We start from the raw sequence: 72,089 nt of genomic DNA on the forward strand, positions 1-72,089 counted from the left end.
AATTTAAATATATTTAAATTAATTCCCCCATTCCTGAGAAAGCAATTATGTTGACACTGGAAGTACCTAAGATTTCCATCTGTTTTGAAACATCAAGCTGCCAATATTTTCATCTTTTCTGCAATACGACCATTAAGGAGAATTAAAACGCAACGCTGCTAAATGATTGCCAGTACATCATCCAGACAGCAGAGAGAAATTAAAACTGCTTTGACAACTGCAGCCTCACTCAGCTGCAGGAGAACATTGCTTACGATAAACGGCCAACTCCTGAGCAGCACTCAAGGACAGCAGCTCAGAAGGCAAAGGGTACAAACAGCTCTAACACAGTGCAAAGGCTCTTCAGAACGCACGTGGACAGCCAGAAGCATAGACTGCCGAGTGGTTAAAACAGGCAGGATTACTAAACCCAGGGGAATTCAGGTGACGCTATTTCTCCTTAGAAATGGACAAAGAGACCACCTACCTGCATTGTTGTCCGTCCTTAACTGAGCAGTCATGTCCTGTCCTACCCTTTCTCCTCACAGCATCTGCTTTTAGAGATGCACAGAGCAGCCCAAAGACCATTCCCTAGGGCTAGGAGGGAAGACGGGATTTGAAGGTGTTCAGCATCTCCAAGTCAGAAGACACCGGATAGCCAAACTATTTAACAACCACATGAAAAAACATACATTTCAGACACAATTCAGGCAATACACTAGAAAAGCTAAAAGATGCTGAAATTGTGCATTCAGTGGCACACACAGGTTTTGCACAATCTTAGTATAGGATCAAAGACAAGTGCTTCCAGGCAGTGAAGTGCTCCCTCCTTTCTGTTCATGAGTTGTCATGTTCAACGTGACCTGGGAGTTTTATTATTAGTTCTTCATGATTCTGAAAATCCTCAGAGATTAGTATCTAGGGCTGAGCTGTTTTCTGAAATTTATCTAGCCAAGAGAAGAATTATTTCTTCTGTACAAATATGACTCTTTTGCTTTAAATTCAGTTTATTAGCCTTCATTTGACTGATACAAAGTCACAATTGCTCAACTAAAAGCAACCAGATATGTTGGGGTTTTTTTTCTGTGCATATGTAGCCCATAGAATAAATAAAGACAACAATGTAATAATGGCCAAAGCATTTGTTTGTATTCAGCACAAGAGGAATTCATCAGACTAAAGTAAGCTTGAACTAAGTCACTCTGAGGATGAAGACTAACAGAAAGTTAAATTAGCTCCACTGGGAACTAACTTCACATGCATTATTTGTCAGGATGCTTTTAAAAATCAATAACGCTCTCGAAATACTTTAAATACAACCAAAGCCTGGCTGCAAAGTAGCTAAATCAATTTAAGAGTGGAGGTTTATTCTGCCCTGAGAATTGCTAAACTGAAACACAAGCACCATTTGGTGGTACAAATAATAAGCTCCTCCAGACCCAGCACACCCCCTCAGCCTAGGCATGTGGCTAGCCGTTCTCCTACCATCAATACCTACACAAACACTGGGGAATTCTGCTCTCCGCAACATCCTTTTTTCAGCACATAGCTCTACACTTTGGGACATGTGGAATGGTGGGTTCTCTTAGCCAAGGGCACAGTCACTGCTGCTCTGGCAGGGGACTGGTTTTGTAGTTTGGCCAGAGTGAGTCAGCTTTCTACTCCCCTCTTCCCCAGTGTCCAAGGGAAAGTTGTCTTTTCTGCTCACTTATAAATACAGAGCAAAGGACAATCTTCTGTTTCCCTGTTTATTAGACAAACCCTCTATCAACCCCAAAGGTTAGCCATGGGCCAGACACACACTGTCATTACATCTTTAATTAAAAATTTGACTGCAATGCACAGGGCACACGCATGAGGTCCTTGGGTACCACTGCACACCCAGCCCACGCAGAGCTGAGCAGAGACCCTCGGGGCAGCCCTGCCAATCCCACGCAGGTTTTAGAAACAGAAAGCCACGATTTTGTTTTCTTACAGAAGAGCTCAGAGATTATATGCTTCACGAGGGGCACAGGGGCTTTGGTAAATATGACTCAAAGGTGATTCCTCAAATTTGCAGATCACTGACTGTGGTTTATTTTAATATAACAATCAAAGAGGCAAGTGTCACAAAGGGCAATTTCAATAACAAGGCATTAAAGAGCCCTGTAGAGGAAAGAGACCATTCTGCAGCAACAACTGCAGATGTTAAACCTCAGCCAGAGCAGCTGAATTGCTGCCGGACGGCTCTGCTCAGTCTCCTTTGCTCAGTTTGAATCTTCAGATGCAAATAGGTTCTTAGAAGATGAGTAGCTGTGCTGGCAAGCAGACAGGAGGACCTGGCAAGTTATAAGCTTGCTTGCTTTCTTCTCCTATTTCAGTAAATCATGAAGTGGTTGATGACCAGTTAATCTGAGTTCAGAGAATTTACAGCAAAGAAATGGTCACAGAAACTCTTTGCTAAGTACAATACATATTATCATGCTAAACGTCTTTCTTGTTTCATTTTACCCAAGGAAATAATCTTGATAATTCCCAATTCATCAGCAGGATCAGAGCATGACATCACAAATCCCCATTCAAACTCTTGTCATCTGTGATGTCAAGAGTTCAGACACTTAAGCAACACCTATGTGCTAAAACGGTGAGCTATAAAATATGAGTGATAAGGGCTTCTCTCAGTAGTTTATAGCATGGACACATGGCTTCATACAACAAATGTAGCTGAGTTACACTAAGGCAGATCACCCAACAAGCACGTGGCAAGTGTGATCCTTTGATACAGATTTCCACAGGGTGTTTGGTGAGCTCTCTCATCAAAAGCTCTTTACAAAGCTACCATGAGATAAGGGAGAAGCTTTTCCACATGAATAAATTGCCGCTGGAAAGCTCACAACAGAGAGGTCACCAGCAGAATGCCACAGCGCTGGGGTCATGCTAATTGCTGTGTTCATAAAAAGCTGAAAAGGAGGTAAACAGTGAAACCCAAAGTTCATGTGCCATCATCCAGGGAAGTAAAGAAGAGAATTGACTACAAAGAGCTACAGGACTTCATTTCACTAAGCAATGGGATGAGAGATCCATATTATCTATGTTTACATTGACTGACAAAATGATGCATTGGGAAAACACAATCCTAATTTTAATTTCATAAGGAGGAGCTACTATTATCCACAAATGACATTTGGGATTATAGAAGATAGCTCCAAGAAGTGTTAGCTTGATATACAGTGGTTATTAAGAAAAGGCAAATTCAACACTGGGAAGTATTAGAAAAGAGATAAAACATTATTATGCCAAAACATGAACAAGGTGAAGGATTGTGTGTGCAGTTTTTCAATTCATGACACATCCCCGAAGGGAAACATGAAACAGAAGTATGCATGGAGAATTTCATTTTGCTCTATGGGTCTCTCTCTCCTGCATATCTGTACTCAGTAACTACAACATCCTCTGAAGTAGAAGATTGGAGCCATAACTGGAAAGCATATTACTACTTGAACAGGCTTTCAGAAGTCGTAACTGAGGGAGCAAATAGGATGATGAGATTATTTAGATTACAAGTAGATAATCACCAGGTATGATGCATCTCTGTATTTTAAGGGAAATGGTTTTATAGCTCGATGAAATTCTGCCCAAGATTCATTCCAACAGACTAAAACATCAAAACTGTGTACCTTGACTAACTCAGGCTGTCCAAGCAATGGAGAGCAGCAGGTGCCTGTTCAGTAAAGACTTAATACAAAAGTCATTACGAGAAAGAACCAACAAGGCCTGTTCTTCCACTCTTGCACAGGTAGGACAGGTCCTGTCTGGCAAGGTCTGCTTCCAGCGCCTTTGATGAGATGGGTTTAAGTACCAGCAGGCCATGGCCAGTAACAGAGACCCAAAAATGGAAACCTTGAAGTATATCCATTTAGCGCTGTGCGGTACCTGCTGAAGAAATCTTTTGCTTCACGTTAACCACATAGGGAATTTAAGTTAGGCACCTTAACATATAGGTAATTGTAAGATTTCATGCCTTGACCCATTCCAAATATGGGTCGTATGTCACTGCTCAGCCATTCCTGCCACAGGAAGAGGTTCCTATGAAGAGAAGACGTGAATTTGTAGTCCCTTAGCTATCCCATGGTAATTGACCGTGGAGACTTTCTGGGTATATGCTCACAGCCCAATTCAATTCACAGTTGCTGTGCGCTTCTACAGGACAGCAGCATGAACCTAACTAGACAGACCACCTCTGAAGAGGTGTTCTCATCCTGACAATGCACCTCATCCACTGGGTAACATCCACTGGCCATCTTAAGATATTAATTTATGAACTGTTCTCCGTACAAATCCTTCAGTTTGCTGATAGATGACAAATGGTGCAAAAAAAAAAAAAAAAAATTACCTGCTACCCTCTAACAGAAACCAGTGATGATCCAGGTCATCTCAGAAACTATAACAGTTTTTCTTAAGGAATGACTAGTTGAAAAACAATACTAAAAGAGGCAGTAAGTACTATTACTAAATCCATTCTGTTGTCATCATTAGGGGAATCAACTTTCCTGTTCTGTGCTAATTAGATCAGTTAGCAACAGCTCATAAAGAGGAACATTAACCAAGTGTACCTGGGGCAACTCAGGGACAGATGGAGACAGCCCGAAGGGATTTGTCCTCATTGCCTATGAAATTTTGGAATCACCTTAAACCAGTCATTCAAGTTAGGTCGAGATACATGGGTTTAATCCTTCCACTCCCTCTAGCAAAGTACAAAGCGCTTTGTCAAGGAGCTTTCAACTGAGGCCAAATCAGCAAGTTTGTCTTGTTTTGCTAATGCAGTAACACTGATCTTCTGTGCCTCCTGACAGAGGTAAGGCTTCCCCTCACACGTGATTCTGCTGCCCATTCAAAGCCAGTGTGTTTCAGGGCTGATAAAGATGAAATTTAGATTCTCCAAACTTTTTCTGTTAATGGGCACTACAGGTATAGAAATACCTTGTTGGGCCAGTGTCAAACCAATTTCTGCTATAATAAGTAATGTCCTCTGGGACTAAATAACTTCCTCTGACTTGCAATTACTAGAATGGCACCTGCCAGAGTAAGTCCACCCCTGGTTCACTCCTGTGATTACCAATACCTGAAGTTCACAAGCCTACCAAAAAGATCATTGTTTATCCTAGATTAAACCCAGAATTAAAGTCTTGCAGTGCTATAAGCATAGTGCACTCTAATATGATGGACTGTCTTGCACCACGTTGTCTTGGGAGACCAGCAGACAAAAAACAGAGACAGATGACCCATAGTCCTTTTCCTTGGAGGAAAGATCCCTCTCCTCTACCAGCCAGAGAGCATTTCCCAAAAAAGCTCCAGAATGAAAGATCAGACTCTACCTGCAAATTCTCCTTTATGTTACCTAGAAATAAAAGATGGAATAGGGCTGAGACCTCCATTTCCTTTCACAAAAGTCATAATAGTTACAGACTGAGATCAGATTTTGTGCTGAGAATGGGCATGAAGGGACACAAGTACGTGCTACAGCCCTGACATGACCTGAATGCTTTGGCCTAGCAAAGCAACTGTGCTGCAGGGCTTCACCCTCCCCTGCTTACTCTCAGCCAAAGGAACAGCACAAAGGCGGCTGAACCTTGTACTAGCGAGGCATGTGTATCTGTTACTGCAGACAGAGAATGAGGTACACGCAAAGCCTGACCATCTATTATATTTTTCCTGCCCAGTGGCAACGTTGGGAGCACTGTTTGCAGCTCAGTATTACACCATGTAAGCACCTCCACAAAGGCACATCAACTTTTAATGTGCATTTAAAGGTTTCTAGTGGAGGTGCTCTAAGAGCAGCGAAGGAACTCTCCAGAGCAGCAAAGCAAACACCACCAATGAAAGCATGTACTATCATTAATAGACTTATATGCAGTGTTCAGCTGTGAAAAGCAATTTCAAGAGTTAAATGAGTGGTCAACACAAGACAACCATCAAAAAAAGGAAGCTTTAACTAGAGCGACATCAGCAGAGTGACTATCCCCATGTCATCACACAGTCCCAGAGGAGCAGAAAGGGAAGTATGCTAAGCCAGGCAATGACCAATCCTCCCTAGAAGGACCTTTTCATTGTGGTCAAGGACTATATTGATCCTAAAGGTACCATAATTTGCACCTTGTGAACTGAACTCAGTGTCCTCTGTGTATGTGGTGCATGTCAAGCCATCAAAACATCTTTGTTTTCTCTCATCTGGAGCTGGGCTGAAGACAGGAGTCAAATTCAAGCAGTTGGTTTTTATTCCGTAGTTCTACAGAATAGTCCTTTCACTGGGGTTGTCATAGCATACATGGAAACATTTTTCAGTCACTCAGAACATGGCCTTTGTGGTTGGTTTCTATGTTGGTTTTTTTGAAGCCTGCAGAAAGTAAACAATCACATTAGGGAAAAATTAAAAGGGATGAATCTGGATCATCATATTTCTATCAAACAACACAAGTCAAAAACTTCTGCTTCAAAGTATCCATCCACAAATACTTCCTCAACAATTGCAGAAAGGCATCAAGGAGATTCAACTGTAGAAGAGTTGAGTACTTTCCTAGTTAGACCCCCTCCATTTGGGTCAAAGACCATCTTGACCATATATTGACAATTGCCTACTATTACAGTAGTCAGCAGGATGAATTTAAGTATTTTGACTTTCCAAATCAAGAAATGAAATTAATCTAAAAATATTTTAATGTAGCAGGTTTGGCTATGGAACCAGTGCAACATAAAGAAGACACCCATTGTATAACCAACTTTACTGCTTAATCTTAACAGAATAAGCTACAGATGCAATGGATTTACCACAAGTTGTTTGGTTAAATTAAATACTGCAGTTAGGATCATGCTGTTGGTAATTGTGGCTTTACAGTACCAATGCTCAAGTTGGCTGAGTTAGTTTTACTGTAAGTAAAATGCAAGTTTACAGAGAAACAAAATAATTTAGTATAGTACGCTGTATTCTGTTTCATGCTCAGTCACAATGATAACGTGTTTGACAGATCAACAATATTTCAGCATTATGTTAATAATGCCAAAACATACAGGAATTTTAATGCCAAATTTACAAGATAATACAGTGCTTAACAAACAGATTTCTCAGGTATGGTGGCCAAGTGGGAATGCTACACAGGACTGAGAAGCATCCAAGCACTACGCAGTGCGTACGAAGTGAACCACACTGACAGGAATCCTTTACCTTTTGATGGAATTATTGTTCTAGAAGTTTGTGTCCCAAACATAATGCAACGTAAAGTGAACGTTGAACCCTTGCCTCAAACGTGAAGCAAAAGCACTACATGTTATTTACAAACTTGAACCAGTAAAATCACTTTAAGAACAGAAAAAAATGTTGATACTTGACAAAGATGACAGAGCTTGATTACTGTATTATGTGAACTAGAATGGTAATGAAGTTGTAAACATACTTTAACCAAATTAGGTTAATGCATCTATTCTTAACTGAAGAATATTGTCATTTCAGCAAATAGTGATTTTTAAAGCGAAGGAAACTATCAGAGGTTTTATTTTTGTTTAAAGCCAAAACTGATAAAAATCTGGAAGCCAGCAAATCAGTTTCGTTCCCTATTAGCCTTCATTAACTTCACTGCGTACTTCAGCAAAATTTTCAAAACCCCTGTTTTTATCTAATTCTGCTTCAACTGGAGTAGCTGGTAGCAAAGTTGAAGCAAACGCTATCAACATGAAAAATCCCTATTCAAGAGTGGTTTGGTTTTCCACTATTGGGGATGAGATTAAACTGCTAGCATTGTTCTACATAAGAAACAAAACACTAAAGCATTCATTTTTGATTTTAAAAGAAAAACTTCCTCAAAGTTAAATAAAAGAAATATATAGGTAAATCAGATTTGAATCTGTCAACCACAGCAGCATCCTCCTCATTCTTCCTCCTCCCCACCCTCCAAACTAACAGCATTGTCAAACTGGCTGATGTGAAACTGATAGAATTAAACTCATTTATATGAAGGCTGGATACAAAACAAAAAGAAAAAGAAACTTTGTCCCTGCCGCATCTATTTTTTTATCCTTTTCCTGCATTTTGTAATGAACTCATGAAAGCATAAAGGGGGTTGTGTTGGCTTTTTGTAGTTTTTTTTTTTTTTTTAAACAGGCATAAGAGTTGTGCAAGACAAAACTGAACAAAATTTTGTTTCACTTCAGAAAAATTTTGTATTACCAACTCATGTCTCTTCATAACTAAAGGTGATAAAAAATAAATTCATAGTAATAAAAAAAACCCAAACCTGTAGTCAAACTGCTTTTTCAAGTATGTTTCTCCCCTCACAAAAGAATTGCATTACCATACTACTGATTAAAGACCATGTCACAATCATTAGGATTTAGACCATAGGTCCAGATTTCCTGGACTGGGCTCCGCTGGATCTCCAGCTGAGTTTATACAAGACTGGAAGCGGGAGGCCGATGGGTACACACGCATGCATTACACCACTCCTCAACTCCCCGATTCTGACTACATCCACTACCACACCCCCATCACATCCCCGAAACAGGAGAAATGGCACAGGAGCCACAAAGTGATCTTGGACAGGTACCATTGTTTGCTGATCAACCAGGTGCAAAGCTGGTTCGTGCTGATGGAGATGCACTTTGCAGACCTACTGGACTGCAGAATTTTGCCCACAATGTTTCTACACAGCACAGCATAAAACACATCTTAGTATTTCATTCAGTCTGGAATTCACATCTCAATCTATTGCAATTATGGAAGCCAATGAAAAGTCAATGAGAAAGGTTCTACAAGAGTTGGTCCCAGCATTAAACACTAATACATATGAAAAATAAAAGGGGACAAACTTCCAAGTCACTATTAGTGATGGTGATAGGTTCAACTTTTCTTCCTTCCTCCTTAAATTCACCTCCCATTAATGCAAGAGAAAAGTGCAACTTTGCAGCATGTTTGTTCACATCAAGTTTTTCCTCAAGAACACATTTTGCAGTAACAAAATATGGTCTATAAAGTTGCAAAGTGCACAGCTGAAGGCACAGAGTACAAACACATAGGAAAACAGATTTCAAAATACCAAGTAACAAAAAAAAGATAAAAAGAAAAATCTGGAAAACTCCCTGACAGAAGATACGTTTATACGGGACCAACTCTTAAAAGGTGACAATTTTTAAACTAACAAACAAATACTGCAAAATAATGAAAATTTATTCTTATTATTTAATTAAAAGCTCCAGAAAATACCTTGAAGTTTAAAAACTAATACACTGACGTGTTAACTAGTTTTAAGAATGTCCTTAATATTAAGAAAAGAGTGCAAAAAAGATTCTTCCATTCTAATGCTTTTGGAAGCTGCTGATTTCGGCTGCCCATTTCCACTTTGAAAGGATTGTTTTTCAATGTGCATTCCTCACAAAAATCGCAGAACATGAACTTGTTGATAGGCTAGACCAAGGAATCATGTCTTTCAAAGTCATCCCAATTGTAGCAGCAACTGTCATTTTATTATATAAAGAAGAAAGTCCAAAACTCTTCTTTGAGGCATAGTTCATGTCAGAGCTCGAGTATCAGCAGTTGCCAAAGGAGGCTCCGGATACCACCTGCGCTCCTCCAGTGTCTGTTCTGGCTAGGAATAGAAGCTGATCCAGTATATTCACTATCTGTACCCCCTGGAGCTTGCACAAGCTGATGAGCCATCTGAAATTAGAGAAAAAGTTCAAGAAATTCTCTTACATTAAACTTCCACCTTATGTCCTTTGCCCCCCTTCCCCCCACAGCCCAAAAACCAGCATTGCCTGCAAAACATTAACAGTGTAAACTGATATACCATGTAGACATCCATTCATTCATTTCAGATTGTAGTAAGAGTTCATCATAAAACTATATGACATTTTATGGTAGGAAATAAAGCAAACATACTCAGCTGAAAGCACAGGAGGAAACTTGGTGGAAAGAATGCAATAAAATGAACTAAAGTCAACAACAGTACCAGAACAGATACTACTCCCCAATCCCCAAGGCTATTTAATGACAATGAGGACGCTGTACTTTAATCTAGAATGTATGAGACTAGATTCTCTCCTGGCCAAATATTGAGTCAGCACAGAAGATGGGACCTTTGACTGACTGCACCCAAATTAGGGCTGTCTGGAGTAGAGCAACCAAGAATGGACTTATCATTCCTCCCTGTGTCTCTTCCCCCGACTCCCTAATCTATACTGGGGGAAATTAAAGGAGTGACAAAGTAAAGAACCTAACAGTTAAACATGCAGCAAGAGACTTCATCTACAAACAGAAGAGAACTTCCCTGCTGCATGACTCGAACATTTGTAGCCAAATACTGCCATGAGGATCCGGGGTTGTATTAGACACGTAACTGAGGGTTCCAAGTTGAAAAGCACAACCCCTCCAAACTCTCTGTTCTGTCAATAGACAGAAACACGCATCACCAGTGGGAGATTGATATCAGAGGTGGACTGGCTCATCATTTCATTGCCCGTTACGTCTGTCCTGATCAGGGAGAGACTTAGGACAACTATGTTCTTTTTCCTCAAGACCTCGGCTTCTGCTTAAATGAAGTGGAAGTATCCTGGCCTCAGTAACTAGGATATCTTACTACCTTACAGGCAGCTGTGAGACTCTAGCACAGTTAGCCAGGTTCTAGGGCCAAGAAGTCTGTATTATTACTTAGAATGGTAAAGGTTACATTGGCAGACAGCTAGCTACATGTGGAGATGCAGTCTCTGAAACCACGCCACGCCAGAGAACCCAGAAGTCCACCACTACCTGTACGCCCAACCCATCAGGGACTGCAGCACACTGGAGGGCAGGGTTAGATGCATACTTACTGTAAGTTAACTCTTCCCCAGCTCTCTTGCGTGACTGGTCACCTCTAGAAAAGAAGGGGAAGAAAGGTATTTTCATGATAAACTGAACGAATTGAAGACATCCCTGCTCACTACAAGGGGGTTGGACTAGATGACCTTTAAAGGTCCCTACAGACCCAAAGCATTCTATGATTTTAAAAAAAGAAAAACAGTGAAATACCTCAGCAAAATCATCAATTTTTACAGACATTAGAAACAAAATGCAAACATAGTAGCAATAACACATGACTGCAGGACTCTCAATTTACTAAAACAGAAGTATAGTCTGTATTTTATAGATTTATTTAGTTCATCCTTTTGTTAAAGATAGTAGGTTTGATTTTATAGGATAATTTTTTACAAAATTAAGATGAGGACAATTGCTCATATTCAGTGTAGTCTTAAGTCATGCACAAAATTGTCTTCCTTAATTCAAACTCCTCAACCAAACTTTACAAAACTGTGAAAACTTTCCATCTATCAGTCTAAAAAGCTAAGATGCTCCTGAAACCCAACAATCAGACTGTAAGCAAGTCTGAGCTGACAGCACTCACTCTTCAAGCAGAGGATTTAAATAACTAAGGTTGTATAAACATCATTTGACATCATTGCTCCTGAAAACCCAAAGTCAAATTCCCATCTATTTGGAAAACATTTTTTTCCTTTTACTCTTGTGCACACAAACTCTTAAAGCTGGACAATCTTGCTGCTTCAAGTTTCTCGTAATGATAGATATACTACTGATATCATTATATAAGGAAGAGAGATTCCAATATATTTTCATCACAGTGGTTATAGTTTCCAATTTATCTCCTGGAAGTTGGTAGAAATTGGGGGTTTTTCTAATAATACAAAGTGTTCTTCCCTGAAACCACTCTTAAGGTGATGGACTTGCTGTGTGTGCCTTGATTAAGGTCTTTCACAAGAGAAATATCGCCAAGCAACTGGCTTGTGTTCCCACTTTCTGCAACAATAGTATTTAATAGTGCTGATAAGCTGACTATTTCAACTAGAACCTGACATGCCATTAATGCTGCTGAAGACACCTCACTGCGCTGTGTTCTTCATGGTTTTCGTTGTAGAAAATGAAGCAGCAAAGACATCACCATTTTTGGTGCAATTAGAGGAGAACAGATGACATTTCATACGAACCCAGATGAGAACAGACTTGGCACACTACTTGGTAAGAGAAAAGCAAGCCTTTCATACCTATAAATATATACATCTATACGTGTAGGAATATAACCTCAGAACAATTCTGAAAAGCTATAAATAAATATAACCTATGTTCATAAGACAGGAAGAAGCATATCACATCTTGAAATACATTTCAAGGAAAAATGCATTTCAAATACCACTGCAAAATGCCATGTAGCAAATATATTATCTGTACTTCATTTTTCTTTTACCTCTGTCCTTTTAATGACACTAACATTTTATATAAACTCCATGTTTACCAGACTGCACTGACTCCGACGGTACAACCACATAAATTACGTTGTGCAAAACACATTCATCAGAGACTAAATGCCATCAATCAGTTATTCCACTGCAAAGTTTTATTCTGCATTTTTATTTAATAAATTGAAAGCAAGCTACACAGAAATGGCAGTTGCACAAAAGCATAGGCTAGGGTGGGCCAATTTTCTAAACCTACAAGGCATACCAAACCTCTTCATATGTCTCCCAGAAGATCCCATACTGCAGAAAGCCAAAAGGAAGAGGAACTTTTAGAAATTAGACTCTGCAAACAACATGTGACACAGAGACCTTTACTTAGTTCTTCGTTGTATGACTATCCTCAAGTCCTAATCTCCTCTTTGTTCCCACCTATTACACAGGACAGAAAGAGTTTCCTATGGATTTACATTAGTTCCAGTGCTATAGAATTACTTTTCTGCATAAAACAGTTGCTAAAATATATTGTGAGGATCCCACCAAGTCTCTGACAAGAGAGCACCACAGAGGCATCTAGGCTTTGCAATGGTCAGGATCCCTCCTACTACCCCTCCTAGCCTTCTATACATTACCCTCCTCAGTACCAGCCAAAGAACTTCACAGTCAAGCTGACAAGCCTGTCTTATTTTCAGGTACCTAGGGAAAAATGTTTCTGAAACCCACTGTTTTTGTGGATATGAACTGTTACTACTTGAAGCTTCATTTTTAATTATCTGTGAAGTGTGAAACAGGTAAAATATAGTTGTAAGCAGAACTATTATAAGCCACGTGTGGAATTAGTAAGATTGAAAGTTACACAAAACTAAAGTGTTCCTTTTTTTGTTTTATTCTGTGCATTACATTCTTTTGTCAGCATTATATGCCTACTCAGTCTCAAAATTCTGTTTCTTGGTCCAAATGCACTGCTTTTCTCAGCCTAAGCTCTTATGGCTTTGTTTTTAGTGTCTTAACTTAAAAAATTGTTTTCCTCAGAAAGCCTTACAAGGAGTGAGTCTACAATACCATTTGCATTTGGGTCAGTAGCAGAGTTTTGCAGCTCAATAATTTACCAGGATTTGAAGAGAGAGATTACCTTCGAGGAAAACCACAGAAGAGTCTGAGATAAAGGAGTAGTACATCTAACACTAACCATTCCCACATCCAGTGGGTGTTCAAACTACAGGGCCAGATTCTCAGCATTGCACAGGTAACAGGAGAGATGAAGACGTATTCACTTCAGGCAGAAACAATCCTCTTGGGAACAGAGCACGATAGCTTCCCCAGCCTGATCTTGGTGTGTTAGACTACTGCAAAAGCGGTACACTGTTGCAATGAAAGTGCTGTGCGCTTCTGTCTAGGCAGTTAAATAGAAGAGCAGAGAGCAACAGGCACAGCCCAGAGTGAACAATATAGGTTATGAAAATTTTCCACTGTCTTTTACAGTTTGTTCTTTTTTTTCCCCTCAATTCAATACTCGGAAAAAGAGAAATGCCTATTTAAAATAAACACCTTAACTATATAAATAGCTCTAAAAGTGGAATAAGGAGAAGTCATCAACTGACATTTTCAGAAGCATTATGAAAAAGTCATCTTACAGAAAATAAACAGCCAAGATAAAGGCTGAACAAAAGCATGATCATGTACCAGAAGCATAATCAAAACACAGGGAGGCATGAACTGTAAGCATCTGTTTCAGGAAAATATTTCAAGACTTCCGATCATCTACTTTTTGGTACCATCTGCAGGGTTGGTAGTGCTCAAAACATGTGGAAAATAAGGCCATATTTCAGATACGGAATTGTGAAGGTTCTTTATTAACTCTTAAACTATTTCTTCAATATTTTTAGGTGTATTCCTTGTTACCATTTCAGCACTGTCCAGCACAATGACTACTGAAGACTAATAATTATTACCTAGTAAATCCATTCTGCATAAGCTCTCTTTGAAGTTTCTGGTCTTGAGCAGCATATTCCTGAAGCTCAGATTCCACAGCAGGGGGTAGAATATTTGGGATGAATTTAGAAAATAAAGCTGGTGCCATCTGTACCCATTCTGTAAAGAGAGGGAAAGCAACAACAAAACATGTACTCTTTGACAAATGTAACTTTGCTCTATTTTAAATACATTTTAGGATCTTGAATTAAAAAAAAAAAAAACAAACCAACAAACCAACAAAAAACAAAAATCCAAAACCATCCCCCAAAACCCATAGAAACTAAGCCTTAAAGCAGAACAAATAATCAGACTGTTAAAATCAGATTTTACATGTAAATAAAGGAATTATTTTTTTGGTTGTCAACCTCATCATTTGTAACACTTGTAACACTCTGGGAAGCATATTCACAAAAATTTATACCTCTCTTCCCTGAGCCTTACTTCTAGAAAGCACAGTAATATCACCATACAACCCTGCTTCTCCATCCCCCATTTCAAATGAATTAATGCAATTCTCTCACTGATCTTCCAAAGCTTAGATGAACACTTTTTAATGTTAATTATATAATTTTAACCTGTATTAGCTCGGCTTCAGGTTAGAAATGTGCTTTAACTTCACTACACTGAACATTGCCTTACAGAAGCAAGAAAGCTGCTTCAAGGCTGATGATAAGAAACACAGAAGACTGAGCAAAAGATGAAAATTGCGTTTCTAGCAACTGTGTAAGAAGTTCTAAGAAAATAAACACTCCTCAAGTATTTCTGAAGCCAGATTTTCCAGAGGTTGTAGCAGTTGCCTTAAACTTAATCTTTACTTGGAAAAAAGGGGTGCTTTTAAATATATTCACTAAGGCACATCATGAGTTTTTATCCAATTCCCACATATGATTAGTTGGTACATGCCAAGCTTCAACAGCCTTGTCTTTAATCAGCAAACTCACTAAATAACCATTACTAGTGTACAGGTGGTTTAATCAAAAAACAATGCAGTAACCTCCCTCATCATAGAATCATTTAGGTTGGAAAAGACCATCAAGTACAACTGTAAACCCAACACTGCCAAGTCCACCATTGAACCATGTCCCTAAGTGCCACATCTACACGTCTACCTCCAGGGATGGTGACTCAACCACTTCCCTGGACAACATCTTCCAATGCTTGACAACCCTTTCACCGAAGAAATTTTTCTTAATGCCCAATCTAAACCTCACCTAGCACAACTTGAGGCCATTGCCTCTCATCCTATCACTTGTTACTTGGGAAAAGTACATCTACCTCGCTACAACCTCCCTTCAGCTAGTTGTAGAGAGCGATAAGGTCTCCCCTGAGCCTCCTGTTCCCCAGACCTTTTCTCCAGCTGTTCCCTCAGCTGTTCCTCACAAGACTTGTGCTCTAGACCCTTCACCAGCTTCATTGTCCTTCTCTGGACACACTCCAGCACCTCAATGTCTTTCTTGCAGTGAGGGGCCCAAAACTGAACCCAGTATTCGAGGTGCGGCCTCACCAGTGCCGAGTACAGGGGAACAATAACTTCCCTAGTCCTGCTGGCCACACTATTGCCGATACAAGCCAGGATGCCATTGGCCTTCTTGGCCACCTGGGCACACTGCTGACTCATATTCAGCTGGCTGTGGACCAACACCCCCAGGTCCTTTTCTGCCAGGCAGTTTTCCAGCTGCTCTTCCCCAACCCTGTAGCACTGCGTGGGGTTGTTGTGCCTCAAGTGTAGGACTCGGCACTCAGCCTTGTTGAGCCTCATACAATTGGCCTTGGCCCATCGCTCCAGCCTGTCCAGATCCCTCTATAGAGCCTTCCTACCCTCAAGCAGATCAACACACCCACCCAACTCGGTGTCGTCTGCAAACTTACTGAGGGTGCCCTCGATCCCCTCGTCCAGATCACTGACAAAGATATTAAACAGAACTGGCCCCAATACTGAGCCCTGGGAATACCACTTGTGACCAGTGCCAACTGGATTTCACTCCATTCGTCACCGCTCTTTGGGCCCAGCCATCCAGCAAGTTTTTTACCCAGCGAAGCATACGCCTGTCCATGCCATGAACAGCCAGTTTCTCCAGGAGAATTCAGTGGGAAACAATGTCAAAGGCTTTTACTTTGTAAACATCATCCATAGCCTTTCCCTCATCCACTAAGCAGGTCACCTTGTCATAGAAGGAGATTAGGTTAGTCAAGCAGGACCTGCCTTTCATAAACCCATGCTGACTGGGCCTGACCACCTGGATGCCCTGTATGTGCCATGTGATGGCACTCAAGATGATCTGTTCCATAAGCTTCCCCAGCACCAAGGTCAGACTGACAGGCCTGTAGTTCCCCAGATCCCTCAAATCATAGCAGCACCCGATTAAAAATAAAATAAAAAAAAAAGCAAAAACCAAAAAACCCCAAAACAGCAACGAAAAAACCCCACAAAACAAAAACCACCCCACCACACTACATTTTGTAAGTGGAGAGTCCACCACATTCCTGGCTTGTACACATGCGAAACACTGCACTACAAAAAAGGGCTTTTTTGTAAAGCTTTCCCATCCTCAGTTCTATTTCTATAAGGGAGGATTGAAAAGCAAAACCAGACTGAAGCTCAGACACAATCCTTCTCTCGGTCACACCAAGGTAAGAAGAAAGCATCAGTATTGCAAAAGGAAGGGAAGCAGGTACCATTTATTTATGGATATTTTGAATACTTCCTGTTTCTAAAGTCTTTTCAAACACAGATTAGAGCTCTACTCAGTTCTCCAAAACTTACAGAACCAAACATTTTGGTACAAAATTGATTAAAATCTGCAACACCATTTTCCTCTCAATATAATTATTGCACAAGATGTCATGATGTACTCATGAGTTAAATTAAGCTCTTCCATTAAATAATACCAACCAAATAATGGCTTCATAGAATAAACAGTCATTAATCTCATGTCAAAGATCTGGCTGTTTGAAGTGCAACTCACAACATAACTTTCACCATTTCAATACTTCTAAACTTCTGCCATGACTGACTCATTAAACATCCTTCTTTCTTTATTTCTACAGAGCAAAAAAAAATAGGTCTTCCCTCTGTCTCCAGAGTAAAGAGTTGGGTTGCCTTTTTTTTTTTTTTTAAAATGAATTTGGTATTCACATGGTACCTTATGCAGTTCACAGATGGGCAACAAGAAGAACCAGGGCCTCTGCACAGTAGAACTAAGCATTATGAGGGACAAAACACAATGCAAATTTGTTTGTTAAATGTGAATTAGATAGACAGTAACCGCATACATATTTAGGAAAACATATCACAACCACAGTATGAGAGACTCCTAGAAACATTCTTCTTTTTTACCTGGTCGTAGTGTATACAGGCCTTTCACAATATTTGCCATGGTTGAAGGAGTTATTTGAAACGGCGTTGACTGAGCTTCCAAAAGTAAAGCTGAAATAAAATTAAGAGAATTAGACGTTTTTCTAATCAAGAAACATAGGCTCTTACACATACATTTTTGTATCAAAGAAATAAAGTAGTTGTGCTTTTTTTGTTATTTGATGTCCTCACAAAGGAAACAGTCAGGTACCTGATTGGCAACTATTCTCAAGAGTAATAAAACATCACCTTTAAATAGAATTATGTATGATGAAAATGTGAAGTAACTTATTTTTCATCCATTTTCAGACAGGCAGCAGGAGTTCTGAGGAAAAAACCAAGCAAGTGATGGCTCTAAGTATTCAGATGCAGAACTGAAGTAAACAATTTATTTTTAGAAACACTGTCATATTGAGTGTGCTAAACACCTGGAGATCCACAAATCCTCACTTCACAGTATTTAGCATCTTGTCCACAAAGAGAAGGCTGGATTAAAAAAAAAAAAAAAAAAAAAAATCTATGAATGAAGTCCAAGTAGTGTAAAAAGAAGTAAAAATCAAGTAAGAGAAGTTGTTTGTTCTCTTAAACACAAGTGAACATTTCTATTTCGTTTTTAGTCTCTCCTGTAGTAAACACTGAGTAATTGCATCTTCCTCTCATAGAAAAAACCTGGCAATAGCAGATTTACTGCTTATATTACAATAGCCAGGCCTTTAGCCTGCTTTGTATTTATCTGAGGTTTGTACATCCATCTGAATTACAGGGGGAAAAAAAAAAAAATCAATAAGGTTTAAACCAACTTCCACCTTTCAGTTTTTATTCCTTTACAAAGGAGTTGAGCAGTATATACACCTTTCTGTACCCACTACGTAGAGGAGAAATTACTCTTACAATTCTGCCTAAAAGGAGTATTTTTTGTGCTTACATTGCAGAGACTCTGGTTTTTAAACCTCAAAGTTTCTCCATTTCTGTCTTCAGCATCTGCCACTACAGCACTTACCATAAAAAGAAAAATCTTCGGTAGCATGTTCTTCTCTCAGTGAAACTGTTTAAGGGGCTCATGTAATAGATTAAAAAGAAAATTTTTTTTTCTAATCTTCAGGTAATCAAAGTGGTTATATTGAACTCTTATAGATTAATTTCTTCTACAGAGAACCATCTTAAAAGTGCATGCTCCTTCCAGCTGAAGCCTTGAGGGGGTGAGAGCCTGTAATTTGTTTTGTAATGACATATTTACAGCCTCTTTCCTAAAGATTTTTCAAACAGCCTCTTGGCAGCCAGGAAAGTTGCAAATCGTAAAATTAAAAAAGGAATAAAGCTTTGTAAGGAAGATATGCAGACAGTAATGCACAATCCATACAATGTGTGTGCATATACATATATATATTTGATTAGACTCTAGATACTTCATCATAAGATTCAACAACAGATTTATAAAGCGAACAGAGAATTCTAAATTTGTTATTCATGTATAGATACCAAATTATGTTCCAAAGCTATGTATAACAAATTATTTAAAATGGAATAAGCCTAAAAATTAATACTAACTTAAAACACCATAAAGTCTAGAGTTAAAATCCACTTGAATATTTTAAGTAATTCAATTAGCAGAGTTTCTTGGTTTTTTTCCTGATACACTGAAAACTGTGCTCTCCAGTAGTATCCAAGTTATAACTGGCAAAAGCAATTTAAAAATATTTCAGAAGCTACTTATATAATTGTGTATGTACAGGGCATACCATGGAAAAGAAAGAAGCTATTAAGAGTTGCTTTGGGGACAAACCCAAACATTAACAGAAGCTGCCCACAACTACATAATTAACTACAGGGCATCTGACTATTTGGATATCTCTGAGTAAATGGAAAATTGCAGGTCACACTTCTTCCGCCTACAGATGAAATCTGAAGTACAGTGCCTATACCCTGAGCACAGTGTCATATGTACTGTCACCTTTCAATTGTATTTTTTTCTAAATAACATAGAACAAGTAGATGGCAGAGACAAAGAAAAAAATTTATTTTATGGTATGTAAGGATTAAAGACAAGAGGTGATGAGCACACCAGACTGGCAGCCCACCTCATTCCTCTCAGCCTGTGGTACTGGGGCATGCTAGGAGTCCAAGATGCTCACCCTTTCTCCTTTCCTTCCAGCTAATGAAACCCCCACAGCACTCCCACAAGTGGTCCCTTAACATGTTCAAGGTGCTGACCAACAGAATTACTTGTATAAGCAATAGTTTAAGAGGATAGTCCGCATCTTGAGTATAGTTCACCATTATAAACACACAATATTATCACTTTTTCAAGGTAATATTCACCCATGAAGCTCATTTCAATTATGATCCTTTGAGGTAATGTGAACAGATGTATTTGCAATATAATGCAAGTAAAATGAGCAGCCACTTGCTTCTGTTCTAGATTACTGACTACATCACCTGGCATTAGAAAGGGATTTCATGAATAAAATCAGTGGAAGAATTCACCTGGAGAACAAGCCTACAGAAATATCTTCATCACTACACTGCAGCTTCAGAAATTAACATTTCTTATCTTTGTTTCTGCAACTGCTTCCACCACATGCTACAATATGAATGTAAATCACTCCTGATTTACAGTCAGTAAATACAAATATGATGGTATTATATTTAACAACAATATAACTAATGGCATATATTTCCCGTTTCTCAATAAACTAAAAGAATATAGTATTCATTAAAACCATAGAGTATAAACTAATCCAGCCTACAACTTTTCCAAAAGCTAGCTATCATTACCTGAAGAATGAATAGCATTGCTGTAGGATATGTATTTTCAGACTGATTTCCATAAGAATGAACAAGACTTCTTTCGTTGAATAGATCCAAAAAACCTCAATGCAGGTTTATAGACAGAAGTAAATAGATAAAAGATGTAAAACTTTTTCGCACACAAATTCATCTCCTGCTTTGCAATGAAACCTACTTAAACATTCAATCCTATATTACTTAAGAAAGGGTCACTTAAACTCAAGGAATAGAAACAGCTATGCCAGAAACACTGAAGTTACCTCTGTTGTTATTTTACAATCTTACAAAAGACCTCCAAATATTAAGGCTTTGGCTCTTGCGTTATTAGAATAATTAATGAGACTCTACAACACAGAAGCTGCACAGACTCCTACCTACTCCCAGAAGCTCTACCTGCGGCATTTACAAAGACAGAGAAGGGTGAGGCAGAATAAAACTAAACCTCAGGTGAGTGACAAAGGTAATGACACTATGATACTATCTGACCATCTCCACAGTGTTTATGAACTAATATTGCATTTGACAGACTAAGTAACCAATATGCAAAGAAGTTAATTAACCTGCAAATAGTCTTGAAAATAACTCGTGGCAGAATCAAAGAGAAGTGTGGATTCCCCTGATGAAATGCTTTAATTGCAGAAAGATACAAGATGCTTTGAAATACTGTTGAACCGAGATAAGACACAATATCCAGAATAGCCTCAGGATTTTTTTGAGGAATGGTGGATGTTGGAGTAAGCGAGGTATGAACCAGCAGCACTCCAGCTACCCTGCAGTAACTGAGTTACTCCATTATTGCACAGTAACACTGAAGAAGCTTGTCTCTCGATGGAAGGTTTAAGCTACTTCCTAATTCCAGTGGGGTACCTGGGGCAAGATCCAGGACCCCAGTAATTCCAGGAGTAGCAGATGATATCTTACAAACTCACTTATTCATAATGCAAGATTCAGTTACAAAAACTAAGAATTAGCTATTCTAAAAAAATCTTCTTCTATTCTTCAACATTCCTTTCAAAATAAATTTTTTTTGCTTGGCAAAGATGCAATTTTTCTGTCAGAACAGTGAAACTTTTGCATGTTAGCACACAAGATTTTTTTTCCTCCCTTTGCAATAATCTAACTGAACTTCAAAGTAAGATATTTTAACAAATCATACATAAGTATGGCTTAGGCAGAATTATTCAAAGTTGTAATAATTCAACAATGCACTTAAAATTATAAAGTGTATTCCCATTAAAAGCAATACCAACAGCTTCCACAACTAAGATACTAATCAGCTGTTGATCTCCAGTCTGATTGCTTAACAAAGTTACAAAGTAAAATAAATGTATTCTGGAGATCTTTATCCCATTGTACAAACTGTGCTCTTTAGTACTTTATTCCAATATATATGCAATATTTATATTATTTTGCAGAACAACAACTTTGATATCTCCACAGAACTTGAGCCCTTATACAACTGAGGGAAATACCGGGATGCACAGCAGTAACGATGGAGCCATCAGCAGTGCACAGCCCGAACAAACCTCAACAGCACAGGCTTCCCTGGCAGTTCCACCCTTTAGGAATATCATCACATCACAATTAGTCAGATTTATAGTATAATAAATCACCTTTCTCTCAGTTAAATTATATCTGGTCCATCTGACCATATACACCCTTCTATTTCACTGTGATAACATCGGGTTCACCTTCTATATGGTTCCTGTATCCCAGTCTTTACTCCCAGATCCCGTCCACCCAAAGCACTTCATTGAACCCCACGTGCCAGCTGCAATTAAATAGGAGAGGAACCACTACAGCTGCTGTCCCCAAGATATGGCTGTAGGCTTTTGCTGTCATTGGTTTGGGTTGAGGTTTTTTGGGAGGTTGGTTGTTTTTCATGGGGTTTTTTTGTTGTTTTTGTTCTTTGGGGTTTTGGTTTCTTGGTTTTTTTTACCTGCTGCCTATTTTATTATTGACTGATGAAGTTTGATCAGGTATTACCTTTTCATTACTTTAATCCAGGTACAATTTGTACATGTTAACTATCGATCTAGAACTTCAGAAGCCTTTTGCATGAAAGCTGACCTTCCCTCTCGCTTAACCCTCACATTTGCAGTTACAAACTCCTCATGAGTCTACATTTTTATTTTCTTTTAAACAGAACTAAAAAGAAATTCTTAGCAAGTTAAATTCTTCAAAAGCTTGTAATGAATTAAAATATAGGTTAGAAAAAGCCATAAAAAGTTGTATTTATTACTAAGCATTTGCCAACAGGCATTTAATGAAGCCACGGACTACTTTTGAAATATTCCAAAAGCTTTATTAAGTATCTAATAAAAATGCAACAAAATAAAAATTCCAAGTCTTAATTACATGGAAAATATTAAGTGTTGTAACAAGAATAAATAAATATAAAAACCAAAGCTATAAATACAGAAATAGAGACTTTTGGATTTCTATAACTAGAAAATAAGGTGATATTTTCATGTTTATAATTTTATGAAGGTTTATTGAAATAGGAACATTATTCCTATTTCTTTACTAAGGAGCCAATTAAACTTGACAGTCATAATTTGAGACTGTTTTCCAATTTAAAAAATTCCCTTACTTTGAGGTGCTGCAACTTAATCAACGTGAAACAAGAAAAATAAGAAGTACTGCTACAACATTTTAAAATAACTTAGTTCTTTGATGAAGAGTTTAGTTCAGTGACAAAATCTGTGTGGAGATTAAATGTTATTTAAAGAATATAAGCGTATTCTAAAATACTTGGTAAAAGTACTGTTTCCAAACATGGTTACAATACAACTATTTAGCCTTGTCAAATCACAGCTACCACTTCAATATTAGTGATACCACCCTTAAACCGGTGACTGTGTTATTCTTGATTATTCCATCAGATCTGCAGAGCACAGAGGATGTAAGAAAGATTAATAACTACAAAAGATATCCTATACAGCTCTTGAGAGGGTAGGGGTACCTGCTGAGGTCTAAGAACAGACTGATATTAATGTGCCAATTCAGTGTTTTGAAGGAGGAACGGCCGATTATCCTGCAATAGCAGCATCCCAACACACTCCCCACACACTGGAAAAGAAATGGAACATACTGCAGTTGACGTGCACTATCAGTTATCTCTGTCTACCAATACTCGGAATGAAAACAGAAAGGAAGGAAAGGAAGGAAAACACTGTTTTAAGGTTAGAATGGGAATCTGAAGTGGAGGTAATAGGATTAAACTATTTGCCTATGTAGAGTAAGCCAGAAATTCAACACTGAACAGATTCACAATCTTATAGATGCACAAAAATATTTTAAAATTACTTTTAATGAAGAACTTGATAATAAATGCATTCCTTCCCTACATCTCAAAAAGGACCCTTATTGCTATAGGACCATGTTGCCTCCAAAAACATTTGCTATCCAAAGCTAGTATTTCAACAGCTTTATAGCTGGGGGAAAAAAAAGGTAAATTAGCTTTTTGTTGTAGAGGAATTGTAACAGAAATCACCCCATTTTAGTCTGGTACAAATACACCAGAATGAATCAATATTTTCTCCTAGTTCTCTGCTACCTTGCTTCATTTTTAAGCCCCTCAGGAAGGACTCTTCTCATTTCATTTTACCTATCCAGACACAGGCTAATTCTAAAGACAGAGAGCAAGTCACTCCACAGGCAAGTAATTCTGGCTTTTTTTTTTTTTATAAGAAATAAACCATTTTATTTTTCTGCACCGTTCTTAAACTTAAAAAGCAAGAAGCATAGCTTTATGAAGGTGGCAGAGTAAGGTTGTGCAGGTTTTTTCTCATACTGATTTTGCATACTTTAAGGAAAACAGTAAGTGAAGCTGCATCTAGGGGCTGAGCAACATCCAATATATTACAGAAGGAAAGAGCCTCAGCAATCAAACAGGACTTTTTTTTAGCAACATATCGCTTCTGTCATCCCAGTAGTCACTCTGTGTCTCAAAGAAAAAAGAATAGTGATTTCAAATGCCTAAAGCCAGATTATATATTAATGCTTTAGCTCAGATTAGAAAAGTGCTTTTGAAGCAAATTCACTGATCATCCCTACTTACTGCTCCTTGGTACATAGGACAGAGCTGCCTTGGAGCATATTACCTTGATTCCTTTTGGGCAAGATTAAACCAGATGTGCTCAAACTCTAACTGGCATTCTGTCTACAGGACCAGACATCAGCAAGCATGAAATAAAACTCTCCAAAACACGTGTAAAGGCGAACACTGGGTCCTCAACACCAACATGTACATCTTTCATACTCTGTAGATCAGCTCCCTTTACACCACACCACTTATTAATGCAGACATAGCCTAAACCATGCAAGGAAACCTTGAGCTCTTCCTACAGGGCACGTACCTTTCAAGATACAAAGCCACGGTCATCAAACTTCTGCTGCACCAAACCTGTAATGATACTCTGTGCATTTTTGCCAAGACCTGGGCTACACTGACTTTTGATATTAGTACAGCCATTCAAGAACAAGATCACTTACAAAACTAACTCCTATCTCCTTATGAAACATAAGCATTAGATCTGACATAGAAATGAGAAGCCCAAAGAAGAACAACTTCTTGAATGTAAATCCAAAAGGGCAGCATACAAAAAGGGTGGGAGCAATGCTTTCTGTAAGAAGCTGAAAGATAACAGCAGTGTTTTCCCCTCTTTTCAGAGGATTTTCTCTGCAGTTTGTGGGTCAAGGCAACGACAGCTTACTTCTCATATGCATTTGAGACAGATGTCAAAATGGGGGGGGGGGGGGGGGGAAGAAATGCCAACTAGAGCAGGGAAAAGTCAATCCAATCCATCTTCTTGCCTATCTGTGCCAAAGGGTGAGACATGGGGAGTGAATAAAAAAACCCAACAAATCAAAATAAACCCTGTGTTCTCTGTTGTAGCTGTACAATCAGGCTATAAGCTTGGCATCAATCACAGTCCTTCTCTCGGCCTTTTGCACTGCTCCTCCCCCGGGGTATTCACAAACAAAAGCTAGATATGGAATTTATTAATGAAAGTCATTATGTCATAGCAGTACAGAGCCAAAGAGATGAGGGTCCCTTGCTTCACTGAGATCAACAGGCTTCTGGAGATCAACACAACAAAACACATCTGCTAAGTATGTAGGCCTGGGTGGCCACAGAGCAACACACACTCTCCTGCTTACCCACTGCACAAACAACAGGAAAATCTCTGCACAGGAGACATGCTCCCTGTTACATTTATCAACCTCTAACAGTTCTAACTTGATTCATTCTCCGTAATTTTGCATTAAATTTGTACCTGCTGCAACCAAAAAAAGACAGATGCAGAACTTCATTGTCAGAAAGCAACCTTTTCCAACTTTCAAGTTAACTTTCCTGGTACTTTTCAGAAAGCATCAATGCACTGCAAATAGGTTTCATGACATCTTTACAAATGAAAACCTTTTCCAATATAAACAGCCCTTTCACTGAACTGTAACAGACCTCCAGCAAAAAAATAAAAGTTAAGAAAATATAGCAGCAAGATCTATTTACCACAGCTGAATCCAAGTGACATAACTGGGAAGAAACAAAGCTGTCATATATAAGAATCTTCAGAGAAAAGTTTTTCCCAGTAACTAATTAGAAACTGCAAACATAATGAAATAGGATGTGATTCCTCCCCCTCCTCCAGACTTTTCACAAATAATTTTTTCTTGGAAAACCATGAGAAAAGCTACTAGTTTTACACGTGATACATTTTTGCACTGGGTTTTAGCTCTGAACTCACACAAGCACTGACCTGGAGAACTACATTCAACCATTGCCTACATGCTATTAGAATCTACATACAGATAACTGCTCTGTATGCTCAGGTTTCAGTAGCTAATTCTGTAAGTATCTTGATATTATCATGAACAAAAATCTGAGACAACCAGAAGCTGAGATCCAACACAAATCCTCAATAATAATTTTGCCTATATTTCACATGTTTTCAAGTCCATGCTCTAGTTCAGAAACAGTAAATTTCAAGGAATTGCCTCTTTCACAGGCCATGTTATCACCTTGGATCCTGGTAACAATTTTAAGACCCATGAAGTCTTGGGCACTATTTATCCTATAGCACCTTCACCATGGCCCAAGAAGTTTCCTTTCCTCTGGATAAAAAGGACCTGTTTCTATGATCTATTCTTGACACCATAGATCAAAGATAAGAACACACAAATATTCACTGCTTACCCCAGTCAACAGGAACAAAATCAGAAGAATTTCTGTTAAAGAAAGAAGTTTTCCCTCTGATAGAGTTCATTTGACTTTCTAATTGAGTAACTCCCACCCAGAAGTACAGGCCGATGCTCCTTTGGGAAGAACCAGCGTGCACTGAATGATATCTGCCAGCACATTGCTCCTACAAGAGTAGAAACCACTTCCTGACCTGAAAATACTAACATGGAAAGAAAGAAACAGCTCATACACACACAGATACAAACCGCTGAAGTACTACAGTGACATGCTAAGGCTATCACCTACTTGGAAGTGCCGTAATCCCACACTTCCTACAGTCATCCTATTTCCCCCACAAACACCATTGTATGCAAAGAATAAGGAGAATTCTCTTCCTCAGATTGCCTTCTAAAACTGCTTCCACCTTTTCTTCTCAATATCGAGATGTTGAGAACCTCATCAACCCTCCCAGAGCAGGGCTCCAGCCTAGTGCTCACCTTCCTTTCTTTAGTTTCTAGAAAGAGAATAGGTAATTGCAAACTCTTGTAATTGGAAACCAAGTGATTATCCACCAAGCAGAAACAACAGTACCCTGTTAATAGCTTTTCTCTTTTGTTAGATTCAAAAGCAAGCTTGTTTTAGGGACTAAACTGCCAATATCCAAAAAGAGAAGAGTAGCAGTTACTTGCAAATACTCTCTGCCATTGAATTTTATGTACTGCAAGAACTAGAAAGTTTCAGGAGCTGTTACTCATTTTCACCACTGAAGAGAGTTAAGATTTGCAATCACCGCTATTCTTCTAGACACAAGAACAAACAGGCAGGATGTTTCCAGGGCACTGAGATTACAGTCCAGGAAACCTAGGTCTGACCTAGTGGAAGGAACAGTGGCTGTGTAAGGAGAGAAAGTGCATACTTCTGAATTTTACTGCTTAAAGTCATCTCACGTAGGACTCCAGCAGGAACAAAGATAACATTCTCCACCACTCTTCCTACTGACAACGGGGTATTATCTGTATCTTCCCCACCGCCCGCTATTTCCAAAACTTCTTGTAAATAAGATGCTGTATCTTTGCTTGTTACATTCAGTTAAGTAGTTCTGCACATAACACCTCCCAAGCCATTTAAGACAACAGTCGTATGAGCAAGAGCCACCTTTGGCTTTGTAAGGACAATAATCAGGTTATATTCATTTTGTTCAAATGTATCCACTTTAATTTGAAGAGCATTGACTTGATAAACATGTGTCAGTGTAAAAGTGTTTCAGAAACACAACCGTGTTCATGGATCTGTGTATTATACAATTTTTTATGTAAAAAAATTTAAAATTTAACTGCTCATAAGTGCTCTAGATAGTAGAGCTTTTTTTAAAAGAAAAAAAACTTCCTCTATTAAAAAATAATGGAACCATATCTGTGTTTGTGCAGGCAAAATTTGTCCATGTAAAGTTCACTTAGGCAATATTTCTTCTGTAAATAATGAATTCACACCTTAATCACTATTTTCTGCATCTAAGTGCTCAGATAAATGCTCCCACAAGAGACCACTGTACCAGCAGCTCATTTTGCATCTTCCTGCCTTCAACCACAGAGCACAGGACAAGGGCCGACTCAACCAGTGGGAGTTTGAGCAAGTTCAAACGCTAAGGAAGAGATCTGTCCTGCACTTCACTTCTGACTTTTTTTTTCCTCCATCTTTTGAAGTGGAGCAGGAGCTTCTTCTTAGATCAAATGAACCTGAAATGTACTTACAGTCCTTCCTGAACACAACTTCAAATAGAAATGCCAGCTTCCAGGCTCTGATAGAATGACAAGATACTACAAACAAAAACCCCTTTGTACAAAAAACATAGCAACAAATTTCAAGAGCAAGAGCAGATGTTATTCTTGTCCTCCAAGTCTAGATCACAAATTCATTAAGCCAATTTTTTTGTTTGCTTTTTAAAATAGAGGGAAGGCATGCTTCTTCTCACTGAAGTGGCAGCTGCAGCATCTCTTTAAAAAACAGCCCTAGGATTCCATTTCTCTATGTAGACCACAATTTCATTGACTTTAATTTCCTAAGCACACCCACTCAAAACCTTATTTTTCTTCTTCCTCATAATACAAAAAACACTCTTCTGTTGAACCAAATCTGTATCAAATATCAGGAAACAGTACCACACACTGACAATGACATCAGGAAGTAATTAACAAACACTGACTTATACCCTATTTTCATAGAGTCCTTACACTGCCAAAAAGGTAATATTCTTAAATGTTATGGTCAGAATTCCAGGAAGCTAGAAAGAACAGCTGAGAATGGCAGAAAATGATACAACACTAGAGCTTTTTCAGCACCTTTACAGTACTATATCATGTGCTATGTGCCTTCAATTACTTCTCAGGAATCTGTTAGCAAGTTTAGAACTTTATTTAGGCATACTTTAACTAAATTTAGAGAGCCTATTATCCAAGATTTAACCAAGTCAGACCACAGTTAGGAGTTTATACATGTCAGTATACATTATCTTACTGACAGCGAGACTGAAATGAAATCCAAGGAAGTTGCTCATTAAACAATAGCCCCATATACAACACCACAGTTGGCGACAGCTGATTTTTATCTTTCAGTGTTTTCTTTTAATTTTACTTTTGCAACTAACACAGAGCTGGGGAGAAGTATTTTGGATTTACACACACACACAACCACAGGTCTTTTCCTTTCAATAGTTCATCTGCAATTTCTATCTGATTCTCATATCATCCACATAAAACAAATTAGATAGCAACACACTTCTGACATTACTTATGTTCTAAAGATTTGACTGGTGTTACCTTTGCTTTGTCATTTAAAAAAAAAAAACCACATTAATGTTTTCAATGCCTGAAAAATGCATACACTTAAAATTAAATGTATTTAACTAAATATATTTAATTTTAAGGCAATATCAGCTGAATTTTCCATGATCCTCTTGCAGCAATCATCTTACCAGGTTTCATGATACCATTAAACTACTTTGGCACAAAACAAACATCAGGGCCATGGGTTGGCATTCCTCATTGTCCTACTATTTCCAAGGTGATCTGAACTGCTACATGGCTAAAAGCTCCTAGGGAGACTTTTCACAGATGGGAAGAACAGGATGGCATCAGAGCTGATGATCTCCCATCATTCTAGTACCAGGCTCCCTGACTTCAGAGTAGTCACCTAGTTCACCCACCCTTCTCCCAGGATGCCAACTCACAGTGACACTAAAAAAAGATAACAAAGCTCCTTTCCCCCAGCCCTTTGCTGGAGAGAGAAGGGCATTACAACCCAAGTAAAGGCAAAAGGAGAAATACACTCAACTCAATCACCCATCATTTGGTCTCCATTTAGCATACTGATAGCAACTGCTTCAGAGAAAAGAGGAGAGGAGCAGCTGCATGAAAACAGAGACAACTGCAGTAGGGCTGCTTCACAGAAAGGCGTACACCAGGCTAGATACTGAACTCAACACGGGGCTCAAACTATCCAGCTGTGCAAACCACCTATAGTTGCAATTCTCCCAGCATGCTGGTCAACTGCTCACCACGCTGGAAACTTTTTCCAGTTTGAACTCCAAGTCTGATTATCTCTGGCTTTGCTAACTGCCCCCTCGAGGAACTAACCAGGCCAGCAGCAGGGTCCCTACACTCACACAAACACACACCGATGATGGTGGCAGGCTGCAGTGGCTCACCACAGGAGTTACCCACAGGAGCACTAAGCAGGAAGCATATCACTTAAAGTATATTCTATTTGCATTAACCCATTAGCTTAACAGAGAAACTGCTGTCGGCATTATGCAGTTCATTGACTAGCAGGGAGTACTCGAGTACACCACAATTAACTCCAGTGGTATCACAATTCTTTGACCACACCACATTCTTAATGATACCTGTCAATATTTTGATAAAGAAATTAAAGAGTAACAGCATAAGCAACAGGACAATAAAACATTTGTTATGTGATAATCACAAGTCATAAGGGGAAAATATACATTGGTTCCCCCAGATACTCAAGAAAACCATGACTTCATACAAAGTCATATTTTTGAAAGAAATAAGTTGAAGTATGTCACATTTCTTCACGTGGATGCCTTAAAAACAAAATTGTATTTAAGTTAGCTAATCATTTGCCATTTTTTCCCTATTTGCCATGGATTTCTGCAATATCTGAAAGCACTGAGGTTTTCCAGACTCTCATTATAAGAAAAATTCAATAGGTTTACTTACGCATTAGGTTGTAAATGTGCTTTTCTGCAACATGTTCCGTAAACAGCTTTATAAGGTCATCTTTTAAGTCTCTGTTAAGCTTGGTTTCTATGTAAAATTTATTCTGGAAAATAAGACAGAAGTTTAAGTTTGTTTTTCATAATAGCAAATAAAGTAAACTTATTTTTTCCCTGAATAAAAATAGTTCACAATTTTAAAGCTGTAGAATATTTGACCTGTAAAGTGCTTCCTTGGTGACTGCCATTTACACAAAATAGAACATTCTTCTACAACCAAAAAACATGTATTTAAAATTAAGAATGCATTGGTAACAAACCTACATACAGGCATTCATTTTTTTTTTCCCCTGTATCTATAGATATATCTCTACATTGATCCAGACTGGGGAGTTTGTAGAAAAAAAGACTCCAATTTAGAGCTTTATAAACACTCTAACACCAAAACAGGGCTGGACATCACGTTTATTACAAGAGAAAGCATTTTTACTAATGTCTAAAAGTGATTAAGCCATTAAAATAGGTATGTTACAATAATAAATCATCAGTACAGCTATCCACTTCTGTGGTTCATTGATAATCTCAGAGGACAGCTAATCAGAATTAATCAGCTGTGGAAATAAGTGATATATACAAATCTATACAAAACGGAACTACATTAAAATTTTTAGGATTCAATTATCTTGACACACTCAGCATTAATAATAAATTCACCTCTTCAGCCCTCAAAGGAAATTCTATTCATGAGTTCCTTCAGGGCCTCTATACTTAATGCACTATTTGGTGTTATTCCTCAGTTCCCAGCCTGCAACAAATAGTAAGATTTCTTGCCTCTATTTTATTCACAGGTGGGGTTTAAATGCTGGAAAAAAATAATTGTTTCAAGATAAATCTCCTATTGTTACAACACTAACATGGAAGTAGACCAACTGAATTCATCTGAACAACTCATGTAAAGAGTTAAACAGATACCGTAAGAGAAAATCAACTTAAACAAAAATAATGTACTGGAAGACTTATCTGAGAGATTTATAAAGGGATCTCTTAAGGGAGAAAGGTTTTTCCACACTTTAAATCAAGTTGTTCTCCTATTTACTAAAGCATTTAACATAATTGGAACAAATCCTCAGAACACTATTAGAGCAAACTTTACATTTTTTTTGTGAAACCCATTCTCTTGGCCATTACCAAAACTATACACATACCATAATAAACTGTCCATGCAGAAACCACTTAAATTTTCAAGGCAAGCATTCAGCAGCAGTTATTTACCTTTAACTGAACCTGTTAGAACAAAGACAACCCAAGGGCTGAATACATGCCCCTACTGAAGTTTAGGTTTGTTGCACTGATGGATAACAATCTTAAGAAGTTTTAAAAATTTAGTAACTTCCTACCGCCAGTTACCTCCCTGAGCTATCCTACCTGTAGAGGTTTTATCAAGGGCTGTTACTCAGTTGTTTCTCCCTTACCTGGGCCCGTTCTTTGAAGCAGACAGAATAACCTGTTTTGTAAGAAACAGACTAACTTCATTTGTAATGTTTTTTATCAATGGTGAATTGCCATTGCAACAGAAATTCACATCTTCTGGGGAGTGGTAAGGTACACACCATACTACATCTTTCATCAGACCTAACTTCCTAAATGGTTTCCACCTCAACTTCCTGACCCCATACTACCATGCACCCACTGGTGCCACACACAGGAGTGACCAGAGCACCTCAGCACAAGTCTACTGACCCAAACCAAACCTGACAATGTCAGATTCTTATGACAACAATATCAGATTCTTATGACAACTTCTGATTCTTATGAGTTGACAGATGAAATGCACCCAGCTAAGGAACCAACTTACTCCGTTCTTTTCCTAGCCTCCAGACCTTCTTACATTAAAAGCAGCTGACGACATGCAAACTGTGACACTTTCTTTTGTTTAAGAGTTGGAAAGCCTATACCTTAAGTGTCATAACTAAAAAATAACAAAAATACCTCAGTAGTTTCAAGGAGAAGAGTTACAACACAGTATTACACACAGAACAACTCTTCACGTTTGCTCACTTGGAAACACCCTTCCAAAAAGATGTTACACTTGCATGCATTTAAAGAGACACTGAAAAAGTGACCTAACACAAGTATGTCACTTCCAATCCACAGTGCTGAAAGGACACAGCAAAAGAGCTGTCACCTTCCCCATTCTTGTTAGTGGAAAAACAGGAATATTTTCTGTAGATATGTCACTACCCAGGCTGTATCAGTATTTCTTGAAAAGTGTGTCAAGTCACCTGAAGGCCTGACAGATAAAAGATAAGCAGATATCAATAACTGATAAAGTCAGATATGATATAAGCATTTCTTCTGCAAGCCACCATATCATAAAGCAATCTGGCAATCATTATGTTAATATTAAGAGGAGAGCAATAAATACTTGAAAGACGAAAGTCAGTATGAGTGCTTATAATTTCATCCACATATACTCACATATATTTGTGTACAGACACACACAAAATGCCCTCTAGCTCATAAGCAGTGAAGTGCAATACCACCCAGTAAGAATAGTAATATTTTAGAGGCACTGACAAAATTCTTAATTATCTTAAAACCACAATGCTCACAAATGTTAGGCTCATTTAATGCCACAAGCTAACAGATTTTCAGCTACATATCTAAGTATAATTAACAATTGAAAACCTATTAGAAAGAAGTGTATCATCTAAATGCTGATTTTAATTTTTCTTGAAGTGGAAGTATGATTTTTATTCATTCATGTGTGCAGCATACTGTGATATGTAAAAATCTGTAAGTATCCAGAATAACCTCATCTAGATTTACAAAGCAAACAGTTATTCACTAGGAATTATTCTTAGGAATAAAGTACCGTGTGCTAAATTGACTTACAGTTTAATTTGCTTTATCTGCAGTTACATCCCAGGACCTTTGAAAGAGCTTAAACCCACAGAACTTTGAAGGGACAAAAGTGCTTTGAGTCTCCACACTTTCTTAAGAAGTCCAACGTAGCAGCGTAAGACTGGAAAAATTCATCACCAGGTGAAAAATAAAACCACTAGTGCTCTTAGCAAAAGGAAGAAAAAGAAAACTCCCTCAACTGCAAAGTCAGCCCTCTCAACCATCACTCAAGAAAAGCTTTGAAACACACCTTGGTCACCACATACAAGCAGGTTAAGAAATTAATATGGTTTAGTACATATCAAGAAAAAGAAGAGAAGTGCTGCTGTTGGTATCAAAACACACAGGACTAATCCTAAGGCAAAATACTATGCCTTTTTTGGCCACCAAGGCACAAAAACGTGTTCTAGTTGTACAAAACATCTTTAGGTTTTCCTCGGCTTCATAGATTTTTAAATATTTAAAAGCATATTAAAAGTTTTGCTAAGCAACAATATAATTATCCTTTCAGAACAAAGTTTGTCAGTGCAGCAAAACAGCCTTGGAAACTCCTGATTAAAGCAATCACATCACTCCCAAAAAAGGAGAGCCCTGCCAACTCTGATAAAAAGGCAGAGTTCAACAACTTAGTCCTCTTCAGTTAAAAATACACTGAAAGTATCTATTAAAGTAACTGCAAGGCTATAATTTATACTGTAGAATAATTGGGCTTTCACCTCTTGCAATTGTTTTTAATTGTATTTTCTTGTCAAAATAAAGGAAACTGCTGCTGCATGAGAGAAAACTCGATTAGCCACTTCAGTGTAAAACTGCAAGAGTAGCTGTACATAAAAGTACTTTCAAATGCATACAGAAAAAACTAAGAGACTAACATTCTTCACCCTGACTTCTCTAGAGATATTTTCCACATCATGCACAATCACTGATTAATGATTTCACAGAAAAAGTATGAGACTTAATTTGACATTAGCCTTCAAAACCAGCTATATAGCTGAGCCAAATCAGCATTGCGTTTGGCAGCAAGAGGAACTAACACGTAAGTCACTAACTCTACTTGAAGAGGGCTTATAAAAGATGGGGACAGATGTTTTAGCAGGACCTGCAGCAATAGGACAAGCGGTAATGGCTTTAAAGACAGTAGATTTAAACTAGATATAAGGGAAATTTTTTTTTTTACAATGAGTGCGGTGAAGCACGAACAGGTTGCCCAGAGAGGTGGTAGATGCCCCATCCCTGGAAACATTCAAGGCCAGGTTGGACGGGGCTCTGAGCAACCTGATCTAGTTGAAGATGTCCCTGCTCATTGCAGGGGGGTTTGGACTAGATGATCTTTAGAAGTCCCTCCCAACCCAAACTATTTTATGGTAACTCTCAGGCCTAACTTGAATTAAGTCACTTAAATGAGAAAGTGTTTGCTGGAACAGAATTTTACTGCCTGAACAAATCACTAGTCATCCTTTAAAGAATCTTTTCCTTTAAAATGACAGAGTACTTTCACTTCGTTCTCAAAAAAAAAAAATACTAACTACTCATTCTACAGGTCTGTTTATTAGTCATTAACTATTTCCACTATGTTCAGATATCAGTTATACTCGAACTGTAAACAAGAAGCAATGGGATATAGAGCACTCCTCATCTGAAGATACAAGCACCACGTCACAACTGTGTATGAAGATAGATATGGAAATCTGTTCAGCAATTATACCTTGTCTGATCACATAGACAAAGCTTATAATGATAAAACCTGTGTGGTTTTATGTCTATCATGAACATTTTTTATATGTTAGTTACTGCAGTCTTAAACGTTAAGGATAGATTTTGACCTCTGTGATGGAACAACCTCAGTGACAGATTTGAGCACTTGATAGAAGTACACACCTGAACAGCTTATCTCCATTTGTAAATGGATATTCAATTATGAGGTTGCCTAATCACCTGTCTGCAATAAACAAGTCAAGCATACACAGGTGAAATAAAATGGCTAACATCTAAAAATATCTGAATGCAATAGGGGGAAAAAAGTCTCCTCCTAGTTTTTCCCCAGCATTTCATAACAGGAAGCAGGAGAAAAATAAAAATCATGACCAGGAACACATCCCTTAGCTTACAAGTGAAGCTGTAGCAACAGACTTCATTCTGTATTAACTAGATAAAGAGTATATTAGAAGACACCCAGTTCAAGAAAGGCAAATCCCTCTTTTAATAAGGTGACACTATGCTGAAAGACTACAGAACATTATGCGTTGCAGATGCATTCACCAAAACATAGTAGATCCTTCTAGAACATACTTCTAAAACTCTAGGAAGCTACCAATGAGGATAATTTTAAAGAGTCCTAGGTTTCTTTCATTTAAATCAGTTTACATCTTTTTTCTTTAAAAAAAAAAAAAAAAAAGGTGTCTTTCCCAACAATACTTCCTTTAGTTTTTATTTCTAAGTGATGCCAATGCAAGGACGGTTTCTGGGAGAAGGGCAAATTTCAAGCTTAGAGTTATTCATTACCATAAAAAAAAAAAACAAACCACAACAATAAAAGCGTTGGCACTTTGACAAAAACAATGCAAATTATGAACTTCTTCAGAGATATAGAAGACTTCATACATTACAAAATCAGCATGACAACCACTTATAGCCAATGGTTTCTGAACCTCTGCAAGTATGCCTGACAGTGCCATGAGTGTTGTCTTTATCCAGTCAACGCTCTCAATTGCTTTATCAAGTGACACAAACATTTCCAAGACATTTCTTTCTGGCTTGTCTGAATCTGTGCAATTTAAAAGCAAGAAACAATCACCTTTGTAGCCTGTCCAAACTACCAAGCCAACATATAGCAAGCCAATAAACTATCCCTGTTCAAGAAGATATACATAATCACCTAACTATGTGGGAAGGCTTTTTTATAATCAAAATAAAAACCATTCCCCCCACTCCCAGGAAGCAAGTATTAGGGCAGAAACCAATTGCAAAAATTCTAAATTTAAAAGCATGGCTTCCCCTTCCTCTCCCCACACAATTTGATCAGTACTGTTATGCAGGTAGCAAAACCAGGCATGAATCGTAAGTTCTACAAATGAAAAATCATTATAGCTGCATTTTATTCTTTTCACTTTCAGTCAGCATCTTGTGTATGGACATACTTTATTTGAAAAGAATTTTCTAAAACTTACCATATATATGAAAAGAGGCACAATGCTCTGCAATGCTCCCATATACTGTCCAAGAGCTACGTTAAATCTTTCAATATAGAGATCTGGAGGGCTGGCCTGCAAGAAACCGTAAAAGTCAGGTTGTAATTTGAACAAGAGAAAGATCTGGAACAGTATGGGCTATGCTTTCATAGCAAACTCAAAAAACTACAAAGTATTTGATACACTAAGTCCACACAAAGCAAGCCACACATCATTCCAGAGTTTCTGCTATAACTCCCTCCAGCAAAAACAGTTTTCTTCAGTAACTGGTTTTTGCCTAGGACTATATGTCAGTGCCCAGCAAAAGGTCCATTCAATACGGAACACAGAATGCCTGTAATAACTAGCATCTAGCATATGCAAATAAAAACACTTATGAAAGACCAGACCTTCATTTTGAAAGCACTGTCACACCTAGAATCCATAACCAAATTTCAGCTGCGGTGTGTGCTCTGACCCCCCTGCAAGATTTTACTCCAAGACAGTAGGGAGGCATAAAGCTGCTGCTTTGCATCTGAGCTGGCAAGCAGCACATCCTCCAGCTCCAGGGAGCACTGTCCTACACAGAAAGCATTTTTAAGTTTTTGCTGGGTCACCTAAGGCAAGTCAAGTATTCAGGGTGTGGAGCTGGTGGGACTATGAAGCAACGCCTTCAGATAGAGCTCCGCATCTGGCATCCTGCACTCCAGATCAGGCCCACGAAAAACTACTGCAGTGCTCCAACAAACAGCATTAACCTGTAGCCCCAAGGAAAACTTTGCTACACAAAACCCAAATGTGCCAACTTTACAATAGGCCTTGTAGAGCCCACAGTGACAGCTGCTATTTTCTGTGTACAATACCATCTTTCCCCAAGAAGGAAATAAGGAAGCTAAAAAGATCTGTTCTGCAGCAAGCTAAGTTAAATTGAGAAGGGGACCAGAGAAATGGGAAGTGCTAACCACTGTTCTTTTGTAAGTATTTATTAGGAGGGATGTAGGGGAGCTGCATTAGAGCATTCAGGAGTGCACTTACACACCCAAGGATTGAAGTGGAGCTGGGGTAACGTGTTACACCACTATTCCTCTCTCCATCCCAACCCACCCACGTACAGTGCTCTGCCTCTGGCCCAACTCCTCCTGCTTTCCCTACTATGGTCTCTTCACAGGGGGGTGGGTAGATGCCCGAGTTTCTACTGTTCATATACATACATACACCTATACACACCCAAAGACAAAGTGTTGCTTGCTAATGAGAAGCAGAATTTCTCTTCCCTTGCACCATTTTCCTCCATGACAGCGCCAAGCCAAAAGACGATGGAGAATGCAGCAGTGGCTGGGACCTTGCAAGAAAACAAGCTCAAAGTTTTTTGTAAAGCCAAAGCATCTGTGATGTGAGAAATGCTCAAGGCTAGCTGCACCTTGACTACCTTATTGGAACTTAAAGCTCTTATCTTTACGAAGCAGATTTTTCAACCTTTGTATGTATGTTCACCAGGGGCTCTGAGAGAACAGTTAGAATTTATGTTGACTTTTTGCTCTATTAAGAATTCTAAATTTCTAAAAGTTTTTTTTCCTTTAAACTAGCTTCTTTTGTCTCCCTCCTTAATATGCTTAATGGACACATGGGTAAATTTCACAGAAAACACCGATACAGAGCAGATGTTTCAGAAAGGAAAGCAAAACTGGCAGAGGAATAAAGAATGTTATTCCATATGCTGTTGCCAAAGGTTATATATGGTTATTCCTCATTTTGATCATAAATTTATAATCTTATTGCAGATGCAGTTCTCAAGGGTGGCCAAACAAATTTTTGTTCAAAATGCCAACAATGTATAGAAGTGGCTATGAACTCCAAGGACTCCCTTTCATATATAGTTACATATATAATTTGTGGCAAATAGCATGCAATGAAATCTGCATTTCTAAGCAGTATTTATTCCTGCTTCACTCCTTTTTAACCTCAACTTTCAATATGGTTATACTCTGATTTGTAAAGACTTGGTACACAGCTTCCAAGATTAAAGAAAAAGGAAAATTCTACTTCAAAGAACATGTCAGACAAAAGGAGACCATAGCCTGACACAGGGCACCACTCTCCTCCACTGACAGTTTGCACTTCTCAAAAAAAAAAAAAAAACCCCACCAAAAAAAACCCACAGAGAGAGAAGTCATCTGGACAGTGTGTGATTTAACATGAACAGACTCTAGGCAATGGTATACAGCCAGGCTGCCACTCTTTTTAAAGCAGACATTAAGGATTGGTATCTTTTTCTTCCACTGAAGATGAAAACTGCTAGCCCACCTCACGAAGCCTGTCGCATTAAGAGAGATGTTTTAAGAGGGGACAACTGCACACCCAGCTGTGAGAACAACCTCAAGGGTCCTTTAATGGAAGGATACCTGGAAGCTGTTAACCACCACCACCTTGCAACCAAGTGGAAAACAACTGCTCTAAAGACAAAAAAGCTAAGAAAAGTCCTGACAGCTTCAGGGGACGCACTCACTAGTGTCAGGAAAGTATCAAGCCTTGGTCTTAATCTTAGGAATGCAAAATCATAGTGTTAACCACTTTATCAGCATAAGATGTTACCTTTCAGTCTTATTTCCCGATGGTGTTTCATGTCGAGCCTCAACAGTCAAGACACTAACAGGAAAGCACATACTGACACTTCTTGTCTCCGAGAAGAAAAAAAAAAAAATCTTGACAATCAAACTGTCCCTACTTACTGCTTGACTTGTAAACTAACAAAAAATCCAAGCCAAAGAGAAATCAATAATAGTATTTTCACAGCTCATCTATGAATTATCGTAATCTGTGTGGGGAAAACAGAACCATCTGTTTTCTGCTCCTTACAGTGTTACTGTATGGCTGCTCAAAACTGCTAGACAGAAATCAATTACTTGGTTGAGCATAGGAACTCTCTCTACATCTCTACATTCACATAAGACAGCAACTGGAGTGGGACTAGCTTTATGTAAACTACGTGAATTTTACAAGCTAGAAAGCAGTGCATGGCATCAAATTGACAAGTAAATAGATCTTGCTAAGATTTTTCTATTAAATAGCCATCATTAGAGTAGAACTTACATTTAAAACCTATATTTACTCAGCTATAGCTATTATTAAAAAAAACCCCAAAACTGCTTAGGCTGACATTTTTCACTCTTGGTCCTAGTCCAGAAAAGTCAGCATGTACATTCAGCTACTTTAATTATGAGGGAAGGGGTGGAATTAAGCATGACATTTACTTCTTACAACCCCTCCAAAAAATATTAAGTATTTAAATCCACTCCTATCTTACCTGAGGGATGTATTACAGAAGCTATTCAAAGAAAGAAAAATATACTGCTAGCCTAAGGTTTTCCAGGAAGGAAAAGGACCCTTCATTCCTTCACGTCCCATCCTGAATCCTACCAAAATGTCAATTCAGTTATTTTTTTTTAAGACACTTTATACAGGGAGACAGCTTAAATCCTCTCCTACATTTGCTCTCATCTACCATTCATCAGGTTAAGAACAGTTTTCCAGTAGCAACTATACAGTGTGTCTGTCCACAGGAGCACTGAACATTTGGTCAGGTTTCTCAAATTGTGATGCAGTTGCATTTGCTTAACATCTTCAGCTTGGTTCTGAGTTGACAACTTCTTAGCATAAAATACTACGGCTGTTGTTAAAAGTTGACGTTAAAGACATCATTTAATCTCACACACCATAGTGGACATCTCAGCACCAAGAGAAATGAGAAGTAACAAGAAAACACATTTGAGAAAGGATGACATACAAGACAGGTATCTTCAAACAAAACAAGCAATTAGAGACCCAGTATACTAAATTACCCTTCCCTTATTTGAAATCTAATATCTAGGCATTCCAATGAACTTGTGGGCAAGAAACTGTATACATGAAAAAGATGTGGGGTTTTTTCAGTGTGAAAACCAGTCTGAATATCATTCTTTAACTGAACATACACATGAAACCAGAAGACATGCTGTTGGCTCAGGACAACTCAGAAATGGCTCACAGGAAAGAAACAGTGACAACAGTTCTTTGCTTGAGGAACACAAAGTTATTAATCTGTTTATGAATGATCATCTGGTACAATCAGGAATATATTCAGTAAAGCTTACATTCCTATGTTGAATGGGCAGTTCCATTTTCCTGGGAACATGCTCACTGCCAAAATGCCAGCATACATGCTGCAGCATCTCTCCCAAGCCTGCCAAGTGAAAAGGGAGAACGGCTATGACTACACAAATTAACCTGCTATTCATGTAAGTGGTCTGAGTCTTTTAAACCAGTTTCTGTTCTCTCAAGAAAATGTAATTTGTTTACTTTGCCTTGCAGACAATTTATGTGATGCCCAGGTCTACCACACTAGACAAGGGTACTATTAAAACTTTTTACAAAAAACAGACATTAAGCCAAAGTACAATTCATTCAAAGGCTGTGTCTTCCCATTCAGGTCTGCACACAAAACTGTTCAAAGCTCTACAGCACCCTAACACAGCCTCGTATAATTGTCTTAGAGCAGCATAGCAGACATAGGCCATGTTTCCATTTCCATTCTACACGTTTGTAAAACAAAAAGACATTACATCTAAGGACCATCAAAACTCTGTTTAATAGTAAGAAATCTTCAGAATCTTCTCAATTTAGTAAACACATTAATTTGTGCCATTTTTATTTATACCTTTCTGTACTTTTATCGGGGTCTGCAGCACCCAGAGTAGTGTGGCAAGGAACTAAAAAGGACTGCAGGAATACAAGCCTTTTCAAAAAGCTGCAGGCAAGGATGCTCTTCTCAGGTTAGCTTGCGCGTGACAATGTCATGTTTGATGGCAATTCTGGCAATATAGTGACCCCTACCTCCACCTCAAGTCAAAAGCCATCTTTTTGATGTCCACACATGAACACATTTCTAACACTTCTGGTTTCTGCCATCCGAGTTCTAATACTGATCATTCATTTGATCTGTTTGACAGCAGTAAAGGCTTGTTTCACACACAATTAAGCAATGTTCCCCCAGCAAAACTGATAGATAAATGCCTATGGCACTGGATATTGGGGTTGTTGGGGTTTTTTTCACTTTTAAATATTATGGACCAGATAAATGGCCAGTCTGAGTCTCCTCTTTAAAAAACTATCGATATTAACAGACCATGCAGTTGACCCAAATGGACTTTAAGAAACACTAGTGATTTAACATATTTAGTAAGAAAAGTTAGGAAATGCACATTCTTAATTTCCATTTTCCACCTCTATTTCTGATCTTTTCTATAGGCAGAACATAGGGGAGGCAGATTTGTTTTCCACATAAATTTGAGAAACTACTGCAATTATGGAAATTATTTCAGGGAATCAACTAATTTCAAATTAATGAGCGCTAATTTGAGTGTTATTTCTATGCTACAAAAGAGGAGACATGAATCATGAAGAAGGCTCGCTATTTTTTGTTTAGCTACCATGTCAGACAATGCCCAAACGGTGTAACGACAATGGGCTGCTTCACGTGGATGGAGTATATACTCTGGCCTCCCATAAGTACATTACTAAAGTCTAATCATAACTTCATTAGTAATCTGATTTACTAAGTTTACACAAAAAGCAGACGCAGATGATGTTGTCAAAAGTTCTATTTTACAGACTGGCATAACTGTTCAATTACAATATAGCACTATGTGATGTAATCCTCAGCGTACCTTGGAAGGAAAGCAAAATATATCTACAAAACAATCCAGGGTAAAATTACCTTGAAGTATAAATATCAAGAACTACTATGAGGTGGTACCCAGCACATAACTCTGCCCACAGTCAGAAGTTCAGTTTTACCAGTCCCTCAAAGCACTACTTGGATGCTTTTTTATACCACCCTGACTATATGCAAAGCTCACAAGGTAAATGTGACAAGCCACTTAAGCTTCCTGCTGTTACTCCTGTAATCAGGAGAAATGCTGAAAGTTACACAAGTGTTTCAAAGAGACAAATAAGGAAGTTCAGAACTTAATCTGAAGTTTGGAGTAAGGCATCTGTATTTATCAGATTAGTGTTTCAGAATGAGTTGGGACAGGAAATGGCAGGCTCCTCACCACGGGATGGCAAAATTCCATACAATCACAAGGGACAAGTGGAAGGTAAATGTGAGAGAAAAGAAGAAAGGAAAAGGCAAGGAAGGAACAGATTGTCCACAGCAGATATTGCTGACATTTTTAAGAACAGATGGCAACTGTCAGTGACGTGATATAAGGCACTCAGTTCCCAGAGATTTGGCAGTCCTCAAAATAGCGGAATGGCTTTTACAGTAACCTGACTCCAAAGCATATTCTTCCAAGGAAACAATAAGTGAGAAGATATTTTCATACACTGCACCGACTGGTCTGAGAGCTAACAAGACAGAAGGCTGAGAAGTTGTAAGGATGAATCAGGAAAGCTTTCTGGCATTGCACAGTTCAGACCCTGAATCTGCAGGGCCTGGGGACCACACAGCAGCCATGCAAATTATTTACCAATACCACTGACCCTTCAGTTCAGTCATCTTCATTATAAAAAAAAAATATATATTGTTCATAATAAAAAACCCCACACACATACACATTCATACATAACTCAATACATAATAGAGGAGAAAAACCCCAAGCCCTCTGGAGTGTTCAAAAGCCAAAGTACTCTATCAGCAACTGGCTCCAAATTTAATCCAATGCTTTTAGACAGATGGAATTTAAGCAAGAAATTCTGGTGTTTTAGCGATACCACTTCTGTTTTATTTAAAATAGAAACAATACAAGCAAAACAGTGCTTATTTACTTAGAGAAAGACTGATTCTCACTTATTATCTTCAACGAACATAAAAATTACATGCACTTAGTGAATTCAACTGTTTCTGGTCAAGACAAAAAAAATGACACACACACAAACAGAAAACAAGAGATCCATTTTTCTCTTTTCTGTAAATAAAAAGGAGGATGCAACATGACAAAGAACTGTTGTTCTGCTGTCAGTTAATTCCTGGAAGAATTATAGAGATTATTCTAACTCAAATGAAAGTATTCCACTGCACTTGCACAGAAAAGCTACTGCTGTCATGGGCCAGCTCAATGCCTCAGTGCATTTTGATTGTCAATGCTTAAAGTACTTTCCAGTGTCTTTTGCTGAAGAGATATGTAATGGGCAGAGTACTTGATTTTAAATTACTTTATCAGAGTGCATAAATTAAGCCAGAAACACTAGTGCCTAATGCAAATAGTTTTATTCATTTTAAAATAAGAGATGTATTTAATTTGAAAACATACGTCTGTGTATCCACACTACTTCATACATCTGAATGACTCAGCACTTACCCACAAAAACAGCTGTCATTATTTCAAACCACAACATAATGGGCTATGTCCATTACCAATAAAATGTTTCCAAATAAAGCATCTTGGAAAAATCACCTGTCTACTACAGGCTTCACAGACCTCAAGACAACAGGAAATACGTTCATTTGTGTTTTCTGCAGCCACCTTTTTTTTTTTTTTGGCACACAAAATCCAAAATTCTCATCAACTCAAGAATTAGGGAAATTTAATTCTCAATTACTGGAAGCTCCACATGGCAAAACTCAGTCTTACTGATGCAGAGAAGCTGGTCAGACACTGATTGAAAGAAAGGAAGGTAATCCTTGCTCGGAGTCTTTCCATAACTGAAACAGCCTGAAGAGAAGATCATTTACCTACATACATAGTAAGGAGGGAGCTAGAAATGTCTTGGGATATAGAAGGCCCTATATCAAAGAGCTGATGGTCTGATGATGACAAATTCATCTCATCTAAATGTAGCACTACTCAGCAGGCAACATTCACTGCTTTTCACCCAACACCTAACATGCAAGAGCCCACCCACATTTTCATAATACCTCTGCCACCACTGAAATTTTTTGGTTCTAGGTGAAAACCTGTGAAGCAGATTTTCGGGAGCGCACGTGGTGACAAACACCAACACCACACAAGGTGTCTTGCAGTCTGGAAGAGCACAAGTCATGCAGGGGATGACCAAGGAGTATGTTCATGCCCCTGTGTGACCACGGGGCCCCAGCAGCAGCATCCGAGACACGCAGCTCAGGATACCCCAGCACTGACTTCTCTCGCCACTGTGCTGACTTCAGCTGAGGCCAGCTGGTCAGGCAAGCTGAGGGCTAAGCATACAGGGGGGAAAAAAAAAAAAATATAGGGAATTTCTGCAGTGAATGCCATGCAGAAAGACGCCAAACTCCAATAAGGCTAAAACCAGGCAAGAGCAAGTCTGACTGGTCCCCTGAGATGCTCCCAGTTCTACTATTTGGTATCTGACAGTTTTACTGCTTTTGCTGTTGATGAGCAGCTCTTGTAGGAGACAGCTTGCTCTGGCACGTTGGTTACATGAAGATATTCTGCAATCCACCTGCTATTAAACTGTTGCACTTCTACACAAAGAAGTTGCTCAGCTTGTCCAGAATAAGACATTGCATTTGCCTGCCATTTCAGTTTTCATGATCATCTGCTTTCTCACACAAACATTCCTGCTTATATTGGGCTACATTTGCATGTCTGCATAAAAAAAAATAAAATTATCTTGCATCAAGTCACAGCTTGCCAGTTAAACAGAACTCTGCAATTAGATTAAATATTGTTGGCAGGTGGAATAAGTTTATGTGAGAGAAAGCAAAACACCACATTGTGCATTAAAGTGATTCACATATATACAGGGGTTTTTATTGTTTGCCTGGGTGAACCAGAAACTTCCAAGTGACCAACATCTAAAAGGTAATTTGTTGTTATGCTAGGGTAAAGATCTAGCATGCATTTTCAACATAAACCCCAAGTGACTGTTACCAAAATGTATTAAGATCAAAGAAGCATCAGGATAATAAAATATATTGTAGTAAAGTAAATTTCATTATAGTAAATTTCATCACAACCCACAGTTAAAACAGTTTCTTTACAGGGCAATTTTAAGGCACATGACTTTTACTTCAAGCAGCTCAAAAAGATGGATTTACCATCCAAAATCACGTTTGCATCAGACAAAACTGACATAATACACTCAAAGATGGTATCATGTTATATTACAGTCCTCTTGCCACCTGCCACAAGGCGTGTCTAACCTACGTAAGGAAATTTTTGCAAGACAAAGATTGCATTAAATAGTTGTCTCAATTATCATTTCAAGAGCTGATGTTCAGAAGACAGCCTTGTTTTTACGCAGAAGCATTTAATGCACATATGTGCTAAAGCAAATTTTAAAAGCAGCTGCCTCAGTCAGTTTTGGAACTTTAGAGGAAACAATCAAGGACTACCACAGAGTATAGAATCTGGGGTATTCCCAAATTCAAAGCAAAGTAATGCAGTACACTACCGTGGGATGTATCACAAGAACTGGCCAAACCTGTACAGCTGCAATGATTCGTAGTTCTCACAAGCAGAAGAAAAATGTACAGGCTGCACCAGCTCAGCAGAAACAAGGGAAAGCTTTCTTTTAAACACTATGTCCATCTACTCTAACCATTTTTTACAGAACAGTGAGGCTGTCATTCCTCGAGAAATGAAGAAATTGTAAAAGAGGAAAGAAACAAAGAACATAGCTCAAGATGACCTAGATATTTTATAGTCAAAGACTGTGCCCATTAAATGCAGAGTGGTTATTTTTCTTTGTAAGGAAAGCAACAAGGGGGAAACAATGAAACAAGAAGGACATCAGAGTGACCACGGTGCTATATATTTTGATGGGAATGCACGCTTAGCCAGAAGTACCCGATGCAGTTAAAAGTAGTAAGACTGCTTTTGAATGACAGAAATTAGTTATTGATTGTTAGAAGCACTACAGGAGCTGCTGTAGTTCAGAGTTCCTTTGTATTTGGCATCTTGACACACTGCAAGTCAGTACAGAACTCAAACATCAGTTATGGAAGTGACAAAAGCTGTAGGGAAATAAATCAGTATTGCTGCTACAGCAATGACAAATTCAAGAACTTGCCTGGAGATTCTAGCCTAAAAGGAATTTTCAACAAGGAACAGACATGAAAACAAACGTGGATGCACAAATAAGATGCAGAGGATAGGGATATACAAACTGTATTAGGACTGCTGTAAACCACTGACATCTAGAGATAGGCAAGAAAAATGCAGAATAAACTGTAGCACAAAACTTTCATATGCAATAATTCTTAATTTATACTTCACAATTCATATTTAATTCACTTCCATTTTTTCCTTTAGATTATCCCTTTTGTGCTGCTTGTGATGCACAAGGACCATAAACCATTTATATAGATTAACACAGTAATGCCAGACATCCACGTCATGCTCAGATCATGTTTGACTGAAGCATTTACATCCTAGATTATACTGTAGATTTCCCGTACTCTCATCTTTGATTCTATATTACATATTCAAGTTCAGCCACTGCTCTCCACGTGGTTCAGATCTCTAAGGCTAATCAGTGCCATTCAATCGGATCTAGTAGCTGGTATACTGTCTGACAGCCATTTAGTGAATGAAGTAGTCCACAATTTAGGAAGCTAGTGTAAATCAGTCTTAATGGAAATCCCCTCCATGTGCCACCTACATGCTGCTCTGATATAATCACAGATCCCAGGAAAGACAGAATTAGATTGTGCAGCTTCTTACCTGCAGCTCCTTTGAGACTCTCTCTAAGTGGTTAGTTATCTTTTTTATTAGGTCACTATACATCTGTTCCGAATGCTGCTGGCATACACACTTATACACACAACTGCAGAAACAAATATAGGAACAAACAATGAACTTACAACAGTTTGCAATGAAGGGTAACAGACTTCAAAATATTTTGTTCAAGTCTCAACTTAGAGGATAATAATCGAATGATTGCTGAACTTTTAAATACAGCTCTAAGCTTGGAATGAGCTCTAGCAGACTCTTAAGTCTCCCCTGGAGGCCCCAGTGTGTCTGTCCCATTCCCCCTCCCCGACCTCACTTAACTTACAAGTTCTCTGACCAGTGCACTTCAGAACAGCCAGGATAAATCTGTCAACAGCACACTCCTAATCCTGGCTTTTGTCTCTACTATGTGAATGAAGTCTCCATTAAAATAAGCAGGTTAAATGACTATATGCATATTCTAGGGTAAAACCCTTTTTAAAAGAAGGGCAAAACTGACAAGCAGACATAGAAGTTGCACCAAAACTGTGCTGGCATTTTAAAAAGAAACAGGAAAAGTTCTAAAATTGCAGACCCAAGCACATTACTCCATCCTTTGTTACTTAAATTCTGAGAAAACCCTACATTTTCATAATAAAGATTCAAAGAGCAGCAAAACTTTAATTTTACATTCCATGGCTTGGCTCTATTAACTCCGATCTTCAGTGTTACCTTTGTTTTTTAACAACATTTTATTGCTTTCATACTGCAATATAACATATCCGCAAAATAAAGCTATGTATTGAAAACATATCTACCACAGTTGTAAAACAAATACATATATATTACTTTCAGCAAGTAGTTACATTAAGGTAGTCATCATCGTCGTATCTGTACCAAGCAGCTTTTACTTTTCTTGAGTGCTTTCATTCTTTGAAGTCAGCATTTTGAAAGCTAGCTGCCAAAAATCAAGGGGCACAAGGAAGAGTTCACCTGGTACCCTGGGCAAGACAAGTCTCCTCCTCATAACTCTGTTCTGCTCCCCTCTCCCTCCATCCCTCTGCACAGAGTACAGCAAACAGTATAGGCCAAAAACTGCTCATTAGGTCATGCGCAAACAAACTATTGAGGTTCAGATCCCAGACCTGAATTCTGCAGGTTTTTAATAGCACCGAAAGCCTAAAGCTATGGTACAGCAACACTGTGTCTCTGTAGGGGAATTATGACGTTTCAATTCTCTACTGAGAAGGTGGTACAGTGACAAACAAACTGCAAAAATGGGATTAAAACAACCGTAGACTGCAAGTTACTGGAATTTTCTAATGCAAGTGAGAGGTCAGGCACCAGCTTCAAGCCTCCAGGGACCAAGACATCACTTCCATTCAATAACTGCCACCCTCAAAATCTTCTGGAGGAAGGTTTTACAAGTGAATTACCAGTAACTTTTAGCAGTTTGTATTTATTCCCTTTGACAACTTAAAAAGCCCCAAAAATACAGCATTCATCCTTATGCAAAGTCTGCTCACTTGGCAAACCATGCTATTCCTTAAAAACCAAAAGACTCCCCACCCTCTCCTACTATTCTATTTTTAAAATAATTGAGTATCTGTAGCTTGATATTATTTAAATAACAGCCAAAGTCATCCTTGTTTCTTTCACATGAAGTCTACCAATAGCAAATCCTATCTTGGAACATGCAAGTGCAAAATACATTTTGGTATGATGCAGTAACAGCAAAAATATCAATTTAATTTGGATCAAAGAGAGAAACACTGATAAGAAAAGCCAGACTGATTTTTGTGATCCCTTTCAAACCAGTCAGCCAGGTAACCCCAGCAAATGGCCATACATTTGTTTGCTCCATAACTAACCAGTATATAGCCACTTCCACAAGTTGGCCACTTCATTTGCAACGATATTAACTAAACTGAATTTTAAAGTACACATCTGCTTAGTGCTACATACAATATTGCTATACCTATTTCTGCAACCCGTTCTGCAGTCAAACACCAATCTTCCCATGTACGTGCAGAGTGTGTTTACATTTTATTTGAGCACTTCTATTTAGAGGTTCCTTCCCCATTTTCAGATCCTGTTTTCAGTTCCTGATTGCGGGCTGATTCTGTGAATCATCCTTGCCCTGCTATTACCCAAAAGAAGTCAGTAGCTTGTTAGTCCTTTAGCATAACCAAATACCTTGGGGAAAAGGAAGACCCAAGCAGGACATTAGAAGGTAAGCATTTATTGAGAGGGATGAAGATCTGAGATTAAGTTATCTTGAAGAACAGCGATCTAATTGCATTGTACCTGGAAGGCAGCTCTAACGGTTGCCAGAAGTACAACTTAGCTGTTCACATTTTCCTCATCTCAAAGTTTCCTTCACATCTCTCTGTCAATATGTTTAACGCTTTTAATAGGAAGTGACTATGCACAGGCAGGCTTTGGACTCAAAAATGTAAACAGTCTCTAATCACATTTTGATACCTTATGGGTAAACTGATCCATAGTAAATATCTGCATACACACCTTTGAAGTTATCTCCTAGCTTTCACTGCTGTGGAGTAGACAACTACAGTTATCACTGATCATGTCAAATACAGTAGTTTGGGTATCTAATAATATATTTTGAGTTTGCATTATGGAAACCTTGATTCCTTTAGTCAGCTCAAAGACGATCAAAAAGACCACTGTATTTTCAGCTCAGTTTCACTGTAAAAAAAATATAAAAAGATATGTAGCTGTTTGAACCACTTCAAAAAACACCCCATTTTCAGACTGAAGAGCTAGCCTAGGGAAGCAAGAGGATCTAAACCTCAACTCTGCTACAGACCTTCTGTAATACTCCAGGCAAGCATCATCGTTAAAGTCAGCAAAAAAGGAGTTTTTCTTCCATCCTCAATCTGTGTTGTCTAGATTATAAGTCAAGCAAAGGGACGTCCTTTAAAATAAAATTAAAAAACACAACTCCTCCTTGGAAGAGGTTGTGTCAGAATAATTACATCCACAGACATAATATTTAAAAGAAAACTTAAAAAACTGACACACTAGCTTTATCAGTAAAACTAAACTACAGACAATCTTTTGGTTTAGTAAAATACATGCAACAGACATCTGTGCATCATTACAATACTACATCAAGTGTCACCCTGATGTATAAGGGTTATCTATGAGAAACTTAAAACCCATTATTCCTTTAATAAATAAAACTTCTGAGCAGTAAAAAGATGGCAAATATAAACTGCAGTTATCTGAAAATCATAACTAGGTACAGATCTACTCTAGGTATTAAAGCATTAATTTTGCATACCTACTCTTTATCAGAGATGACTATGAGGAGATGTTGGCTTAACTCTTACTGACGACTGTTTGCACACTGGGGATTTCAAGCTAGGAAAAAGGATTTTGATTACTTACACTATAGCTGCAAAATGTCTCCCAATTCAAGTTTACCATCTCAATTATTGATACACATGCTGATGTGTGAGTCCTGACAACAGCAGTTCCAATTGTTTGGAGAGGAAAGAGGAAATTTATCAAAGTTTTTAACAGGAGTTAAGAGGGAAGGCTAAACACCTGCCATTCTTGGATCTGGTCCCCTAATCCAAAATTTCAAACTGGAGAGACAAAGGGGCTAAGAGCAAGCAGGCAGGAGACAATAGAGCTGAAAGTCTCTAAAAATGGCAATCGGTGACTGAGTTGCCAGTGTTATTTCATAGAGTGCAACACTGTGGTGAAGAAAACCACAACAGCAGTGCTACTAGTTGTGTTGCTGGCAAGGGCCAGGAGTTCTAACAGCATTCTGGCCAGTAAATGCAGCAGCAGCTACCCAGCTTCCATCCTATTTACCAACACCCTGGATACCTGCCACCTGCAGAACAAAAATCTCCATTTTAGTCAGTCTCTTAAGAAACCATCAGGTCTCCAAAGCATTTAGCATTTTGGTTTGGAGCAGCAGCATGGTTTTGAAGCAAATCCCCTACCATCCCCACTACTGCGCACTAGCTTAGTCTGCACGGCAGTTCTGGTGTGTGACTAGATCCCTTTTAAAGCAAACTGCAGCTCCAGGCCAGGTACAAATCAAATGTTCTCCAGCCAAGAAAGGAGACATAAAGGACTGAACCTTCTCTCAGTCCTTCAGTCAGCATCTAACTGCACATGATCAGGAAGGCTGGGCAAGGGGGGAATCAGACCAATTCTACCTGATGCAAAACATACAGCTGACAGTTTATATGGATGGACCTTGGCATCAGTTGCTTCATTTACTTCTGCACCTCTACTGCGCCAAATTGGTTCCTATTAGACATGATAAAGAAGCCTTTTGAAACGTTAAGTCAAATGCCTACCATGCCACTCTCTTCTTCCCCTTGGAGGAAGAGGATGTTGAGACTTTAATACGTTTCTCAATATATTACGCTAAGCCACTGTGGTGGAGCTTACTTTAATGCTGATGTTTTCAGCACTTATGCATTTTAATTCTTTAGCATTTATTCCTGTTAACGTGAAATGTCAAGATATGTATGTACTATTCACTCATTCCAAACATTTAAACAATATTGTACTTCACATAACCTTCCCACCTTCCTCTTCATAAATACAAAACATGACAGATGCATGAAACAAACATTTAACTTTAAAGAAAAAAAAAAAAGGTAACGTAGCACTTAAGATTTCCTTACCTGTATATTTGTTCATAGGAGATAGGGATGTAGTCACCAGGACTCTGAGTTAAAAGCTGATCTATGGCACTGTCCAACTTTGGCCAATATGTGCTCTTATAGTCTTCAATTGTTATAACATTCATTACTACAAGAAAAAGAGAAAACTACATTTAGTAACTTCAGCTAAAAGATTAGAAGCAAGTGAATGCTTTGCAATTTCAGATCACACCAATAAACTGGCCAGAAAAACTGAGAACAGTTCATTTCAACTAAGATAACCTCATCTAAAACTAAAACCCAGACTTGAATTTGTACCTTTTTATTTACAGAAAATAAAATAAAATCAGAAAACCTGCCAAATCAGTGCTTGCATATTTCTTAGAGGCCCAAGTAGCAGGGAAAAATCAAACTCCTGGGAGTTCTAGCATGACAACGTAATAATTAAAAAAACAAACTGTAGTCCAGTAGTTAATCCAGATTAATAAATTACACAGCTTTGTGGGAGTCCAGAATCAACAATTAACACTGGGTCCTCACATGCAGGAAAACAAGCTTTGGCCAAGACCCAGCAGTTTTTTGAATTCTCCTTCCCAGCAGATGTATTAATTTTACAAGTCTCAGGTGGGACTGCAAGCTTCCTTGGCCTAAAAGCTTGTGCAATTCCCTCTGCCTTCAACAGCAGGTAGGATCCCGGGCAACTTTTTTGGATTTGTATTACAGTTCCACTTCTAGCAGGAACAATAATACTCCTTTTCCAGATAAGAATCAACACAGGGAAGAGTAGGAGGCATTTAGTGTTCCCCATCATTCCCTGATTTTCCTCCTGAGCTTCTCAACTGCACCCTCTTGTGCGAGCCACTCAGCATGCCTTCACAGACACAGAAGAGTTTTAATCTGTTTTTTCAGGGAGGATTTCTGAACTAACCACACGTGACTCAGTTCCAATAGCAGCCAGGGTAGAAGGGTTAGCACCTTCCCTTCAGAGACATACTCACAGGACTACCTTGCTGGCTTGTCACACCACCACAGCTTCACAGCAGCCACTCAAAACAAAGCCCTCAGTAACTAAGAGCACTGGGTATAGTTCATATCAAAACTATCCAGACCAGTAAATCTAAAGTCATTTCTTCTTTTGAACTCCACATGTGCATCTGGGCTATATGGAACAGAGAATAAAGACAGTTCCCCACCCCTAACAATTCAGTTTAGACACCAGATTGAAAAGAAATATTTTGAGTAGGGCTGCATTTTAAATACACGTGTAAATGTAGATTCACTGGTGGGTTTGTGGAGCAAGATTTCTGAAACATTTTCAAAAGGGGTTGAAAGGATCTGGGTAAGTCACTTTCAGCAGCATTATGAAGAACAACTCTAGGGAAATACAGGCAAAACAGTTAACAGTTATCATGAAAAAAAATAAGAGTATAAAGATAACGTGGAATAGAGAGGTGCAAGACAAGAAAGTGTTTGAACACTATCTGTAAGAGCGGGTATTACAGATTCCTGTTGTGTGTCTTTTTAGAGTATTTCAGCCAGAAACCTTGCTTAGTGAGGAATGTCAGTGCAGTACTCCTAGCCCTCTCCTCACCCAACTAGCCATTGGTTCACTTTTGCTTCATACCCACTACAGAAACAGATCTAGTTAACATAGTATGTGTCTGGCTAGTGAGCAGGTCACCACCACCAAACGCTGCAGGATGCTGCTCAACACTCCAGCCTGCAACCTGGAAGTATGACACTTGTTTGCTAACAAGTTGATGAAGGTTATGGGTCTGGGTACACAACTACTGGAACATAAATGAACATGTCCAGCAAGTCAGCTCCACGATGTAAAAGCATCCCTGCAGTCAGGAACAGCGCAGCACCTGTCTGACAGTAAATCCACCCCTTACTCATCTGTCTCACAATAACTTGCTTGAGTTCTTGTCCCTTACAGAGCCAGGCAGATGTTCTCAGGAACAGCTTCCATGTAGGAGCTTTACTATTCATGCCTACACTCAGCAGCAAAATTTGAGCATTTGTCTCTCACTTTGTTACCCCAAAAAAGGTGAGTCTCCACAAAAGTGCTCTGTTCTACAGAAAACATTAAACTGAAGTCAGCACAAATATTAGACTAAGTCTTAAGATTTCAATGTATAACCACACCCACATGTGGTTTAACATATTAAATAAGCTCTACTCACTTGAAAGAAAATAGTCAAGTAAGAAATGACAGCACTGCAAAATAATTTTTTAAGAGGCTGTTGAGATGTCAATTTATCTTTTTTACAATACGGAAAAAGAAAGTAGCAGCAGATGGGAAGGCCTGCCCATTAGAAATGCTGCACAGGTAAAGGACAAAATGCTTTTACAAACAGCCCCAGGAGACTTGCATAGGAAACACTGATGAGTTCAAAGTAACATTCTAAAAAAAGCTTCATTTTTATTCAAAAGACTCTTACAAGTATTATTTCATTTGATTTCCACACTAGTTCTGAAACTAAGCCAACCACCATATTTATATAATTAAGAGTCCAAAGACAACACACTGAACAATCATTATTTTTATTCTTCTAATCCAGAAAGCTAAACACTTTAAAATTTTAATAAGTGTCACAAGTTAGTAACATCCTTTTTTTCTGGCTTTGCTTACACACACACAAAAAGTGAAGGATGACTTAAAGTAGCACCCTCCGAATACAAACTGCAAGAACAACCTCAAGACCAGGAAGGAAAAGAATCACACACATTCTTGGAAAGAAAAGACAGACTGCCCTTTTAGAAACTTCTTTAATTTTTTACTCTTCCATCTTTTAAGGATGTCATTCTTAAATGTTTATCCCTACATTAGGTATTCAAGATTTAAAAGGATCTGTCCAGCAGTCTCCATTTCCAAATCACAAGGAAAGGGTGATCCTAAAAGATGATTTTAATTTTGTGAGATTTATTAAGTTTCTGGAAAATGACACAGGCATTTTGTAACAAAGTATGCTAGAATGCATTATTTTATCCAACTACAGCAAGTTTGGAGTGGGGCTGGGAGAGAAATCAGTCTGATCGAGTGGAAAGGAAGCCAGTATTTTCCAGCAAAATATAAAAGGCTTCACAAGTAGAGCTTGAGAAGCAACTGCTGCTTTTCCATATACAGTAAAGTTCAAAAGAAAAACCATTTAAGTCAAATGCAGCAGTGAAACCATTTAAGTGAAAAAGAATATGCATGAGCTTCATATCATAACCTAGATATTTCAGTATCTGAGCCATAATTGAAACACAGCCTGCTCTAAGCTAGCAAATTCTGTGGTATCAACTTCAATCAGAACAATGTCAAAAAACACCAAGATTTTTAAAAAGCCCATGAGTAGGTATACATCCCCCATGAAACTGATAAGAAAACCTTACAAACACACATAGCTCAAAAAAGATGCTGGAACAGTAAGAGGCACAGAACATGAAGAACAGAGTAATAATTTTAAAAGAAATAAAATGATAGTGTAGGTTTTGTTATTTAGATGAGACAACCTGAAAAGCTATTCAAAATGCTTCCTACGTTCACATATAAAAAATATTCTTCATTTAAAACTATAGCTAAAAAAGCAGAGGACAGAGCAGGTCAGGTAATCCAACCTACTGTCAAGGAAGCAGACATCGGTCTGACAATTATCTGTCATTTTTTCTGACAATAAAAATCAAAGAAAGCAGCTAAGCATCTTTCAGAAGCTTTATTTCATCGAACAAAGTGACACATATGAAGCTTTACTGCTTAATTAGCAATGCACCCTACAATCCTAAAATATTTTGCCAAAGTGTATAAACTCTCCAAGCAGATGTCTGAGACTAATCTACAGACTTGCAGCTATTGCTGTGGCTCTACACTCTCCCTTTTCTCAGCCATCATGCACACGTTTACACAATAGATTTTGCTATACCCCCTGCCTGACACATCCTAGCATACATTAGCAAGTTTACAAGTTTGCCCCGTATTTGCTTTCAATTCTATTCTATTTTTATTGCATGTTTCTCAGTCTGCCTTAAGACTGGTTAGTAAAAGTAATGTTAAACTTTTTCTTCATCAGACAATTTGCCTACGCAGCAAGGCACATACACTGCACTGAGCTACATTATGCAACAGGAGAGTCAACAGATTTAATGGATGTGCCAACGCTCAGAGCCACGTGTGCCCACCCTAAATGGGACTGGCATCGAATACATTTATAATCATCCTTGCTTGAAAAGGATAAAAAAAACAAGAAGGAAACCTCTCATTTTCATCACAATTCAGATACACCAGAACTACTAGTACAGAAGAGTTTTGCTTAAAGTATTAAAGGCTCTTACTCTTATTTTCTCCCTTATGGCCTTTGAAAAAATATTTTTCATAACACTATTGCTCTAGAAATCTATAACTGTGACTGAAGCTTATCAATTATAAATAAAGGTTTAATTATAAGTTTGCCAAAACATGGGAAATTTTCTTAAGGTGCTTTACTAGAAGAAAAGCTATTAAATGAACCACACATTATTATACCTTTTTAGTTCTCAGTCTCACCTAAATCTCAAGGAAGGAGAACTGGATTTGGCCCCTTAGAAAGATTTAAAGGGTTTACATCTCTACTTCCTTCATTATTCTGCCAGCTGAATTAGACCAAAAAAGGCGCACCAGACAGCTTTAGTCTGCAACTACAAACATGAACAAAACCAACAAGCTGCAAGTAATCATACAGGCATTGGAATTTTTGTTTTGGAGGAAAGAATCAAGAGGGAGAGACCCATCTGAATATCAGAGGCACTCCAATTTATCACAGGATTGTTGGAAACCATGTATCACCCACATTTTTGAAGGTCACCTGTAGGATAACCTGTCTAAGACTAAGTCTCTGCATCGTGAAGCAAGCAAGGCATGAGTCCTTGCTCAGTCAACTCAAGAAGTTCTTCATGCAGCAGAGAACAGACAACTTTCCCATCAAGCTTAAGGCTGACAATCAGCTTCTCTACACATGTTCTGCCATTGGTAAGAGAGCAGGCAGGAGGGGATCTAGCACACACCATCTCCCTTTTCATTGTACTTTTACATCAAAACTGACATTTCTCCCTTTTTCTATATATGAAAATTAAACAGAGGAGATTAAGGGATCCTCTGCCAGAGCCAAGATTAGAACAGGCAGGATCCCAACTCAGCCCCTGTACTTTCTCAGTCCATACGACTTCACTGGACTTGTTCTGTTCATATACATGTATCATGAAAATCATCCACAACACAAAGTTGCAGAAAAGTTCTAATGAACTTAACTCAGATAATTTTGTATTTTACAAGAATTTTAATCTTATTTATAACAATACTTAACATCAGTAACACAGATGTTGTGTTGGGATACCAATGCTTGAGAAGTGAAAAGAAGAACTCAAAAACCACACTCTAAGCAAAAAAATCATGCATTGCTGCTTCTTCTCCCCCTCAGACATAAATTGCAGATTAGCTGGAAAGTCACCTTCCCATTTGGTGAAGATCCAGCTTGAAAACCACTTTCATTCTGAAATAGAAGGAAAAACTAAGACTCTAAATTTCCGGATTGGGAATTCAAGAGCTTAGTTTAGCAAGGCCAAACGACATTTCATTTCGTCTGTCTCAAGTGTTTACCAGCCACCCCAAGGTACCTGGAGCCCTGACAAGCAAGGCAGGCACAGAGCCAGAGAGCTCATGGAGTCTGGGAGCCACAACTTCAAAGCAGCCAGCCTTGGCAATGTGCCTAGAGCCATGAAACCCAGGCTACCAGAGAAGCAGGGATCCAGAAGTCTGAACTTCAAGCTTCTGATTGGCTCTGGAGCTGAGCTGCTGAGGAGCTGGACAGGCAAACTAGCACCGAGGAAGGAGTGGAAACAAAAAAAAAAAAAAAAAAAAAGTGTGTTTCCCATCAAAATTTCATCATGACAGTTACATGGATATATTTCCAGGAATACTTTTAACTAGCCAAATCCAAGTTTTCCGACAGCCATTAGAGAAAAGAACGTATTTTGCCCAGAGTTGTGACTTCTGGAAATAAAAGTAGAATTGAAATGAGCAGAAAAAAAAATCTTATAAAAAAAAAATTTCCTTTTCCTCAACCTTAGCTCAGCAAAACAACTGCAAAATTTGCCATTTCCGTTAAAAGCTACATGCAAAAAATGATTTAGAAAATTTTGGGGGAGAGGGGGGTGGTGGTAAATTCATCTCCAGTTGGTCTCATCAGGCCTGGGCAGAAACGTGCCTCCCAGGATAGCACACCCCTTCCAAGGGCTCTGCACAAACTGCCACCCGCCGTCACAATCACAGATTTCACCTTCAGGTTTGGCAGGAAGAAAAAGTCTTCAGGAAAACATGACCTGAGCTAAAAGCTGCAGGAAAAGCAACAGTGCCTCTGTAGAGCTGAAAACCCTGCCTACACTCGCTCTCCCAGTTCTACAGCCAGATCTACCACATCACCGTGCCGTGACAGGAAAGCAACAGCAGAAGTTGGGGTGTGTGCACGAAAGGTTATTTTCTCCCTCCAAGGCGCCTTAACCCATTAGATTTCGCTCCGAGAAGCCTCTCGGGCCAAGCCCCACGCAAGGGAACCGTCGCAGGACCGAGCCCAGCCTGGCCGCGGGAGAAGAGGGCTGGGGGCAGGGAGCGGCGGAGGAGCGCAGGCTGAGGAGGGAGCGGGGGCCAGAGCCGTCCGGGGACGAAGCCCCCCCCTCCCGCCCCATACGCCCGAGGCCCCCGGGGGGAGGGCAGGGCGGTCACTCACGGAACTTGGAGGTCGAGGCGTTGATGTTGATGGCGGCAGCGATGGCTCCGGCTCCCCCCTTGCCCGCGGCGCCCCCCGGCTCGCAGCCTCGCAGCACGCCGTTGGCCTCGGGCACCGCGGGGAGCTCCGGCCCGGCCGGCGGCCCGGCGGCGGGGCCGCGCAGGAGGCGGTCACCGAGCGGCGCCGCGGCGGGGCCCAGCAGGTGCCGCCCGTAGCCGCCGGCACCCCAGTTGTTGTGGTTCTGGTCGTCCATCATGGCCTCGCAGCCGCCGCCGCCCTCCTCCTCCATGCTCTCCTCCTCCATGGCGGCTGCCTGCCTGCCGGCGCGGCGGGGAGCGAGGCGAGGCGGAGCGGAGCGAGGGATCACCGCCCGCCGCCCATGGCGGCCGCTCTCCGCCCGGCGGGGCTCGCCGCGGCACGGCTCCGGGCACGGCCCGCGGCCGCCAGTCCAGGCTCCGGCCGCACAGCGCGACACTTTGCGACAGGCGGAAGACGGCAGGCGGGCCGGACGCTCTCGCCGCGGGGCATGCCGGGGAGTGTAGTCCGGCAGGGCGGAGCGGCGATTGGCTGGAGCGCGGAAGAAGGCGGGGCCGCCCGCAGTGCATTGTGGGGCGGCCGTAGCTCTGTGGGACGAGGTTCTCCTTTCCCGGTTCCTCCCAAGCCCAGGGATTAATTTTAACGGGAGAGGAGGGGAGGCTGCAGCGCGTCCCGCGGTTGGCTTCCGTTTCCCGCTGAGGGGAGAGCCGCGGGCCTGCCCCCCGCCGAGGCCGGGGCCTGCGCTCGCTCCCGGGCCCTTTGGCTACATCCCCCTCTAGCGGGAAAGCGCCCCACAGGCAGCGGCGTCCCGGCGGGTGACGGGCACTGGGGCGGCGAAATGTCCCTCAGAACAACACTGAAACACCACGCTTCCCACTCATGCCCCAATCCAGGCTGGGCGATGCGTGGATTGAGAGCAGCCCTGTGGGGAAGGACTTGGGGGGGATTAGTGGATGGAAAACTGACTGTGAGCCTCCAACGTGCGCTCACAGCCCAGAAAGCCAACCGTCTCCTGGGCTGCATCCAGAGAAGCCAGCAGGTGAGGGAGGGGATTCTCCCCCTCTGCTCTGCTCTCAGGAGACCCCCCTGCAGTGCTGTGTCCAGCTCTGGGGGCACCAACATCAGAAGGACATGGAGCTGCTCAAGCGGGTCCAGAGGAGGCCACAAAGATGGTCAGGGGCTGGAGCAGCTCCCCTGTGAAGACAGGCTGAGAGAGTTGGGGGGTTCAGCCTGGAGAAGGCTCCAGGGATACTTTAGAGTGGCCTCCCAGGACTTAAAGGGGCTACAGGAAAGGTGGGGAGGGACTCTTGGTCAGAGGTGTAGGGATAGGATGAGGGGTCACAGTTTTAAACTGAAAGAGGGGAGATTTAGATTACATATAAGGAAGAAATTCTTCCCTGTGAGGGTGGTGAGACACTGGAACAGGTTGCCTAGAGAAGCTGTGGCTGCCCCCTCCCTGGAAGGGTTCAAGGCCAGGTTGGACGGGGCTTTGGGCAACCTGGGCTAGTGGAAGGTGTCCCTGCCCATGGCAAGGGGGTGGGACTGGATGATCTTTAAGGTCCCTTGCAACCCAAACCATCCTGTGATCTGTAAAGTGCCTGCACAATGTTGCTATTTTACAGTGTTTCTTTTCTCATGTTAATGGAGAAAAGTCCACGGAAATAATATATAAAACCATTTATCTTGTTAATGAACAACATGACAGTTAAAAACAATTTTTTAGTAGTATTCAAGTATTCAAGCCTTCAAGTATACTTACTTTAGGTTTTATTTTTATTTGCAACTGGCTACTGTGATGGAGGAACAGAAATGAATTGTGAGTTTTTACTGAAAATAGATTGCCACTGTGTGGGTTTTGCTCTTGCTTGGCATACAAAAAAAGTGAAAAACATAGATAAGAGCAGAGGTGCCTAGCCTTCTTTCCAGAATGTCTCATGAAAAGTGAAAAGAGTGTCATTTGTTTTGCAAATAGAAACACTGATTTCCATTTTAGCATGAGACAAAATTGTCCTATTTTATAAAAGCAGAAGATGCCGCTGATTTCACTGCACTGTGGAACAGGTCTATCTCGAGTTGCTTTGATAAAGGCAAGCGATGACAAGAATTTGTCCCTATTGCATTTTTGCCTTACATATTTGAACTAATAGTGTTTTTTCTTAGATGTAAAGATCACACTGTGAAAAACCAATACACAGTTCTCTCCATTTTCTGTCTTGGTAAACACCAGCGAGTCACAGTTTGTCTCAGAGACCAAAAGCTGATTTGGAGCACCACATGTAGATCTTAGATTATGGATTCAGCATATTCAGACGCTTGCTTTGGCTGTTGATTTATTTCTATCTACACCTTAACCATCGCTGGAAAGAGGACACAAAGGACATTTTTGTTCATTTCTGCTGCATCTCTGCATTTGCTGAGTGGGATGTCTAATATAACATTAAGTATCAGTAGCATCGTTTATAACGGATATTAAACTTGGAAAGCTAAAGCAACACACCATTTTTAGCTTAGGTAAGTGTTGCAATTTTCTGGTAATCACAAAGAAACATAAGTTTGCATAACTTCACTGCTTCAAGAAATACATGTTTGTGTTCTCAACGTGTAGAGCAACTCTGTCGTAGCCTCCTACTCACCCGCTTCCACTGATCTCAGGAGTGGGTCTCAGATTCTTCGCCAGTATTTAAAAACAGCGTGACCTGAGCAGAAATCAGGAACTTATCCTTATCAGCATAGCTTTATCTTTGTCTTATTAATTTTGTAAGTGCTTATGTTAACATCTAAGAGCAGTGGAAAAGTAATACAAACCCAGCATTTTCCAGTTCTAGCATTTCTTATTTTCTGTTTCATACTCTCTTGTTGCACACACCTATTTTTGTTGCCATCTCTGTAATTTACTGAGCAGCTGGGGTCTTTTGGGGGGTTTTTGCCATGATCTTTAAAGGTATGTTTCCTTTCTAATCCCTTTGACAATGTTCCTTGCACTGTGACTACGCTCACTGCACTTCCTTGTGGCGGGAGTCCAGGAAAGCTTAGGAAATACTTCGCTGTGGAGTTCTCTGCAGAGTCTCCTCTGTTGCCTTGCGCAACAGGCTAGCTCATCTTACAGATCAAACAAGAAGCTCTTTCTTGCCTCCCATAAGGCAAATGACAAGCTGCAACAGTCATCTATGGCTCATGCCATTTAAACACGACTGCATGCTGATAAAAAGGAACTATCAAATACTTCATCATTAAAGCAGCACTTGTTTTTGCATGCACTTCAGAGACTTCTCTGCAGCGTTTCCTTTTTTCCTCGTCAGCATGTGAAAGTTTGACTCAGGCTTTAAATACCGTCTTGGCAAAATTACATTTTGCAATACCACAACTATAATTATTTTCCATATTAGTTGAGAATACAACGCACAAATGCCATTCTGACAAGACCTGAGTATCCTCATGTCTCCATAAAATCCCTGGAGACTTGAGACTTGTCTTTACTGTAACTAGCTCATCAGTAGACTGTAGTACTTTCACCGACAAAGTAACATGCAGATGCCACACTTTCATTTTAGACTCCTGGATCCATATTTAATTACCTAGGCAAGTATCAGAAGCATTTATAACATTTACCTTTTTTTTTGGTTTTGGCTCGGCACTTTTGATAACCAGGTCACAGCCACAAGCTTTACTACAAATTAAAAGGGAAGATCAGGGTTTCCTAACAGTACCCACGGAAAGTATGAGCCATTAAAGAAGTATTTTCTACACAGAAATTTGAATAAAGGAGGCTACAGGGGAGCTGTTCCCTCTGGGCTCTCAGAAGCAGAGCACTTCCTTCTGCAGGATGTTTTTCTTTTGCGTAGTTTCAATTTTATATGAACTTCTCTATCAATCATATAGGGGTATTTTCATTTTCCTTGGATATTTGTGTTTATAAAGGAGAATTAGGTACCCCAGACCAGCTGTTGCTGCACTCCATGTCACAGCTGGGCGTGTGTAGGTCACAGTTAAATGATATATGAAGCCTGTCGGGAAAGGATATGCATAGTATGTTTTGTTTTATTTCCTGCTACTGATGATAAACATTATGACATGGATACAATTCTTCTTATTTTAAAACAGACCATTATTCCTTATTTCCCAAGCGCCCAGTCCACTGAGGTCAGTAGGGAAGCTTTCATTGATTTCAATGGGATTTCAATCAAGCCCTAACACAGCACGTAAAATGCTTCCCAGATTTATAGCTCCGGTTCTAAAAACCAAATGAAAAAAGAAAATAATTCTGACAAGAAAGAAATATGAACACTAAGCAGAGCCTTAAATAGCAGTCTGTCAGGAGGAGCATGAAACATAGCTCTTTGAATGGCAAATAAGACAGCCGCTTGCAGAATACTGGCGGAGAGCAGATAAACCAAAAGGGAGGTTTGAGTGCTCGTTATTTTTGAGACTTATTTTGACAGTTTCCAAGAGATAACTTGCTCGAGCTCAGAGAACTGATAGTCCCTCTGCAGTCTGGCAATCTGTGGCATACCCCTTCCAACAGCAACTACCGCTCAGGGCAAGCGGATTAGTGTAAAGTTTTCATGCAAATGTGCCAGTTACAGTATGGAGAGGCCACCCTTAGCGTTTCTTGGCTATATACAGTCTGCAAACACAGACTATATACAGTCTGTCTCATTATATTACAACCTCTTAGTTGGTTTCTGCCTAGGGGGAAAAAAAAAAACCCAACAGCTTATGTGATAAGTCCTTGGGAACTAAAGGCTGTTAACACGTCCTATGAGCAGTATCGATTTCTGGGAGTTCAGGAGAAGGAAACACAGCACAAGCAGAAATCAGCTGTCGGGAGAGGAACAATCCCTGCATCTTCCACAGGCAGAAGAAAGCAAAAGAAACAGTATATACTGCAAACATAAGGAAATCCCAGCTACGCCCAGCAAGGCAGCAGGAGCATGCTCTTGCCAGGTGCCAGCACGGTGCCTTTGGTGGAGAAGAGAAGCACATGCTTGCCACACAGCCAGGGAACAGCCGAGTAAATGTAAGCTGCTGCTCAAAACCAAACACAGGTGCTCTAGACATGTTTGTTCTTTCTCATGCTCTTGCTGTGCAGGCACAACAAAAATATGTAGTCAAATCAGATCGTATTCTCCCGAAACTAATAAAAGAGTCATGGGAGACACACCACAGTCTGGGCTCTGTTACTGCTGGGTGCATATGCAAAAACTCAGCTGGATTATTTGCATTTAGGGTAAATGGGAAAGTTTTACATTCAGTTCAAGTGCATACCTGCTTGTGTCCTTTAGCAAGTAAGGCTGTGTTCCTCTTCTCCAGCCTAACAAAGAGAACAGGACCCAGAACTGTGTGAACTGCCTGAACACCATCATCAGCAACATATTAAGAGCACAACAACTACAATAGTATATCCACTGACATTTTTTCAACTTTCCCACTAGTGGTCACATTCCCTGCATTATCTGTGGCTGATGTGAGGGCCCCCTCCCCCCCCCAGTGCACTAATTGGCTATAATTAACATGACCAGCCTCACCTAGGACCCCCACCCATAACCCAGCTGCCCTTTCATCCAGGAGCTCTATTTAAACTCAGAGTTTGAAGTTCACTCCTTGCCTGTGCTGTGTAAGTCCTGTTACCTTTCTCTACCAGGTCCTTGCATGTTACTCTCTCCTTCATAAATTATTAAACAGGATTATTTCAAGGTCTGTGTCACTCAGTTCCTGGATATGAGGATAACGCTGTATTTGGCCCATGGGAGACAGCCCTGCACAGCCGTGATCCCTGGGCCAGAGCCTCAGCTGAACATATGCTGGATGTTCTGTTATGTCAGTCAGGCACATAAAGCAACGCCCTAACCTGAGCCCTGAGGACAGCAGGATAGGTGATGTTTATCCTGTAACTTTACAGCACATATATTTTGCTCATATGGGTTTGGTTTTGATTTTACAGCATCAATACAAAGCACAGTTCTTTTAGCATAATTACACTACAGGCATTTTTGTGGCATGTGATGCGGGTTAATCCTTCTAACTATGGGCATGACCAGACTATTCTGTCCCAGAAGCCAATATCAAAAGGAACTCATATTTAAATAATAAAATGTATTCATTAGTAATCTCATTTTAGTTGTTTCTTGGGCCTTTGGTCAGCCAGTCTAATATGTCTGGATGACACTGGGCCAGTGCAAGCAATAGAAAGGAGTCTCTAAAACTGTTCAGCACTTTACAAAACCAGCCGCTGGCCTCCAGCACACGTAAAAAATCTGGAGTGCGATCTATTGGTACTTGTGCACCACAAAATATGAAGACAATGGAAGACAATTCCCTACCACCAGGGAAAGCTTCAATCATCTGAAAGTCCAGCATGCATGCAGGCAGCCGGCCACGGCTCCTGCCCAGAGCGTGCACCACATCTTGTGTGCAGTGACACAAAAGACAAGGTTTTGGCCATATCTGAGCTACCCATGGCAGCTAATACCATGCTGGAAGGTCACGTGTATTTGGCCATTGCATGATACCACCAAAGGCATCACCAGCCAGGCTGAGCCATCACCAGGGGTCTGGGTCCAGCCATACTGCTCCCAGCACAGGGCCCTGGCACCATGTGGTCCTCATAGGGGACGTGATGCCACTTTAACTCAGCTTTTTTTCAAACCCGTGGCTGTCAGCCCCTGTGCTGGGTGCTGCTCACGCAGGTTCTCTACCGAGGGTCCCCACCAAGACTGCCTCCATCCCCCCACCACCCATGTTCAGCAGCTCAGCTGGCACCGGGGCCAAAATGGATACATCGTCTGGCTCCCCGATGGATTTGGGTTCTTCAGGAGGCCCGACGCATTTAATGTGGTAAAAAGCTGCGGAGGCTGTTTCACTGATGCTGTTTTTACAGCCCGTCATTAGATGTCAGCCCGCTCCCCTGGGACCGCGGGGCTGGGCAAGTCATCAGCCGCACAGGCGAGTCCAGCAACACGTGCTTATAGGGTAGCGTTTGGAAATCAACACAAAAGCCCCATTTTTATTAATGGAAAAGGAAGAAGCAAAACAGCATGTAAATTTTCTGCTGTTTCATTATGTTTTCTCATTTGACTTGCTCCATTATCTCTTGGTAATCTTCCGCCGAGCCTCCACCTCCGCTCGGGTGTGCAGGCTATTGTAAGCTCTCTAAAAGCACCCCATTTATCAAACAAGTGCTTCTTAACTAAAAGCAAAAAGGAAACTCTAGACTTCTCCGAGCAGATTTTGTTTATTGTATCATTAAGTATTTTATTTCTTTCTCACAGTGTATTCAGAGAATATTCCCGAGTCTGTGAAAACTTTGCTTCCAGTAAAATAAGGGCACATAATAAAATACATTAAGTAACATTTTCGGAGAATCTGCCAAAGCCTTTGTGGTTTAATCTTCAATGCAGGTTCCCCTTTCCATTTCTTCAGCTGAGAATGCAAATACAAACATGTGTCAGGTATAAAAGCACAACAATTTTAGTCATTTAAAAAAAAAAAAAAAAAGTGAAAAGGATTTTGATACTAACTGATGCCAATAGGATTTTCTCAGTAGTGAGGAACTTTTGAAAAAGGGACATTACCAACATATTTAGGTATAAAAATTTAGGAAATAATGAAAGTTTTTCATAATAAACAGAGTGAAAACTTTCGTTCCTCCCAGACATTCCTCAGGTAAGTAACAGCAGCATTGTGCCAGTTACTGAGAGCCATCAATGTAACAAAACATTCTGGTTTGATTTTTCCAAAATGAAAATAAAAAAACCCAGCATAAACAGTGATGGGCAGATCACCCTGTAAAGCCAACTGTCATTCGCCTAGAGGTGGAGCCAGTCATCTGCAGGGCTGAACACAGAGGAACGACATTTTCTGAGCAATAATGCAGGAAGACTGGAAAAAAAAAATAACGTAAGTCATGTATTTGCTTGAATAATGGTTATATGTGGGTGATACAGCCTCACCAGTAGCGAGCAGCAGATTACTGGAAAGTTTAGAATACATTTGTGATAGCCACGAGAGAATTTTTCAGGGAAAATCTGGGAAGGGAGACTGGGGCAGGGAGGAAGAATCGTTGCACAAGCAAAAACAATATATAAAGGGGAAGAGAACAAGTAGCACCTCCCTTACAGAGTAATTCTTTGCTGCCCTACCATGTAGAGCCCTACTACTGATTACAGTCTCACACAATGCTTTTAGGCATTAGGCAGCACTTCTCTTGCTGTTTCAAAAATAGGCCTTTCTAGAACAGTTTAATCAGATAGCAGGAAAGCTTTCTCCATCACATCTTTCACTCGGTTTCACATCTAAGGCATTCTGGAAAATAATCTGCACAGCACATATCTGGCTGGCGTGAACCACCAGCATGCAGCAACAGAATGACTGGCGCCCAGTCTTTGTTTTGTATTAGATACTGGATATCAACATCCTCATTATTGGTATTTTCTCAGAAAACAGAAAAATAGCATCCATATTTCCTCCTGCTGGAAGATAATACATGAATTCACCATGTCTTGAGTTTTAAACTGGACCGCTATCTTTCCATAGCTATAAGAGAGGAAATACTGGTCCATTAAAACTTCTTTTTTCCAGTAAGCTATCACAGTGGAAAAGGCTTTAATGACAGTCTGTCGTGTGGTTTCTTGGTTTGCTTTCAATTAAGTACTTAAAGGAAGATCCACCCATGTATTCGATGGGACCCAGTGCCACTTCCCACTTTCCATTCTGCATTGTCCAGGTGTCCAGAAGTCGACATCTGCTCTGATCCACACCAAAATCTCAGCTGGCCAAACTAATGTCCCCTTGGTAAAATACTTCAGGGTGAAAGGAATTACACAAATGTAAGAGGTTTTATAGACAAACTTCAACACAGAAATAACAAATGCAAGAGATTTTTAAGTGGTATTAGTCAAGGACCAAAGACTCACAGATGCCAGTCTCTAGCTCTCATGATTACTGGTCTTACCAGCGCATCAAGTGGCCTTATCTTAATCAAACTTCACAATCAGTGCTCCAGCCTCATCCTCCTCAATCTGCCCAGAGCTTTGGCATCATTCACCACCCACAATCTTGTCTTGCCTGGCTTCTTTGCTCAGTACTCTGTAATTTTCTTCCTACTTCTTAAGTTATTTCTTCCCTTTGGTCTCTCTTCCCCTGCCCAGGTTGTGTTTGTGTCCCTGGCTTAACTTTCTCTCTTCCTCCCTTCCTTTCTGGCAGTAATACAATCTCAACATATCAAAAACTCTAAGCTCAACTTCAAAGAACGCTTTTAATTTCCCTCCAGACTCACTACCTTATCTCCTTCCCTTACCTCTTCTCTTGGGCACAGTCCCATCATCCCACCTGGGTGCTGCCCTGGCTTGGACCTTCGTGTCCACATCCTGCCATTCTTGGAAATTGGTGCAAGTAACATTCTGGCATATGCCCTCTCTTACCCACCCAAAGCTGCAAGTCTCCTGAGCAGATTCTCTCAGTTACACTGACCTTTTTTTCACTTCCCCTCAACAAATGAGGTCATGTTCCCCTCTTATCCATCAAACCAACCATGTTACTAAACCTTCTCAGTCCCCTCTTCAGTTTCTGGACCCCCTTCTCTGTCACATCAAACAGAAGCTTCACTTTCAAGGTTCTTTATGATCCAGTTCTTGTCTTTCATTAAGTATCAGGAAACCAGCTCTGTCCTCCAATCCCTTCAGGATAAAAGCCCTTATCTCCCACTTGTTAAAACACTCACTCAGGCACCTTTGTGCTTTTTCCCAGGCAGCTATAAGTATCTGTGAAACTATCCTCATTATCCTTAAAATTCTCCTTTGACATCACGTCAATAAAATCCTTAAGTGTTAGGCTGCCAGTGAGCTGAAACCCTCTGACTAACAGTGGCTCATATTTCCTTCTGCCTCCCTCCCTGCCTATATCCATTCATTAGTTCTTGTCTGGTAGTGAGATCTCAGGCTTTGAAGGACAGACATTGCCTTTCTCTTTCACAGCCCACCCCACAACGGGGTCTTGATCCGTGACCAGCTGCTGTATTGCAACAGTAGGGGAGTAAATCAGTCCATAGCCTTTTCCCATCAAAATTATGTTTCAAACTTTTTTCTAATTGATAGCACACTTGTCCCAAGTTCACCACAGACAGAAGGAATTTAGGTGCAAACAGCAAATATAACATTGCACATTACAAGGAAGCCATGAACCAGAAAGAACATCGATTAACATTATTGAAGACTAATTCTGACTTCATATGAGAATGAAAGATAAAATAAATATGGACCTTCCTGAAAACACATCAGCAGAAAAGTGATAAAAACATTCAAAAGAATTCCTGGGAGTTTTTAATATGTACTATATTTTAAATTCACACCTTTGCTTCTGTCAAGCATTTATATCAAGTATTTGTAGACCTTATCAGGAAATGAGAATAGAAGGAGGCTTTGAAAGGATTCTAAAATTCTAGCACCTTTTAAATGTCATCTCCTGATGTTGCAAAAAATATCAAATCCCATCCTGTTTTGGGGTTGTTCTGTGGTAATAAGTAACATTATCACAATATGCTTCAGGACAATTAGTTTCTCTGCTCTTGCCACTCCTTGCAAGCTGCTCCTTCCCTGGAATCAAAACTGATTCACCAGGACAGATTTTATTCCTAAATCAGAGACCTATCCACTTGGCGTCATAGTTGTCTCTCTTGAAGTCAAAGCCAAATTTAAAGAAAATATTCTTTCCTATTCATATGGTCAAAAATATTGTTTTCCTGTTAGACAACAACTTCTAAGCATAGATCTTTTCTAGGGCAACTTTTGCTGGCAGAATTATAGTGGCAGCAGAGCTCGCATAGCATTCCTGATGCTTTACCCTGAAACACTACCAATGCCTAAGTCTAGAACAGAGGGACTGAGCTTTTAAATAGCTTAATTCATTGGTGCAATTTATTTGATATATATCAGCTGAAAATGTCACCCAGGATCAAAATCATAATGGAGATGCTACAAAACAACAAAGTGAATGGAAAACAATGCAGGAGTAAATATAAACAAAATAAACTTTATTTACAGTGAATAAAAGGACATGGGACAATAACATCACTTCTCTTTATGTGTATTCATTAGTGTGACTTAAGGCATGTGGAAATTTTACTACAAAACTCACTGCTGCAATGCCTAATTAAGAAAAGCACAGGGACTGCTTATTGTTACAGCAAGAAATCTCAGCTGAATCTAACCACCTTTCATACAGTTCTCTTCAAGCATTCTCTGTTGAAGTGCAATGAGGATTACCATATTGTAGGTAAGCTTCTATGTGCTGCTTTATAAAGGAAATTAACTTCTATGCAAAAAACCCCAAATAAATACATCACTATGGAGGAACTGGTTGAATTAGACAAAACAAATGAAATACTTAGGAATCTGTTACTTAAAAGAAAAATAAATAAAAAAGGTAACAAGTAGCCTGTGATGTGCATTACCTTCACAGACAGGAAATGACTTTAAATTCTCTTTAAATGTTTCTTCTGTGAGTTAAATAGCTAAAGAAAAGCCCGTATGACAAAAATAAGGGGAATTAGGTCAGCTTCTGGTCTCATCCATCAGTGTAAATGCAGCACATCTCCAACTCATACAATTCCAAAATCATTTAAAGTGATTGTTTTCAAGTCAATCTTTCATCGCCCACCTTTCTATTCGCCAGAGGCCAGAAATAGCACCTTATAATTTATCCTCTATGTCAAGCTTTGCAACAGCTGCCTCCTTCTGAGCCACTGAACTCAGTTTACTGCATCTGCTTTCAATATACACACTGGAACCATATTTTCTCTATTGCATTCACCTGTCAAATATGGTTTAAGAGAACATGCTTCAGATAATGCTGAGAAATGCTAAACCCACAAGACTACTCCTGCGCTTAGAATTCAGTGTGTTCGTGAACTGTCTTGAAAAGCTTGCAGAACTTCACCAACCTTCAACACATTGCAATGAACTAATGCTGCTAATTTATGGGTCGGATGCCAGAGAGAAGTTGGCTGATCATTTTTAAATTTATAAAATTAGAAGTTGCCTTGAAACCAAACGTTCCAAATTTCCACCCCAAAAAATGGTGAAACCTTTCATGCTCTTTTTCCAATCACCCTGTATTGTGACCAGCCTGGGACACTTACCTCAAATGAGTTCCCAGAGCCTTTCTCAGTTCCCAGGTCAGGATGTGAATCCCCTCCACACTCTAGCTCTGTGAAAATAAGACTCAGGCATGACAAGTCTTGTCCCTCTCCATCTTGACCTTCATGCTCTGCTCTAACCAGAAGAAAAACTTGGGTGCATGGGTCAAAAGCGAATGCAGTTTGGGCAGGGGCATGTTCTGGGCAATCAGGAGTAAGACTGTACCATGGCTTGTGCTTGCTATTTGGCATAGATGTAGCATACTTCCTTTTATAAAAGCTGATTACAAGATCCCAATGTACCCAGGCTGCCATGCACAAGTTCTTTCTTCTCTGCAACTTGCCAGGAAGTCTCTCTGGCTTTTCACATTGCCCTAATGAAATTTAGCCTGATCCAATCAGAACACTGGTGGAAGGGACCGCAACGCTCCTGCCATTTATTATCGGTTGTAGGAGGCTACCTGGAAGCACATGCCCAGTCCCAGGGCCCTGCTGTACCAGGCACTAGAGAAGAGACTGATCTAGCAACAAATCTTTGCTCTGCACAATTTACTGAGCAGATGTTGGACAGGATAAAAAGATCAATCCAGACAATGGTAGGAGTCTCCTGAAGTTGAACCTCACCATACCAGGTTATTTATCTGTTTCCACACCCTCAGATTCACAAGTCCTGTATGAACGTGCACCGTAAGATTCAAGTAAATGGCAATTGGCACGTGGCAGTTTGAATCCCTTTATGTTGGTATCTGCTTCTTCATCTTTCAAAAAGTCGAAGCAGCAGCCAGTCCAAACTGGAATGCAACCAGCTTCATGTTGAAAAGGGAAGAATTCCCTTTAAGAGGTTAGTATCCAGCCTCAGCTTTGTTCAGCACCACCTCCTGAATAGCAAGAATTACGTTTGAAAGGTATGTTCTTTTGAGCAGCTCCTGAATAGGAAAAACTATAGGAGACTGCACATTTTTACAAAGAAAGGATGTGCTCTTCTCCATTTACTGATCCAATGCTCAAAGAGCACAGAAATCACCTCCTGCGGGTGCCAGGCTTTGAGAACAAAACAA

At 39.7% G+C, this 72,089-nt stretch overlaps 1 protein-coding gene across 4 annotated transcripts; it reads right to left on the reverse strand.

The window, feature by feature from the left end:
• Nucleotides 1-6,215: 6,215 nt before the first annotated feature.
• CACUL1 (CDK2 associated cullin domain 1) lies at nt 6,216-59,501 on the reverse strand. 4 transcript variants are annotated; one of them, XR_012624038.1, is made up of 10 exons: nt 58,866-59,331; nt 52,144-52,270; nt 47,480-47,582; nt 36,837-36,932; nt 30,770-30,872; nt 17,540-17,629; nt 14,181-14,319; nt 10,813-10,856; nt 8,553-9,661; nt 6,216-6,352 (listed from the first exon to the last, which is right to left on the reverse strand). XR_012624038.1 is itself a non-coding variant. In XM_074831386.1 (9 exons), the coding sequence occupies exons 1-9, from the start codon at nt 59,167-59,169 to the stop codon at nt 9,621-9,623; spliced, it is 1,047 nt and encodes a 348-aa protein (XP_074687487.1). In that variant the 5' UTR covers nt 59,170-59,331; the 3' UTR covers nt 6,216-9,620. The 4 variants fall into 4 exon arrangements, 2 of the variants coding, with proteins under 2 accessions (XP_074687487.1, XP_074687488.1); XM_074831386.1 differs by having other exon boundaries at nt 6,216-9,661; XR_012624039.1 differs by lacking the exons at nt 6,216-6,352; nt 8,553-9,661 and adding an exon at nt 17,346-17,400 and having other exon boundaries at nt 58,866-59,501.
• Between the last annotated feature and the right edge of the window lie 12,588 nt (nt 59,502-72,089).

Source organism: Strix aluco, chromosome 7 (genome assembly GCF_031877795.1).
Source record: "Strix aluco isolate bStrAlu1 chromosome 7, bStrAlu1.hap1, whole genome shotgun sequence".
Lineage (NCBI taxonomy): Eukaryota > Metazoa > Chordata > Aves > Strigiformes > Strigidae > Strix > Strix aluco.

Coding starts and splice junctions, on each gene's coding strand:
- CACUL1 (XM_074831386.1), bottom strand. CDS start 59,169: ATGGAGGAGGAGAGCATGGAGGAGGAGGGCGGCGGCGGCTGCGAGGCC. Junction 52,271..58,865: donor CGCCTCGACCTCCAAGTTCC/GTGAGTGACCGC, acceptor TTTTTCTTGTAG/TAATGAATGTTATAACAATT. Junction 14,320..17,539: donor CCTGTATACACTACGACCAG/GTAAAAAAGAAG, acceptor CTCTCTTTACAG/AATGGGTACAGATGGCACCA.